The sequence below is a fragment of the Zingiber officinale genome, chromosome 8A (assembly GCF_018446385.1).
Source record: "Zingiber officinale cultivar Zhangliang chromosome 8A, Zo_v1.1, whole genome shotgun sequence".
NCBI classification, from domain to species: Eukaryota; Viridiplantae; Streptophyta; class Magnoliopsida; order Zingiberales; family Zingiberaceae; genus Zingiber; species Zingiber officinale.
In genome coordinates, this window is record NC_056000.1 from 55,231,351 (window position 1) to 55,303,439 (window position 72,089).

The 72,089-nt window shown below is 39.4% G+C and overlaps 2 protein-coding genes across 2 annotated transcripts; one reads left to right on the forward strand and one right to left on the reverse strand.

Annotated features, from left to right (window-relative positions):
* Nucleotides 1-9,706: 9,706 nt before the first annotated feature.
* LOC122009117 (aquaporin SIP1-2-like) lies at nucleotides 9,707-12,353 on the forward strand. Its single transcript, XM_042565136.1, has 3 exons — nucleotides 9,707-10,116; nucleotides 10,190-10,462; nucleotides 12,034-12,353. The coding sequence occupies exons 1-3, from the start codon at nucleotides 9,823-9,825 to the stop codon at nucleotides 12,184-12,186; spliced, it is 720 nt and encodes a 239-aa protein (XP_042421070.1). The 5' UTR covers nucleotides 9,707-9,822; the 3' UTR covers nucleotides 12,187-12,353.
* A 19,575-nt stretch (nucleotides 12,354-31,928) lies between these two features.
* On the reverse strand, nucleotides 31,929-42,375 carry LOC122009118 (cell division control protein 48 homolog C-like). The gene is made up of 10 exons (XM_042565137.1): nucleotides 41,399-42,375; nucleotides 38,749-39,326; nucleotides 35,526-35,678; nucleotides 35,331-35,447; nucleotides 35,141-35,245; nucleotides 34,426-34,491; nucleotides 34,269-34,333; nucleotides 33,998-34,193; nucleotides 32,932-33,072; nucleotides 31,929-32,227 (listed from the first exon to the last, which is right to left on the reverse strand). Exons 1-10 carry the CDS (start codon nucleotides 42,330-42,332, stop codon nucleotides 32,180-32,182), a joined length of 2,403 nt encoding a protein of 800 aa, XP_042421071.1. The 5' UTR covers nucleotides 42,333-42,375; the 3' UTR covers nucleotides 31,929-32,179.
* Between the last annotated feature and the right edge of the window lie 29,714 nt (nucleotides 42,376-72,089).

Here is a 72,089-nt window from a genome sequence, read left to right on the forward strand (position 1 = left end):
TCGAGAGTCGAACCCGCAACTGTGAGCTTACTGGACGAAACTAAGGACGCCAAATAACGAGCGTTCGCAAGTACTAAATTGATTAAGTCCGATCGGCCATCAGTTTGCCAATACTTCGCATTCACTGAATACAAACAGCATAGCCAAGCGCTAAACGATTTTGAGGAAAACAAGTCAACTGATTAACCTGATCGGTCGTCTAGTGGGGAACACGTGGAGCTTAACTGACTCTACGGATAAGCACCAAACAGACAAAAGAAGGGCAATGAAGGGCAAACAAAAATACAAGCAAAGGAACACAACTATGCCGAACGGCGCGTACAAAAATTTTACATCCGCAAAGCGGATGAAATACAGAAAGTACTTGGAAGAACTCGCCTCACTCCGGGTCTTCAAAGTTAAAGAAACCGTCCGGGATGTCGTCTATCATGGTCGCCAGATCGGAGGCGGGAATGTGCATTTCCGCCGGGAGGTGGCCACCCTTCTTCAAGTACGCCATGGTGACCTTGACCGCCTCGGCGAAAGTTGAGGAGACGTTGCCACCGAACTTTTCGCCGAACCGCTCCGAGCGGAGGTATTCTTGGCGCGCTGCTGCTAGGCGACTCGGCTCCCCCTCCTTGTACTTTCTGAGCGCCGCTCGGGAGGCAATTAGTGAATCTTGGAGAACTTTTTGGTCCACCTCCGCTTTAGTGCGTTCAGCTGAGCGCCCATCCCGTTCGGCAGTTAATTGGGCTTCCAGATCCTTAGATTGCTAATCTAGGGCTTGGACTTCAACTTTCATCTTGTCCAGATCAGCGATCGCCCGCTTCTTCCGGCTACTGGCGTGCTTCACGTCTGCGTCGCATTTCTTCACCAGGCCTTCAAGTCGAGCCACCTCTGTAGCCAGGTCGGCGGCCTTCTTCTGTTCGGCCTCACGGGCTTGTTTCTCCCGCTCGGTCGATGGACCCCCCGAGACTTGGAGTTTTTCCATGAGATCCTCCAGTTCGGCCAGCCGATGGCTAGTGGCGATTTGCTCCGCCCAATGCTGTAAGTGAAATAATAAAATCAGAAACCAAACAATAGCATGGCGCAGGAAGAAAAATGAACCTACCTGAGTGGCCTGCTGCATGTGGTTATCGCCGAGCTGCTTGGGCGTCATGAGGGCCACCCGAATCTGGGCGTCCTCGAAAAGTTTGGCGAGCGGACCCGTCAAGGTTATTTCATGAACGGGGCTTGATGGCCGATCGGCAGACAATAAATATTCCTCCGATGGGAATCGAAGGGTAGTCTTGATGGTCGGGTGGCCGGCCGGCACTTCCTCAGCCTGGCCCGAGGACTCCCCTATGGTTGAAGTCTCGCCCAACCGTCGTAAGCGACGACGAGTCCGTGGAGGAGAGCCAGAGGGCTGTGCGGTGGGCGAGGCCACGGGGGTCCTGATCTGCGACGGCGTGCGATCTGGCGAAGCGATCTCGATCGGCGCCTGTGGTTCGCCCTCTGGGGTCGGCGGAAGGCTGGAGTCCCTTCGACGTTTCCGCCGAACTTCCAGTAGTGAACCCCCGGCCTGGGGGACTCCCAGCTCGGCTGGAGCAGAGGAAACAGGATCCGCCTCAACCTCCGTTGAAGCGGATTGGGTAACTTCTATTTCAGGGGCGGACTGCGTCCCCCCCTCGCCTGCATCTGCCGGGCGGCTGGGGATAAGACCCCGCTCGGCGAGTTCTTTTTTGGTAGCCGCCTCAATTTCCACGGCTTTCAATTTCAGATGATCAGTAGCCTTGGAGCGCCACATGACTTCAGCTGCAGTAGAAAAAATTAAAATCAGTTAGACAAAAAAGGCGAAGTGAGTAAAGAGTCCTTACCCATGCGGTAGGGAAGATTGGCCCGAACGGGAGATAATCCAAAAATGTACAACACCCCCTTGAGAAGCAACTGGTCGATTTTGTACCGCTGACCGGACAACCAGTTTGCCGCATGAAGGTAGGCTGGATTGCTTCTGAATTTGCCGAGCTCCGGCTGGGTCGGCACAGCGGTCTGCCATTTGGTTCTGAATGCTGGCCGCTCGGGAAGTCGTATATAGAAGAAGAACTCCTTCCAGTGCTTGTTGGAGGTCGGCATATTCTCAAAAAATTTGAAGCCTATTCTACTTTGGAAAATAAAAGTACCCAACTCGGATTGTTTGGGGTAGAAGAAGTAGTGGAATATTTTGGGGTCAAGTGGGATACTGTGCAGCTTAAAGAGGACGACCACCCCGCTCAGCAGCCTAAAGGAATTTGGCACAAGTTGGCCGAGCGGGATGCGAAAATAATTACAAACTTCCAAAACAAAACGATGGGTAGGAAATCTAAGGCCGCCTTGGAATTGGTCCAGAAAAAAACAAATGGTACCGCTCGGCGGATTATGGGGCCGGTCGGTCGGGTCGGCTACAACTATTTCATGGTCGTCCGGGATCCCGTACGTCCGAACAAGACGCCGAGCGCCCTCCTCGTCAAATTTACTCTCCATGGTCATATACCAGGGACCATGAACATCAACAGCGGGTATGGAAGTGCTCGCCATGACTAAAGTACCAAGAAAAAGAAAGAAGGAAGCCGAAAGAAACTCGGAAACGGAGGACAGATAAAAGTTCGCAAGCAAGGGGACGAAAGGAGTTCCCTGCGAAAGGGAAAGGCCGAACGAAAGGAAGGGAGAAGCTTACTGAGGGAAGATGAACGGAGAGGATCACTAGAAAGCCGAAAACCACCAAGAGGCAAGAACTAGGATAGCCGGAACGATGCAGCCGCGGGCACCTTCGACGGAGGACGCACAATGAAACAGAGAATGCAGCGTAAGGGCGAAGACGAAGGCTTTATGCGAACGAGGCTGGTCGGCCTCGTCCGTCGGATGCAGGTCACGAGAGACGAGGTCATCATCTAACCGTCCATTTCAAAACAATCGGCGTCCCATCGTACGGATCATCACCGCCATGCGAGAAGAGCCACATGGCGCTCTGTCACCAGGCGCAATTAATGCGCCCATACCGCGCATGCTTCGACTTAATGAAAAGGATTTGCGTGATTTTCGAGAAGATTTAGACAAGCAAACATCCACGTTGAGCGCCAAGACATCCAAAACGAAGAGCCGAGCGGCTGAATTTGGCATAAGGGCCGAACGACTCAAGGGATATTATAAGCGACGTTAAGGCGACGACCGCCCGCTCGGACACATAGTCCAGTCAATCGGACTCACTGCCTCCTTCGACTAGACTTGAAGGGGAGGCAAGTGATCCGGCGGTAAGAATGGGGGACCCACTTCCTGAAGGGTCCCAGCCTGAGGACGGATGGAGGGCTGACTAAGCGGGTAATGGCCGCGTCAAGCAGTTGAGCAGGTCCGAGCGGAGCCAGAGATAACCCAGCCAGACTTGGGTTTCCGACGCCAAGGCGGGAGGACTGAATGGCCGAGCGGGTGTCTGCCCGGCTGGAACCGAAGGGCCGAGCGGGTGGTCCGTTCGGCCAGGATAAGGGCGAGGATACAAAGGTTAGCCGAGCGGCCTATTCGTTCGGCTCGGGATATGGGATGTTAGCAAAGGCATGTCTGATGATTATGCCGTACACAAGATTTCACGATAGAGGGTCCTGCCGTTACATCATGGAGAGGTTGATACAGTAGCGGTATGGCCTTATGGATGCCCTTCTGACAGACCCATACCTGGGCATGGTCGAAAGCAGGTGATTGCTTTGATTGGCGCGCCCAGGCTCCTTCGAGAGGTCTATATAAGGTCTCCATTTCTTCACCGGAGGTATGCTGGTCTGAATCTCTGAAGCCACCTCTTTGTTATTCCTCGCCTAACTTGAGCGTCGGAGGGCCGTCGCCGGGACACCCCTCCCGGCTCGGTTTTGTTGCAGGTTCGCCGGAGCACTCGAGGATCCAGCAGGGAGCGCCACATCCCCAGCGTCCGTTGACTCATGATTCGGACAGGATCAACAGTCTTCATAGAACTAGAATAAAAAATGTTTTAATTGATTTTTTGATAAAATATAATTAAAAATTTCTCACTATAAAAAATCTTAATTTTTCATTGGTTATTGATATCAATCCTCTAGACTTAACCTTAATAACAAGGCAAATAGATATTATAACCCCCACCATATTAGAGTCAAAAACTAGAGATTCACAATTATTACTTATATCAACCCTCTAGACTTAACCTTTCCAGAGGCAAAGTTAGAAAAACAGATTCACTCTCAAAATAATGATTTTTCATTGCAACAAAGTAGAGTAGTAGTTATAATCTCACTCCATCGAGATCAGAAATAAAATTCAAAATTTCTATCACTTGAATTTCTATATAACCATTTATATTTAAATAAATTTTATTTTATTATTATTAACCAATAAAATTGCAAGAACACATTGCAAGAACACGTAATTAAAAATCTTATAGACCATTTTCAACTTATTTAACACTTGGAAATATGATTTTAAAACAATAAACTCACTTACCAAATATCAAAGTGTCCTTGAAGTGTTTGAAGACATTTGGAACATGATATCACTTCGGAAGTCACTTTTTCCAGAATTTGAAGAGCCTTATACGAGATTTGCTCGAATCTTTTGTGTGTATCCTCGTATGGATTTTGAAGAGCCCTATAAGTGTAAGATGACTCTTGGATTCACCCTCATATTCATCTCTTCATTTTTTTTTTCAATTAATGATAATCACTAATCCTTTAATAAATTAGAAATCCTTAGCCTCCATCTCCCTTAGTAGTTGGGAAGTGAAGAGTGTGGGCTTGTTGAAACATCACATCCCTCCCACCTTATTGGAAGTTCCATCCTTAAAACTTGTGCTTTTTAGGTTTTCCTCCTCTAGCTCACATGTAGCCTGATTTTCCATGTCAAAATGTATTCCTTTGAATCCATGATTTAAATATAACCTCTTCATATTTTAATTTTCATATAAATTTCTTTGACTCACTCACAGTTCTACTCCTTCCCTCCTTCCCCAATTAGGATCAACCCAAAATAATATTGCTAAAACCAACAATGCCATCTAGTTAAGAGCTAGTTGGTGCACTTGAACCGACTACCTTGTTGACTCAACCATTAGTTGATTGAAGACATTCTTCAATCGACCAAAATTGTCAATTTCAATCACCGTAATGGTCAAATCTTCACCTAAATTAGGAGCTACCTTTTCTCGCACACAATATCTCAACTCTTAACTCACTAATGAGTTTACCTTGCATCTTCTTTGCTAAAGTCTATTTTCAATTAAGTTTCCATGTCCAAGCACAATTACATATGTAATTGTTTTAAGGGTCAACACAAAAATGTCAAAGCATATTGATATTTTTATAAGATAACAGAAATAATTTCAAGTCTAAAGGATAGTTGCACTAGTCTCCAAGAGACCCTCCTAAAATCTTGGTAACATATTAAATAATTTATAGTGGGTTATTGTTTAACAAATCCACTGTGCACCTACATAATTGTGTAGATGCCATCTTATAGGCTCAAGGGCGGAGGCTTGTGTTAGCTACCCGCGCGTTAGCCGGGCGTCATTTTAGAGTTTAGGAAAGAAGCATGAATTTCTTTATACCTTAACCATTTTAGGCCATTGTCATTCAATTAATCCTAAATCCCCAAATCAAATTATGCAATCATCCTATAAAACTTCTATCATCTCGATTAACCCAGGTATATTATAATTTCTAAGTCCGTCATGGTATAGGCATGAGATCATCTACAGAACAAGATAGCTAGAAGATACTCCACTCTTAATTTCATCATAAGAAATTCTATAAAAGATGATGGATGATGTTTAATAGAATATTATGGTTTCCAAAATAGCAAACCTAAACAAAATTTAAATTTTCATTATAGGTTAAGCTACCAAATTTGTGATAAAATTAAATTTTAAGTATTGAACACTGTCTAAACCTTCATCATATCTCCACCTCCAACAACATAGTTGCAAAGTAAACATTTAGAGTGAAAGGATAGAGATGGGAGGACAATGCCAAAGATTTCTTTGTTCAATGAATGAAGCACTCACAATTCAAAGATGAAGCATTGAACCCTTTAATAGCAACTCCTATAAGATGAAAAAAGGAAACATCTAGGAGAAGCAGGAAGAAACATACCTTTCTTGCTAATAAAACAATAAAGGAATGAGGTGATCCTTTTAAGAAATTTGGTTCGAAGATGATCCATCTATAGTTAATTGACATCTTGTTGATGTAATCATGTCCGAGAAATATAATTTTAGTATTTGGTAACATTTAAGATTGGGCTAATGAAAAGATATCCTATTTGTGCGATAAGTGTGCAGGGAAAATTCCTTGTATGTTGGAGACCAAAAGTAAAAAAATGAAAGTCCTTAAAATGAGGAGACTACATGCACGAAAATCCAGTCAACCAAAGGCTTATCTAGCATTAGGTACCCATCTGGAAAAGGCTAAGATATGAGAATCAATCGATTGATATGAGTAAATCGACTAATACTCTGAAAAATCGTTCATAAAAGAGAATCAGTTGATTAATTGATTTCATCAATCGATTGATGTTGAATTAAAGGAAAATAATGGTGAATAGGACTCACGTGCTCAATTCTCAATTGATTAAGGGAAAATAATGATGAATAGGACTCACATGCTCGATTTGACTTATGAGATCAATCGATTGATGTGGGACATTAACCGATTGATGTCGAATTGAAGAGTACAGCGACAAGTGGGACTCTCGTCCTCCATTTGACTGATGGTATCAGTCAATTGATATGGAACATCAATCGACTAATGTCGAATTAGAGAGCACAACGACGAGTGGGACTCGCGTTCTCCATTCGACTGATGTTGAATTAAAAGAGCATTGGCAGCAAGTGGGACTCGAGTGCTCGATTCGACTGATGTTATCAGTCAAATGATGAAGGTAATCAGTCGACTGATATTCAAATTAGAGACAAATTCAGACAGGTTCCAGAAGCGTCAGTGGTCGTTCAACGACATAAACAGTTGTCGGAGACCATATCAGTCGACTAATGTGATGTAACGATTGATTGATGTCTGAAATAAAGACTTTAACTCAAGTATTCATATAAAAGAAAAAGGAGAACATTTTGAAACAGAGCTCTCATTCTAAGCCAAGGTTTGGTTTTGTGCTATCTGATTATTGAAAAGTGCTTGAGCTCAACTTCCATTTTCGATGCAAGATTTGAAGAAGAAGAAGAAGTCAACATCTACTTAAGAAACCATTATTGTAATCTCTTCTTATTTCATCTCATTCTTATATTGTATTGTTAAATTGTTATAAAAGGTTTCTTCCTCTTCAGTTGTGTCCTAACACATCTCTCTCAATTGGATTAGGCAAATCATACTAGTTCAATCAACGAAGCACTCACAATTCAAAGTTGGAAGCGTTGAACCCTTTTAATTGCAACTCGGATAGGATGAACAAAGGAAACATCGGAGAGAAGGAAGAAACATACCTTTCTTGCTAATAAAACAATAAAGGAATGTGGTGATCCTTTGAAGAAACTTGGTTTGAAGGTGATCAATCTATAGTTTAACACTTCTCTCTGACCATTAGATTAACCAAATCATACTCATTTAGAAAGATAGGCTGGGATAAATCTAGAAATTAGAGTCGATAGGAGATTTGACAACAAATTATTAGGGAGGCTTGTTGAGCTTCAAGTGTGGAGCGAGTAAGCTTTAGTAGGCTAAGTAAAAAAAATACACAGATAATTTTAATTTATTTTATTTTATTGGGCTAAAGCCAAGGGCAAGCCTGTTTAAGATCCATCTTTGAAGATGTAAAGTAGTTAATTCATTATCATTCTCACACACCACCAATTATTGGAGAAGAGTGAAGTTATATATCAAAAGGTGACAATATAGTAAGAGATTAAATTAAATGTGAATTGATGATATGAAATCAAGTAAAATTGATTTGGAAAAGGAAGTTATTATGCTAAGGTGTTATTAGAATGAAGTTTTGAGAATAAAAAGAAGACATGAGGAGAATGTTAAAAGGGCCATATTGTAATGTGCATGTCCATCACCTACCTTAATAAGAACACCTACAGTTAGAAAATGATCAAAAAAAAAAAAAGATAAAAATAAATAAGAAAAGAGAGATGTCCATATAAAATTAATAATAAAATGATGGATCCAGGTAATTTTGACCTGTTTAGAATTATTGGTAAGAAAAATAAATGCACCTGCATAAAATAAGATATTATGCGACCGCATAAGATTCTCTTTATCCGCTATCATAACTCTATAATATTGCTCAATTAACTCCGGACACGATGAGATGGTCACCAGTGACATTGATTAGATAAATTCAACGGGTGATTGAAGAGGATATTTATCTCAATTATATTAAAATTTGAATTCTATATCTTGTCCTAAGAAAATATATTTATAATGCTCGAACAATTAATGACAGTGGAGTGTTGAATTGTTGGGTTGTAAATCATTATTCTTTTGGAATATAGGATCAAATTATCCATCTTAAAATTAATTTGATTGTAAAATTTGAATATTTATAGAAAAAAATTAGAATATCACTCATGTTTACTTCAAATGGTGAAACGGAAAGGTAGGGTTGTAAATAAATAAGTTTGAGTCAAATTTTATGGTATTTAAGTTTATTTAATGAGATAATTAAGTTAAATTGAATTTAAAATAAATCAAACTATTAAAATGATTATTTAAATTTTATTTAAATTTCTATTTTATGAATTTAAACTTAATTGAAGTTTAGATTAAGCTTAATTTATGTAAATATTATCGAGCTTTGATTATTAAAAATTTTAAAATAAAAAATCATCGCCCATGGCCGCACGAGGCGACCTAGCAGTCGCACGAGGTGTCTGCAGTTGCGAACACATTCCCGTCTGATTTGTTAGCTACGTGAAAACATAGTTTTGATCAAATAAGTGCAAACATATTAAAAACATGATGTTGACTGATTGTTAAATTCGTATAACAAATTCATCTACCTATTCAATAAATAAGAGAAAAAATATTTTATTTATTTATTTATTTATTTTTAAAGTAAATAAGATTTTTTTTTTCATAATTTTTATTTCTATCTTTCTGAATAAACAGAGAGGTGTTAGCCTTGCGACAAATAGGAGTGTAAATGAACCAAGTCGCTCGTGAGTTATTCGAAACTCGATTCGATAAAAGTTCGCTTGAGCTCATTTAATGAGACACGTTAAGATAAACAACATCAAGCTCAAGTTTCATAATACTCGACTCGTTAGCTTGTGAACACATTCGTTAAGCTCATGAATTATTTTTTAAATTAAAAAATAATAATTTTGATATAAAATTTATAAATTTTATATTTTACTTATGAAAAATATAGACAAATATATTAAATTTATTTATTAGAATAAAATTATAAATTTTAATAAAAATATTATAATTTTTTTAAAATATATAATTAATTTTTTAATGAATATTAAAATTTATAATTTATACTTATTAAGTTCATTTAGGCTCGATAAAAGCTCATGAGTCACGAATATATTCGTTAAATAAAGTTCAAGCTCGACTCGATTATAAATGAGACAAGCTCAAACATTCAAAAGTTCGGCTAGACTGGGCTCGGCTCGTTCGACTACACCCCTAGTGACAAAGATAAAAGTTTTTATGGGAAAATTTTATTTTATAAAAAATATTGTACACAGCATTGAGATTTAAGAAAAAAAAATTGATAATAAATTCCCCATCGAATCCTCGCTCTCCCTTCGCTGGTAGGTGACATTTGCAGCTGACGAGGAAGAGCAACCATCGAGTCCTCCTTTTCTAGGGTTTCGATCTCGGCGGCGTTGCAGGAGAAGGGGCGGAGGCGATGGGTGCGATTAAGGCAGCCGTGTTGGACGCCATCGTCACCTTCCTCTGGGTCTTCTGCGTCAACACTGTCGGCGCCACCACTTCCATCGTCACCGCTGCATTCCAGATCCAGGGAGCCGCGCTCTCTTTGCTCGTGACCACCACCATCGTCTTCGTCCTCGTTTTCGTCTTCGGCATCATAACCAACGCCATAGGCGGCGGCAGCTTCAACCCCACCGCCACCGCCGCTTTCTATGCGGCGGGATTGGGTAACGACAACCTCGTCTCCATGGCGCTCCGTTTCCCGGCCCAGGTAATCTTCTATCTCGCTCCTGATCGGCGCAGCCAAAATCGAGCGGTTTGATGAATTCTGTGGCACCTCCTAGGCGGCCGGGGCGGTCGGTGGTGTCTTGGCCATCTCGGAGGTGATGCCACAGGCGCACAAGCACAAGCTGAGAGGGCCTTCCTTGATGGTTGATTTGCACACGGGGGCCATCGCCGAAGGTATCCTGACCTTCGTCATCACCTTGGCCGTGCTATGGATCATCGTCAAGGGACCTCGGAGCCCGATCGTGAAGACGTGGTTGATTGCTGTATGCACTGTTACCATGGTTGTTGCGGGCGCTGGTTACACCGGACCAGCCATGAATCCTGCAAATGTAAGCTCAAGTTGCTTATCTCCATCTTTGCTATATCTTTTACGTTTATTTTATCTGTCCACTTCCACGCTATACTCCTCCTGTGTTTGGAATTGTATCCCCAAACTAAGAGCGACATGAATTGGTTGTATTGTGCATTTACGAAACCGGTTGTAAGAATAGTGCTATCATATTTTCTAGACAACACAAGGCAAGGGAAGGCTATCTTTCCTCAAGCAGCCTCTTTGATAAAGTTTGGTCTTTGAACATTTAGACAAGTAAAAACAAGCAAGAGGGCATCCTTTTTTTGGAATCATTGTTATTAAAGCGTGTTTCTTACATACAGCTAGATTGAGGCTTACAACACGTGTAATTTGTCTACTTATGTTTTTTGTAAAAAGGTGCTGTTAGACAATCTACTTGCAGTTCTACTTATTCCTGTTACTGATAACATGGGTGTAAAATTATATCAATTCATTACCACAAGGCTGAGGCCAAATAGTAGCACCATAGCCAAAGCTAATAACGTGTTTGGTTCAGAATGGAATTGACAAATTACAAAGATTGGTTAGATGCTTGGAGTTCTAATAACATGTATTTGTAACTTTATTTCTCTTTTCGGCAATGTAAATTATTTCAGCTTCACTATGGTTAGAATTGTTTGAGATAGCCCATGGGAGGTCAATATGAAAATTTTAGAATTTTGTATTCAACTTTGTCCTTTCTTTTTTAGCTCTTAGTAATGAATCTAGATTCCTTGTCCGAGCAACCTTTCTTGGATTTAAAAGATTGAAGTTGAGTGTTACATGTGAGCCTTAAGTGGTTGAATAATACCTTTCCTAACACTCTATTATATTAATTTCATTGTTAGTTAATAACAGTGTACAGACATCATTACATTTACATCATTGACTGTTTCCATGCTCTCTTGTGGTAAATTTACACTATTTGCTAACTTCTAGTTCTTCAGGATATCTCACTATTAAACCTGCAACTTAAGTGCGGGTTGGCCATGAAAACATTAATGTTTGGAGTTATATCCTTGTTCATCATAATAGTGAACTAGGATGCCCAATGTATATGGAAAAAGAACTTTTAGTACTTGTTCTTATGTACTCTCAAATTTTAGGACACAAATCTCATGCTGATAGATAATAATTAAGCCATCGGTAATATCAACTGAGTGGAGACAAGGAAATAGGCCTATATGCTAAAATGAAATCCATATCCGATCAACATATCTTGTTAGCACAGCTGTTGCAGTGGGTTGTCATCTTACATGCAATTCTCTTTTATGACGAGCTGCTGTGGCCAGATAATATACTCTGCGGGCGATACATTTTAGTTTAAGTTTTCTTTCCTACTATTGTTTCATTCTGTTGTTGCTGTGAACATGAGCCCATTTCTTGTAACGTTTAAGCAATTCGCACTCTTAGGTTTGGTACTAAATACTTACATCTCATTACAGTGGTCAGTGGGTATATCATTTTGATTATCGCCATTAATTCCACTCATTCCAACAATTATCATCTTCGAATCCTTCACCGTATCTTCTATTACATGAAAAGATACTCATTAAATTCAATTTACAGGCATTTGGCTGGGCTTATTTGAACAATCGCCATGATACGTGGGAACAATTCTACGTCTACTGGATCTGCCCTTTTATTGGTGCCATTTTTGCAGGTTGGTTCTTCAGAGTTATCTTCCCTCACCGTCTACCAGTGAAAGCTAAAAAGGCATGAAGAAGCTAAGTTGGGACGCTTTAGATTGAAATGTTTTTTTTTTTAAATAATAAGTTGCATCCATGTCAATGTCACTTATTTAGTTTGAAAATAAAGTAGGTAGTGAGTAGGTTGGTAAAACCTTGTTAAACGTCTAATTTTATGTTTAAGTTTATGGCTTTCCCTTACCAAAACCTGCAAGTTGTGCACATTAAAAGTTTAGCTTTTTTTTTTTTTTGATCTGGATTGATTTATCAGTCATGAGCACGAAATGTAAGTGTGAATTTGAATTTCATTTTGCAAAATTTTCTTGGGAGTCTTTTATTTTCATATTCTTCTTTAAATTTCATCATTTTAATTACATAGTATCTTTATAACTGAATTATTGTCAATAAGGCGACAAGAGTTATAATTGTCCATCAATTTATCGCTTGTGGAATTCATAAAATTTGAGATGGACCTTTTGATTTTAAGGATTAAGGTATCATGAAATGAAAATGGGCAAACTTGAAAATGAATGTGTACAATAGTATATCACTATGGTAGAAATTTATTATGGCCTTCAATTTTAATGTGGGCATAGTTACTTTCTAATATATATACTTATGATATATTTTTATTTATTTATCTTACTTTAAAAGTGTCTAATTATATCTTGATTAAAATAAAGTTGTACATCTAAAAAGCTATCTTTTAGCTTTTCACTAAAGTGCTTACTTTTTCTCGAGTGTAGTTGATTAGTATTCGGATGAGAAATTTATATCATAAGAATAAGGTTTGAATCTTCTGAGGTGAATTCTGTTTGGAAATAGGTTTCTTCCACTTAGCAGTCATTTAGTATCGTGATTTATTATTTTTTTTTATAAGACCTTGGGGTAAATCACTTAGGTGACGTTTGATTTAGAGGTTTGGGAATGAGAAAATGGATTCATTCCCAAACCTTATATTTGGTTGATGGGAATGGAATCAAGATTTTAGAATGAATCCTAAAAATTTAGGTATGAATGAAACTCACCCTTTCCCTTGGGTTTTGATGGAATGAGAATAAGAATTAAGTTTGTATAAAAATACATGATCCTGTCCGAATCGCTGAATCAACGGACGCTGGGCACATGGTGCTCTCCTTGTCGCTGACGTAGATCTTCGGCCGGTCGGACGACGCTCCGGCGAACCTGCAAAGAAGTCGGGCCGGGAAGGGGTTCCCGGCGACGACCCTCCGACGCTCAAGTTAGGCAAGTGGACAGCAAAGAAGTGGCTCCAAATCTCAGAGAATGCATACCTCCGGCGAAGGGTGAGGACCATTTATATAGAGCTGTGAAGAGGCTCAGGCACACATACTGAGGTGCATACGTGTCCTCTGTCCATACCTCGGTATGGGCTTGTCAGAAGAGCTTACCTGACACCATACTGCTACAGTCCGAGCACATCTATGATGGGATAGCGGGATCCTCTGTTGTAAGATCTTGCGTATGGGCTGGTCGTTGAACATACCTGCTGTCAGGAGATGTTCCCCCGATGTTTCCTTTGTCCTTGTCTCTTCTGTTCCCGCGCCGAGCGGCCAGCCGCTCGGCAGGCATAGGTCCGACCGGGTGCTCGGCTGAGAGTGTTCCACAGCAACGATGCTTTATGCTTCGGCCGAGCGGGCTATCCGCTCGGCCAGGTGACCCTTTTCACTATGAGCGTCGGAAACCCGCCCATGGTCGGGTTGTCTTCTGTCCGGCCCGGGAAGCTCCTGGCCGAATGTCAGGTCGGCTCGGCATCCTTCCGTTCGGCAGGGCATCCTTCCGTTCGGCCCGGCATCCTCCGTTCGGCAGGGCATCCTTCCGTTCGACCCGGCATCCTTCGTTCGGCGCGAACTTGGGGTTGACCTCCACATGTCTTTGACCCTCCGCCCATGAGGGTCCCCAGTCCTTACCACCGGATCACATGCCTCCCCTTCAAGTCTAGTCGAAGGAGGCGCATAGTCCGACTGACTAGACGCCCGTAGTGTCGAGCGGCGCATCCAAGAAACCATCCTCCGCTTCTCCTCGTTAATCGCCTCTCATCCCACCTCTCTTGCGTTTTGCAAGGGATTTCTCATGAAGTATTTTGTATAGCTGGTCCGCTCGGCTGAATATATCTCGTTTCGCAAATGGGATTTTCGTCAGATGTTTACGGGGTACTCTTGGTAACCCGCCCGCTTGCACACTTGGTCCGTCGGACTCACTTAGTTGAATACATGCATGGCTTTAACTGGATTTACCGCTAAACAGCATTACTTCCGGCCGGAGGGTTTATAGTCGCCGGTCCGACTCTCGATATTTAACGTCGGAGCTTGACGGTCTTCCGGCCGGAGAGTTTATAGTCGCCGGCTCGACTCTCGATTTTTTGTTAGTTAGAGCCCTAGAGCCAATCATTTGATGATTGTATGGACTCATTGTATCATATTCTTGTATATTAATAAAGGCATTTGTTTGGTTATTATACTTATTTGTATTAGTGCCAAATAGACTAAGTATAATAGCGTCCTTGAGTAGAAGGTTCATACCCATATCAATCGATTAGTTGAATCGATAGTGAGATGATATAGGGAACACTACTCTAAATCATTCCTAGTCGAGTATTAACATTCAGGGACAATGTTAATGCAATAAGACTAGCATGTAGGTCAACTCGATGACTTGATCTCACAAGTCATAGATATGGAGATATCAAGTTGACACATGGGTATGCATTGGAGAATGTATACTGAATGACCCGCCATGAGAAAGTATCATGGATCGTTATATGAGTGTCATATACTTTCTCATGTGGCTATTAGTATGACTATTAGTCCTTAGACCTGAAGTCACCATGGATCCCTACATAAGGAGTTATGTACTTTGGTTTCGTCAAACGTCACCCGTAACTGGGTGGACTATAAAGGCGATTATTGGGTATGTAACGAATTATGTAGAGGGATGTGAGTGATGTAGATGAGATCTATCCCTCCTATATGACGGGAGTGACATCGATATTCTTGATAGAGTAAGACCACGAAGTGTATGGTCATACCCAAATGAGTCAATATGAGATATTGAGCTCATTTGATTGAGTGAGTCTACTTGGAGTTCAAGATTTAGATTGGTCAGAGGATGACACGGTCTATGCCTCACATTGATCAATCTAGATGTCTAGGATAGAAGGACACTTGTCATATATTGTGAGGAGTCACAATTAGTAGTCACAAGGTGATGTTGGATCTCAACATTCTTGTAACTTGGGTAGCAATGATGTATTGCTAGATGCCGCTCATTGCTTATGTTTCTAAAGGAGTTTAGAAACATTGCCAACGTTACAAGAATCTATTGGGTCACACACAAAGAACAAGTGGATGGAGACTAGGTTCATATGATGAATCAATTGGATTAGGTTCATATGATGCACCAAAGATTGGATTCAAATTAGACTTATTGAGTTAGACTCAATTAGATTCAATTGTTGAATGAGTCTAATTTATATTTAATTCATTGAGTCATTTTATATTAATGAATTGAGATTCATTAAATTAAAATTGACTTGAATCAAAGGTTGGATTTAACTCAACAAGGAAGACAATTGGTCAAGTTTGACTTGACCAAATGGAAGTTGAAACATCAAGTTTGACTTGATGCATTGCCACATCATGAAGGTTGACTCATCCTACATGGCATGACTAACCTTGCCACATCATCTCCACCTCATGAGGTGTGTCACCTCATGGAGGTTATAACACCTCCCATTCCATTTAATGTGGTCGGCCACATTAAATGAGGGAGTTATGAGTGTGTGGCCGGCCACACTAAAGGATGAGAAGGTTTTCATTTAGTGCTATTGATTTGTGGTAATTGGATCATCTTCTTCCTTGCTTCTTCCTTCTCTTCTCTTGTGGTTGCCGAGAGCTTTTGGATGAAAAGAGAAGGTGGTTGAGTGGGTTCCAACACAAAGGAAGGGTGAAGGTCACAAAGGAGGATACTACTTCTTGAGTGTAAGAGATTCTTTTGCATCCTCTCTATTTCTTCCTTTCAAATCCCATCCGAGAGCTCTAGAAAGTGCTAGCACACTTGGGGCTCTCTTCTCCATCCTTTGAGTGTGAGAGACACTCCTTGTTCGTGTGGATATCATTAGAGGAGTGTCTACGTTGACACTCTCGAGATCCGGCGTACCGTTGGACGAGCGGGATTTGCGAGGGCACGCTTCAAGGTATACTCTTAACATGTAGATCTAGGAGTAGATCTAAAGTTTTAAAACTCGTACTTGTAATTTTCGTTCGGTTTTCCTTGTACGGATCTACGGCTTTGGGTGATTCGGGGTTTCCGCGTCGCGAAAAGCGGTTTTTGCGGCCCGAAAAACTCAACAGTGGTATCAGAGCCACGTGCAAGGCTTGTACGAGTTTAAATTTTTGGTTTTATGAAAACTAAAGTTTCTGTAATTTTCTGTAAAATTATGATTTTTGGGTTTTTATGAGTATTTTTCTCGAGTAATCGAAGCACAAGTGTTTAGACGCTTGTAGGCTTCGACTACCGGGAAGATTTTTCCAAAACGGTGATGTTTCGACCCAAATCCGTTTGGGACAGCGAGCGAAGGCGCTGTAGGATCGCTTAGGAGCAACTCACGATGGTTAGATCGTGGGTAGGGGCACTCCCCCTAACCCCGCAAGGGAATTTGCTTCGCGATTGCGCCCGAAATCGCTAATCGGGACCGCCGGGAAAATTCTTCTCAAAGGTTTCGTCCCAAATTATTTTGGGACAGCGGGCTAAAGCGCTGTAGGATTGCAAAGGAACCCTCGCGATGGTTAGATCGCGGGTAGGGGCGCTACCCCTGGCCCCGCAAGGGGATCCGTTCCGCGATTGCGCCCGAAACCGCTAATCGGGACCGCCGGAAAAATTTTACTCGTAAAAATTATAAAAATTAATTTTAAAATTATAGAAAATTATGAAAATATATAATTTTGAATTATATATTAATTTTGTGATAGTCATGGCCCAAAAACCCAATATGATTGGATTGTGTTGTAATTCATAATACGGCCTGCGTGCCGTTATGTGTTTGCGCGTGTTGTATGTTTTTATTTTTTTTTCCCGCGACCTGCGCGTCGTGCCTTTCTCATATATTCTGGTTGTAAATTAGATTTAGACTCGAATGTAACTCGAGTTTCAAATTGTAATGTACAAATTGGAGCGGTGGAGGGTCCACACGAGACGGAGTTCCGAGGCGGGCACGAGCAACACAAGGTGGTCAAAGGGAGGAGCTTGGAGAAGCTGTTGACCCTAGGTTGACCATTCAATCTTCTCATTGGCTTGAGAAGATCGTAGTAGGGCCATGACTAAATCACAAATAGATTAATTAGTTAATTGCTTATGTATATGATGCATGTTTAATAAGTAATTAATTAATTAGTGCCTTACGATTAGATTAGATCTAAGTCGTGCACATGATGCACCCTTGCGATTAGATTAGATCTAAGTCGTGCACAAGATGCATCCTTTTCGATTAGATTAGATCTCAATCGAACCAACTCTAAATGCCTAACCGTGCCGTGATACCTATCACTACCTCGATCACATGTATTGTTGAATCTGCCAAAGCAGAGCAATACATATTATCTTGGTAGGGTACGGAGGGACAATCTTGGTCCCGCCTATCAACGCATGGGTGAATACAAACTCAATTAGATTGAGTATTCCTAGTTGCTCGGTTAGATCGAGTCAACTATAGGCATTCTTCCAACGGTTGGAAAAGATAGGTCAAAATCACATCTATATTAACTCTCGGGCGTATTAGCCAAAGCTAACTCGAGTTTTAATATAAATGCGGATATTGATTTTATAAACAAGAGTTGCATAGAGATGTAATTGGTAATCATTACCTACCGATCATACTAAACCTTGGGCGTATTAGCCAAAGCTAACTCAAGGGTTAGTATGATGTGGATCTTGTCCCACAAGAATTATAGAATTCAGTTGGAGTATCATTTAATTAAATGCCTAATTAAATGATTTTAAAAGAATATGATATTTATTTCTGCAAATTTTCTGTTGTAGATAACCATGACGTCAAATATGAACTCTTTCTCCCTGCGTTCTGTCCTTAAGAAGGACAAGCTCAACGGAGCAAATTTCCTGAACTGGTACAGGAACTTGAGAATAGTTCTCACTCAGGAACGTAAACTGTACGTTCTGGAGCAGCCCATTCCGGAGGCTCCTCCTGCCACTGCCACGCGAGCTGACCGGGATGCTTAAAAGAAGCATCAAGATGGCGCATTAGATGTGTCCTGTCTAATGCTCGCAACCATGAACTCTGAGCTTCAGAAGCAACATGAGTTGATGTGTGCTTACGATATGGTTGAACATCTTCGTCAACTATATCAAGGACAAGCAGGGCACTGGAAGAGGAACTTCACAGGATACCTGGAAGATCTTAACAAGAAGAGAAATAAGATTTCTACTTCAGGTATAAGAGGAACTTCACAGGATACCTGGAACATCTTCACAGGACTCCGGCTCGTCTTTCGATTTTTAACGTCGGAGCTCGACGGTCTTCCGCTCGGAGGGTTTATAGACGCCGGCTCGTCTCTCGATTTTTAACGTCGGAGCTCGACGGTCTTTAAGGCTAACTTTAACACGGCCGATATACGCCTTGCCGAGCGGTGAAGGGTCTTCGTCTTCGATCACTTGGCTCGGATCATTTTTATGCCCGCCCGAACGACACGGGTTCTTCGCCATCGAGCTTTTGACTCATGTAATTATACGCCCGGCCGATCGGCACGGGGTCTTCGCCTTCGAGTCGGTGGCTCGGATCTTATACACCATGAAGATAGGTCGCTCGGCGTATAATGCCAATTGCGTTTTTTAACATTTTGCTTCCTGCATTTCAAATATACAGCCAAACAGAAAATATACAGCATACATTACATTGGCGCACCTTTCACCCTACCCCGGAAAGGCTGGAGATAATTTATGCTTCATGGTTGATCCAAGTCCCAATCCATCTTCATCCGCTCGGCGGTGCTCCCCCTTGAATGCCGGTTGGATCTTTGTCTCGGGGGAGGCGTCCGCTCGGCCACCTGATGCTGACGTTGTTTGTTGCTCCAGCCGCTCGGCTTGTGCATTCTCTCTCTGTTGCTCCACGAGCTTAGCTGCTCTTGCCTTGATTAGAGTGTCGAGCTCCTCCGTGGAAAGGCATCACCGTGTGCGGTCGTCCAACTTCGTCCATTGCTTCCGATCGGATGCAGGAGCGTTCCCACAGACGGCGCCAAATTGATCCTGTCCGAATCGCTGAATCAACGGACAATGGGCACATGGTGCTCTCCTTGTCGCTGACGTAGATCTTCGGCCGGTCGGACGACGCTCCGGCGAACCTGCAAAGAAGTCGGGCCGGGAAGGGGTTCCCGGCGACGACCCTCCGACGCTCAAGTCAGGCAAGTGGACAGCAAAGAAGTGGCTCCAAATCTCAGAGAATGCATACCTCCGGCGAAGGGTGAGGACCCTTTATATAGAGCTGTGAAGAGGCTCAGACACACATACCGAGGTGCATACGTGTCCTCTGTCCATACCTCGGTATGGGCTTGTCAGAAGAGCTTACCTGACACCATACTGCTACAGTCCGAGCACATCTATGATGGGACAGCGGGATCCTCTGTTGTAAGATCTTGCGTATGGCCTGGTCGTTGAACATACCCGCTGTCAGGAGATGTTCCCCCGATGTTTCCTTTGTCCTTGTCTCTTCTGTTCCCGCGTCGAGCGGCCAGCCGCTCGGCAGACATAGGTCCGACCGGGTGCTCGGCTGAGAGTGTTCCACAGCAACGATGCTTTATGCTTCAGCCGAGCGGGCTATCCGCTCGGCCAGGTGACCCTTTTCACTATGAGCGTCGGAAACCCGCCCATGGTCGGGTTGTCTTCTGTCCGGCCCGGGAAGCTCCTGGTCGAATGTCAGGTCGGCTCGGCATCCTTCCGTTCGGCAGGGCATCCTTCCGTTCGGCCCGGCATCCTCCGTTCGGCAGGGCATCCTTCCGTTCGGCCGAGCATCCTTCGTTCGGTGCGAACTTGGGGTTGACCTCCACGTGTCTTTGACCCTCCGCCCGTGGGGGTCCCCCGTCCTTACCACCGGATCAATACCCTTAGGGTGTGTTTGGTTCAAGTTATCATGTATAACCTTGGTTATGTGATTACCAGGTAATCACATAACCAAGGTTATGTGATTACCAGGTATTCACATAACCATGGTTATGAGGAATAAAACATAACCAAATGTTGTTTGGTTCAACCTAGGTAATACAAAAAAAACTTATTTGTTTAAAGGTTTTAATGAATACCTTAGTTTAATATTTTACCGTATTATCCTCAGTTACAAAATCAACTATACATATTATTATTATTTATTTATTAATGTTTTTTTACTTTTCTTTTTCTTGTATATTTTTTTACTTTTTTATGTGTTTTTTTATTTTTTTAATGTTTTTATATTATTTATATTTATATTTTTTTACATTTTTTAATTTTTATTTATTTATTTTAATTTTTAATTTTTAATTTTTAAAATGTTTAAATTTTTATAATTTTTTTTATTTTAAATTTTTTTAAAAAAAATTTTAAAATTTTTTTATTTTTTATTTTTAAAATATATATATTTTTTAAAAAAATATTTTTTATTTTTAAAATTTATATTTTTTAAAATTTTTTATTTTTTAAAATTATTTATTTTTAAAAATTTTTAAACAGTTTTTTATTTTTTTTACATTTTTAAATATTTTTTTACATTTTTTTCTTTTGTTTCCATATTTTTTCTTACTGGAGGGTATTTTTGGTAAAAAAAATTCGTTAACCCCGGAATCAAGAAAAACCTTAGTTTTCTGAGGTTTTTCGATTCAGGGATGCATGACCCTTTTGCTGACGTGTCGGGCATGGAACATTACTCGGGAATCATCGAATACCTAAATCAAACAAGGTTTTTGTTGATAACCTTGGATGGATAACCAAGGTTATCAAGAATAACCCTAAACCAAACGCACCCTTAGTATATTTGTTCAATTTTTCTTTCATTTCACTTTTTCTCCTTGTTCTCTCTCATCATACTTTCTCTCTCCTCATTCTATCATCACATTTTCTCTCTCAATATACTTTCTCTCTCCTCATTCTCTCTCATCACACATTCTTTATCATTTTCTCTCTATATTCTCTCTCATTACACACACTCTCTCATTATTTTCTCTCTCTTCATTCGCTCTTTATTTTTTCATCATACTTTCTCTCTCTTCAATCTCTCTTACCATACTCTTTCTCCATATTTCTTCTCATCACACTTTCTCTCTCTTCATTCTCTTCCATCACACTCTCTCTCTTCATTCTCTCTCATCACAAATTCTCTACTATTTTCTCTGTGTATTCTCTCTCATCATACACTCTCTCATTATTTTCTTTCTCTTCATTCTATCCTTATTTTTTCATCATACTTTCTCTCTTCTCAATCTCTCTTACAATACTCTCTCTCCATATTTTCTCTCATCACACTTTCTCTCTCTTCATTCTCTTCCATCACAGTTTCTCTCTCCTCATTTTCTCTCATCACACTTTTCCTCTCTTCATTTTTTCTCATCACATTTTCTCTCTCATTACATTTTCTCATTATACTTTCTTCTCAACCTCTCATTTTCTCTTATAACACTTTCTCTTTCTTCATTTTTTCCTATCACTCTTTCTCTCTCAGCACACTTTCTCTCTCATCATACTTTTTCTCTTCTCAATCTCTCCTATCACACTCTCTCTCCTCATTTTCTCTCATCACACTTTCTCTCTCTTCATTTTTCCCATCATATTTTTTTTCTCATCACACATTTTCTCTCATCATATGTGTTAGGACCTTTGTGCCCGCTAGAGGGGGGTGAATAGTATTTCGTCGCGCTCCTTGCGTCGTTGCTTGCTTCTTGTGATGATGTGCAGCGGAAAATACAAGAAACAACACACTACAACACTAACACGTAGATTTACTTGGTATCCACCTCAAGAAAAGGTGACTAATCTAATGATTCACACACTCATACACTCTCCACTATGAAAACCACTCCTTTACGGTAACTACCGAAGGCGGAGAAGCCTTACACGCTCACAATACAACAAGAATATAAAGAGAAGCAAATACAAGGGAAATCTTACAAGCTTTGTACAATAAATCCTAACCCTAGCTTCTTCTTCTTGTTGTAACTTGCCTCTTGACTTGGACGTGCCTCCAAGAACCTTGAAGAACTGGCGGGGAGAGCTGTAGAGAAGCTGTGAAAATCACCCTTGACAGCTCGTGTGGAAAAGAATCAAGTTCTACCGAATAAATCGCACGCCAATGCATTTATCTGCGCCAACGGTCGAATCCTAATCGATTGAATTTGTCCCAATCGATTAGATTGCTCCCAATCGATTGGGGAGGCTTTGGATCAATCGGCCAATCGATCCAGAGTACCTCTGAGCTCTCTAGAAATCCCCTGAATCGATTGCCCAATCGATTCACTGCGTTTCGTGCGATTTCCAGAGATCTCGCACGAAAATCCAACCTCCCAATCGATCAGTCGATCGATTGGAGGCTCCTAATCGATCGGTTGATCGATTGGGAGGCTTTCTGTGCGATCGGCGTTTGCCTCCCAATCGATCCATGGATCGATTGGGAGAAGCCTTGTTGCGGGTGCTCTTCCAATCGATCAACCGATCGATTGGGCATGAGCCAATCGATCGGTTGATCGATCCAGCTCTTGTGAACTTGCCCAATCAAGTCCAAAGCCCCCTAAAATCAACATATGGTCAATACATGACCTGTTGGTACATCATGCATAGCATCCGACCACACCCGACTAACCTCGAACTATCCTTCTAGCCTCCTCCATCAGTCTTGCGTCTCTCGGATATTTTCCATCCTTCATGCTTTGCCTTCAGGAGCTTCCTTCGACCTCATCCTAGTTATCGAGTTCTCCTTGCCAAGTCACACTAGGACTTACTTTGCCAAGACCACATGCTTGGACTTACAACCCTTGCCAAAATCACACTTGGACTTACAGTTGTCTGGCTCCTCACCAAGACTTTCTCCTTTACCAAGATCACACTTGGACTTTCAGTTGCCCGACTCCTCACCAGGACTTCCCAAATGCCTCGATCCTCACCAGGACTTCCTCCTTTGCCAAGATCACACTTGGACTTTCCAATTTACCTAACCTCCAATTAGGACTTCCACCACTGCCTAAACTCCAGTTAGGACTTCCATACGCCTAACTTCCAGTTAGGACTTTCCCAGTCAAGTCTCCTGTCACCCTTAACCTACTTGACTTCTATTCTCATCATCCTGGTCAACCCTTTGACCATCTCCATAACCGGACGATTTCTTCAACAATCTTCTTATATTGTCAAACATCAAAACTCAAACTCTGACTCAAGCTTGACTCAACTCAAGCTTAGTCAAACTTGACCTAGGGAAATTTCCCCAACAATCTCCCCCTTTTTGATGTTTGACAATACCTCTAAGTTAGGCTAAATCTCATAACCCTAACCTCTTCTTTATACCAAGGCTAAATCTCATAGCCTTAACCTCTTCATTATCACAAGGCTAGATCTCATAGCCTTAACACCATTCTTCATAACAAGGCTAAATCCCCATAGCCTTAACATCATTCTTCATAACAAGGCTAAATCTCATAGCCTTAACATACACCATTCTTCATAACAAGGCTAAATCTCATAGCCTTAATCCTTTCATGACAAGGCATGAATGAAGGTTTCCTTCATTCTCTCCCTTTCCTAGAGGGCAAACTCTCCCTTCTCGGGATGAAGGCCTAACTTAACCTTCCATTCTCCCCCTTTGTCACACATCAAAAAACTGAAAACAAACTCTGCTCTATAAGAGTTAACCCCACAATGAAGATCACATACCCTTCATTGTCTCCAAGGCCACCATTGGGCTCCATTTCACTTTACAATGCTCATCCTAGAGCATTCCTTCATTTCGTCAATGAGAATCTCATTCATTGTATTCACTGCTCCCCCTTGAGCAATAATCTTCTTCTCAATGCTCATCTAAGAGCATTTTTCACTCTACCAATGAAGGTCCGACCCCCTTCATTAACCCAATGCTCCCCTTGAACTGTAATCTACTCCACAATACTTATCCGAGAGCATTTATCATCCTAGCAATGAAGATAACCAATCTTCCATTGCTCCCCAATACTCGACCCTGAGTATTAATTCATCATGAAGGTTTAACCTCCTTCTAAGGTCTTTAAAAAGATTTTTATATTTTCAAAGAGTAACTCCTCCTAAAAACATGATCAAACTTCTATCATTGCACCAACAATGACTTGGGGTTCCTAAATAGTTAGGAAAATCAAAAGTTGAAGTTTTGAGGTTCAAAATTCAATAATGAAATTAAACCTCAACCTAAACTTCACCTAAGTCTACATTAACCAAACGATGCTTGTTTTCATTATGAAAACTCCCCCTAAGTGTATACAAATATAGTCTAAAGGATTAGGAATGGTTAATGACTCTTGAAAACCAAAACTTGAAGTTTAAGGTTCCAAAATTCAGAATTGAAACTAAACCTTATCCTAAACTTCACTTTGGTTTCTCTTAACCAATCCATACTTGTTTTCATCAAGAAAACTCCCCCTAGATGTATACAAATGTATTCCAAGGGGGTTAGAGTGGTTATCTAGACGAAGATTGGCTTAAATCACTTAAAACAGACTTTTTCAGCCATATTCAGCGTGTCAATCGATCAATAGATTGATTCACGCTGCTTGGATCGATTGGTGGATCGATCCAGCAAGCTTCTACTTGCGAGAAAACCGCTTTCAATCGATCACCCGATCGATTGAACCCATCCAATCGATCGGGTGATCGATTGGAATGCTGAAATTTTGAAATTTACTTTATGTGAATTTCAGAAACTCCCCAAAAATTCTACAAGATTCCAAAAATCGTGAAATTTCATATAGATATTACTTAGGGTATATATTATCAAGGAAAAATAGTTTTCCATGAAAATACTTCTTATTTTCAAAGATTGACACAAACTTGAAAACTTGTAAAAACTTTAGTATTTTCTTCAAGTTTGTGTCTAACTATTCAATGATGATCACTATCAAAAGATAGTCTTCACCAAGGTTTTCTAATTGCATTTTAAAATGATTTCCAAAACCAATATCCAACCATGTTTTTTGGGCTCAATGCACATGACTTGTACATTAGCTTTCCCAATAATTGGAAGTTACATGACTATGTGTTTTGATAAACCTAAAACTCAACAAGATGTACTAAATCAACATCTTGAGTTTTGTTCACCATCCTAACATCTTACTTGTATCTAATGTGTACTAAAACATATACAAGTCACCTTATGGTTGTTTGTGAGATGTATATTTGGTTTTGCCCTAAACTAAGGGATCATGCATAACTATCTAGACATTAGAAAACTTATGATCATCCACCTAGGATGTCACTTGGTGTCATCCCACTTGTTGGGATATTTAACATTTAAAATATATCTCATTTGTCCTTAATAGCAAGGAAATTAAAATAATGCATGATGCTATATGACATACATCAACATAAACAATTTTCCGAACAAAAAGCAAGCTATAGCTACATGATGTATATATGGCATGACATGATATTTTTATATTTTTCATAATAGAAATGAACGCAAAAATAAATATGATGTTATGACATACGATGGGCAAACAAAGCATGACAAATTAGCATAAATAAAATACCTAGATTACCTATCTAAGTGTCCTTAACCCTTAACTAATCTTAAAATTAAATCCTAGATTGCCCATTTCTTGAAGAAATGCCAAAACCCAACTTGGCATGTCTTTCATCCTTTCCTATTTGTGCCAATTGAGATTAAGAATTGAATCCTCAAAATTTTGTTTGGCACACATTACTCATTTTAAGGATTAAATATTTAGATTGAGACTTAATTTTGCTCTTAATCCCTTAAGAACATACTAATATCGCAACTAGACAAGTCTTATCCTTTTTCAAGTGTATCAACTTACATTAGATGTGATTCCTCAAGGTTTGACACAACTTACTCTTCCAAAGAATAATTGATTTGATTAAGGTTTAAATTTTCCCTTAACCCCTTAAGAGAATATCAAATTTCTAACTTGGTATTTCTTTTTGTGTTTGTGCCAATTTAAATTAAGTCCAATTCCTCAAGACTTGACACATTTTACTCTTTCAAAGAGTAAATGAAATCAAATTAATGCTTAGATTCGCCTTTAACCTTCTAAGAAAAATGTCAAAACCCCAACTTGGCATTTCTTATCCTTTTCTAAATGTGTCCATTTAACTTAAGTTCAAGTCCTCAAAATTTGACACATTTTACTCTTCCAAAGTGTAAACATCTTACATTAGGGTTTAAAATTGTCCCTTAGCCCATTAAGAGAACACTAAAATCTCAACTTAGTATCTCTTGTGATTTTCCTTTAAGTGTGACAATGTTAACCTAATTTCAAATCCTCAAAACTTGGCACCTTTTTGCTCTTCAAAGCTTAATCACATTTGATTAAAGCATGAGTTTTTTCTTAATTCCTTAAGAAAAGTATCAAAATTCTAACTTGATTTTTCTTATACTTTTCTTAAGTGTGTCAATTTAAATTAGATTCAACTCCTCAAATTTTGACACATTTTACTCTTTCAAAGAGTAACACTTATAATCATTTTCATTTTCAAAAGTTAACAATAACCTTGAAAATGCTCTCAAGTGTCAACTTTCCCAAGGTTGGGTTAACTACCTTTCCAATTGGAGTTGACACTCTCTAAACCCATCTAGGGTGTAGAGAATATGCTCCTAGGAACTCAATACCTATTGATGCTCCTTGGATGCTCTAGGTACTCACTAGGGATAACTTCCCTAAATACCTTCCTAAGGACCTTCCTAGGCTTCTTAGAAGCCTTGGTCACTTCTACTAGGTCACTTCTAGGGATAATTTCCCTTGTAACCTTCTTTGTGACTTTATTTGCCCTTTTTGGGGCCTTAGTCACCTTTACTAAGTCAACTTTAGGGATGACCTCCCTTGTGACATTATTAGACTTCTTAGAAGTCTTAGTCACATTGGTCTTTGCAAAAGTACTCTTAGGGACAACTTCCCTTGTACTTTTAGCTTGACCACTAGTCCTAGGTTTGGTTCCATAGCTATATGGAACTCTATGAAAGGAAGTCACATCCTTCTTGGCTTTGAGTTTGTACCCCAAACCTCTATAGCCATTTGATGACTCTTGTCTAACTTTTCCAAGGTTGTGCTCACTTTGCCCCTTTAGAAAGTTTTCCATTCTTGCTAAGGTTCTCTCTAAGTTATCAAGTCTTGACCTTAAGACTTGGTTTTCCCTTACTAGATCCATAGATTTACCTTCCTAACCTTAGGTATGGTAGATCTAGCATGAGGAGGTATATATTTGTCCTTAGGTTTATCATGCATTCTATTTTCATGATAAATAGCATTATAACGATTTAAATTTGAACTAGCATGTTTTTTATCATTTCTAAGAGAATTTGCATTAATAAAATTTACCTTGGGTTTGCTTTTATAAGCTCCCCCTAGATTTGTGCTTCCTCTAATCACCTTGGTTGGCTTCTTCCCTTTAGGACATTGACTTCGGTAATGTCCTCTCTGATTGCAAGAGAAGCACACAATGTGCTCCTTGCTTCTCTTTATTGTGGGGTTGGTCTCCGTGAGCTTTTCTTTGCCCTTTGTTGCTACTTGACCCTTCTTCTTGGCCAATTTGGGGCATTTGCTCTTATAGTGCTCATGCTCCCTACACTCAAAACAAATGATATGATTTTTATGTTTAATAATTGAAATCTTTATACCTTTGCTTGTAGGGTTGATGCTTGATCCTCTATTTGATTTTTCTTGCAATGTAAAGATGGCATCATCTTCTATTTCTTCTTCTTCACTTGAGGATGTGGACTCTTCCACTTCTTCATCTTTTGAGAATGTGGAAGATCTCTCCTCTTCCACCTCTTTCTTCTCTTTCTCTTTCTCCTCTTCCTTTTCCTCCTCGAATGTTACATCTCGTCAACATCGGATTGCATCTTTTCTTCCTCCTCTTCTTCGGATGTTGACCTCATGTCAACATTTGATTGGTCCTTCTCTTCTTGGACCAATGAGCCCTTCTCCTTGGACTCTTCCACTCCTTGGACTTGTGTAGGGTCTTCATGATAGACAATGATCTTTTTCCAAAGATTACTTGCATTTGTGATTTCACCTACACTCAACAAAATATTAGAAGGTAGTAAATTATGCAAAATTCTCGTTACCTCCTTGTCTGCCTCCGATTGCTCTCGTTGCTCTTCAGTCCAATGCCGAGGTCGGAGGCGTTTACCCTTCTTGTCCGTAGGAGCTTCAAATGGGTCACTCAAGACAACACATTGGTTCCAATCCATTTGGACCATGTCTCCAACCGATTCTAACAAAAGGCGAAGTCTTCCTTGTCCTATGGCGGAGGAATCCGAATGTCCCATCTGAGAGGTCCTTCACTCTCCATCTTCTTCTTCATCTAGCTTCTTGCTCTCTTGGCGGTTAGTCCGTAAAAGAGCGGCCTCGCTCTAATACCAATTGTTAGGACCTTTGTGCCCACTAAAGGGGGGTGAATAGTATTTCATCGCGCTCCTTGCGTCGTTGCTTGCTTCTTGTGATGATGTGCAGTGAAAAATACAAGAAACAACACACTACAACGCAAACATGTTGATTTACTTGGTATCCACCTTAAAAAGAGGTGACTAGTCCAAGGATCACACACTCACAAACCCTCCATTATGAAAACCACTCCTTTACGGTAACTACCGAAGGCGGAGAAGCCTTACAAGCTCACAATACAACAAGAATATAAAGACAAGCAAATACAAGGGAAATCTTACAAGATTTGTACAATAAACTCTAACCCTAGCTTCTTCTTCTTCTTGTAACTCGCCTCTTGACTTGGACGTGCCTCCAAGAACCTTCAAGAACTGGCGGGGAGAGCTGTAGAGAAGCTGTGAAAATCACCCTTGCAAGCTCGTGTGGAAAAGAATCAAGTTCTACCGAAGAAATCGCACGCCAATGCCTTTATCTGCGCCAACGATTGAATCCTAATCGATTGGATTGCTCCCAATCGATTGGAGAGGCTTTGGATCGATCAACCGATCGATCCAGAGCACCTCTGAGCTCTCTGGAAATCCCCTGAATCAATTGCCCAATTGATTCACTACGTTTCGTGCGATTTCCAAAGATCTCGCACGAAAATCCAACCTCCCAATCGATCAGCCGATCGATTGGAGGCTCCCAATCGATTGACCGATCGATTGGGAGGCTTTCTGTGCGATCGGCGTTTGCCTCCCAATCGATCCATGGATCGATTGGGAGAAGCCTTTGTTGCGGGTGCTCTCCCAATCGATCAACCGATCGATTGGGCATGAGCCAATCAATCGGTTGATCGATCTAGCTCTTGTGAACTTGCCCAATCAAGTCCAAAGCCCCCTAAAACTAACATCCGATCAATTCATGACCTGTTGGTACATCATGCCTAGCATCCAGCTACACCCGACCAACCTCGAACTAACTAACCTTCTAGCTTCCTCCATCAGCCTTACGTCCCTCGGATATCTCCCATCCTTCACGCCTTGCCTTCAAGAGCTTTCTTCGACCTCATCCTAGTTATCGAGTTCTCCTTTCCAAATCACACTAGGACTTACTTTGCCAAGACCACATGTTTGGACTTACAACCCTTGTCAAAATCACACTTGGACTTACAGTTACCTGGCTCCTCACCAAGACTTTCTCCTTTGCCAAGATCACACTTGGACTTTCAATTGCCCGGCTCCTCACCAGGACTTCCCAAATGCCTGGATCCTCACCAGGATTTTCTCCTTTGCTAAGATCACACTTGGACTTTCCAATTTGCCTAACCTCCAGTTAGGACTTCCATACGCCTAACTTCTAGTTAAAAATTTCCCAGTCAAATCTCCTGTCACCCTTGACCTACTTGACTTGTATTCTCATTATCTTGGTCAACCCTTTGACCATCTTCATAACCGGACGATTACTTCAGCAATCTCCTTATATTGTCAAATACCAAAACTCAAACCCTGACTTAAGCTTGACTCAACTCAAGCTTAGTCAAACTTGTCAAACTTGACCTAGGGAAATTGCCCCAACAATATGTTTCTCTCACATTCAACTTTCTTTTCCATCTAATTTTTTCTCTTATTTTCCTCTAAGGGTAAAAAAAGAAATTTAGGTTTATTCCGATTGAAAATATTCAACTAACCAAACATTAGTTTTAAAAATGATACCTAAGCTCATACACATTCTCATTCCACTATACTATGATACACATTCCCATTCCGATTACTAGGAGAGAACCAAACGTCACCTTAGTATCATGATTTATCTTTTTTTATAAGACCTTGGGGTAGATAGTAGAGAGGTGTTTGGGTGAGTATTATCATATTTTTACATCACTAAAGTGATTACTTCAATATCTCTTGCACTATGGTGTAGCCTGTCCATATAGTCTCCCAAATATTCACGGTTCAATTTTCAACTTTAACGCATTGTAGATTATTTTCCTCTAATGGGATAAAAAATATGGGATGTTGGATTATTGGACTGCTCGTTGCGCACTTCTAGATTTACTATAATGATAGATGGAAAATTGTTTTAGAGTATATTAGTCTACTCAAAAGATTGAATACTTTGTGCTAATTTAACCTAGAGTGCTTACCATACTTTAAACCTTTTGAAGTTCCTAGATTCACTTTAGGGCAATCATATGGTAACAGATGAAGTGCTCACCCTAGCGTCCTCGTGGAAGAGATAAATTATGATAATTGAAGAGGCAAATGGATGAGAATAAGTTATACATAATGTAGAGATTTACGCCTAGTCAATCTTAGAAGTTTGACCTCTCAACATGTTATATCTGTAGGGCTGGCTACTTTAGGATAATCATGCTCTTAGAGCATTGATACACATTGGAAGTTCCAACTAGCATGCACAAGTAATTTTGGTTCAGGATTCTTTTTTATCCTTTTGATAAAATATGCTACAAGAGGTGCTACTTTATTTTTATTTTTTTAAAAAATGTGATTTGATAAGACTTTTGACTGTCTACACTGCTCAATAAACAAAGTTCTATTTTAATATATGAGCATTATTATATTTCATTAATGTATTCATAGTACTTGAATATAATTTTTGACTTTTGATAATGAGTTTTATTAAAAATAATAATAGAGCCTCCTGTAATATATTTTATTAAATAGTAAAAAATATATAATTTTTTAATGTAGAGTGTCAAAAACAAAGAACAGGAGTACATGTGATGCTAATATATGAATTTTTTTTTTTAAAAAAAGACTAATGCACATAATACAGGACCATTTTTTTTGCCAAAAATATAATATAGGAGATTATAAAAATATAAGATGTAATTATATTAATAAAAAAATGTTAAAAATTTCTATTATATTTTAATCATAAATATAATTTTTTTATCAGGCTTGGTCCGATTAATTTAGAAGTAAATTGGAATTTTGATCTTTATTTCTTCAACCCACAAAAATAAGTGATATATTAAGACACAAATAGTTGGAGACAAATTTAAAATAAAAAACATTCTAAAACTAATTTTTAAGAACCGCTTTATATTAATTTTTTAAATTAAGGTTTCAATAATTTTCTTTGTTGGTGACGATGATAAGCAATAAAAATAATTTTTACAAATCAAACAAAAACAATCGTTTCATGAAGCAATGCCCACTTATTCTTAAAATTCATAACTGGTGATAAATGTGACTACAGCTTTCCGACAAATTTCCCAGACGAAAAGGAATAATTTTCCCTTTTCAAACTAATAATTATCCTTTCGATAGTAATCAAAACATAGATAGCCGATATGCAACATCAGTATATCACTCCAAGTTCCATAGAAATATTCTTTTTCATCTTTATAGTGAAGAAGCTATACCTCTTTATGAATTGATTGGACGAGGGTCGTCAGCTAACTTTGAAGTTTTTCGATAACTGCTCATAATATATCCTTTCCTGATCCATCAAAAAGTATAAACTTGGTCATGTAGAAACATCAACCTAAGGCATAGTGATGCAAAGGGGAAAATAAATAGCAACAATGTTTGAAGACCTGTGTGGCTAAAATGAATGGAGGAAACAAAAACAGAAGCTACAGGCTTCAAGTTGCTCGACATGCACTTGACTGGTGATGTGATAATATTTATTATCGCACAAAATTTAAACATGGATTGTTTGAAAAGGTTGATTGACTGGCCACTCATTCTAAAAGTTTTGTGCTGCTATGAAATCTATACCTTGCAGCTTAATAGAAGTTAATTAGTATAGTTAAAAAGTCTCCATAGGTAATGAATTCATATATTCATGGGCAAGTTGCCCTCTATTTAACATGCGGTTTTTAGAAAACATATATTCATTAAACATTTCAAGGCAAAATAACAAGCATGTTCATGAAACTAATGTAAGTTCACATGAGTTTTCAAAAAATTCAATACTGCTAGTTGCATGTTGACAATGAAATAATGCTGTTGAAGATATACAAAAAGTAACAACAATAAAATGAAAATCAGAATAACTGAGGCCTTGCAGTGGGCAAACATCATACTGAGAGCTTGCTACATGCCCTATAAACTAAGAATAAATAGTCCAAAGTGCTGGACTTCCACTAAACTTGAAAAGGAAATTATTTGGATTACTTAATTTCAAAATTCTAAAGTTACCTGCATAGAGACAGATGGCTTGATTGTCTGTAGCACGTGCTCAAAGTGTGACATCTTGATCATGGCAGGTTTTGTAATATTAATACCCCGGTCTATGCAATCCAGCTTCTCTCCAGTGGCAGCCGAGGCAGCTCCATTCATCTGGTTAATAAGAATACAAATAAGGTTGAAGTGTAATTGAGCAAGTTCCTACAGTAAAAAGATGTTGAAGATATGCATAAGGCTACCTTCATAAAGTTTTTGGTAAACCTTTCCCAAATGCATTTGCAAGAAAAAAAACTTGCTAAAATCTTTGACGGTTTCTAACTTATAAGGTAAACAAATCCAAATTTTAATGAGTTTCTGTTTAAAGAGATGAGGGTATATCCATAACAAATCCACATATTGCCAGCCTGATAGAGTGGGATGAAACTCAGCCTGATAAAGAGACTCTGATAAGGGTGATGCAAACTCAAGACAACAATTTGAGTCTTAATATGGACATAGAAAAAAAACAAGAAAAATGAATGGTGGTGGAATAGCAGAAGCATGGCTATGGTGATGCAGCAGAGTGGCACTCTACATATCCTACACTTATGTTTACGAAAATCATGAAAAATTCATGAGAAAGAAAACAAACACTACATAAATCCATGTCCATTCTATTTCCTGTATGCATTCTATTCATTCAAATATGCAAAAAAGTACTCTTAATCATATGCAAGCAGGTTAAAGATAATAACTTAGTTAATTTATTTATTCAACATTGATGAGTAGCACCATTTGGTATTAATACAAACAAATTTATCGATAAGCCAGATGCAAAGAAAAGAATTTAAAATTATGTGAGGGTTAAAATTTGTGCATTGATGCATGTACTAGCAGTCCTAATCATCAAAATGAACCAGTCTGCACATTCCCCTGAAAGAATACAGTGATTCAAAACTTAATAGGATAAGTTAGTAATATATGGCTTTGTTAAGAAGTAATCAGCTTTTCCTTCAAAATTGCAAGTGCATCCAGCAAATAATGGCAGCAGCATAACAAGCAAAAAACCAAAACTGAGTGGGAAAGAGACGAAAAATACCAAAGAAGCTAGATCAGCACCATTGAAATTTAAACATTGTTCTGCAAGAGCAACCAAATCTACATCTTCTAAAATAGGCTTCTTTCGAGCAAGTGCCTTCAGTATTAGTAGTCGTTCGTCGGAATTGGGCAATGGAACATATATGACATTACCTAACCTTCCTGGTCTTAGTAGAGCAGGATCCACAACATCAGGTCTGAAAAAGTTGTCGTCTTACTACATAGATCTCCATCAAAAATTTATAAATGCAGAAAGGATAGAACAAGCAAACCTGTTTGTCGCTGCAATGACAAATACACCTTTTCGTTCTTCAGCGCCATCTAGCTCAACAAGTAGCTGTATGATTGGCAGGGTAATTGAGAGAGAAGAAAATAAAAAGTATTAACAAGATGACTATTTTAACTACTAAAAGGATTTAGCACTCAAACCTGGATTAATTGTCGTTCGACAACCCATGCACCCTCTCCCCCACGCTTGCATGCCAAAGCATCCACCTATTGAAACAAGACAGTTTTAGTGTAAATACATCATAATTCTAGAAATAATGTGATAGCAAGTAAAAAATCTGCCTGGAAATTTTGCTGATGGAGACTGAGTTACCGAGCTCAAAGATTCGGACACTTGAATAATAGTCATGGGCAGGATTCAAATGGCAAGACAAAATGACTAGCAATTGAGAGCTAGTGAAAAGGTTTGTTTTGTTTAGATGGAATAAAAGTGTTTTCTCCATAAGGAATAAGATAATGATTGGATTCAAGAGAAGTTTTCTTATTGCATCAAAATTTTATGAAAACTACAAGTAAAATACTACACCAAGACAATGTTTTGCAAATTAAGTAAATTATGCTACCTAATAAATGAAGAGTAAAAGACTAAAATCCATTTCAAACAATACTCTGGTTGGATTGCAATAACTTGGTCTTTATTACTAGGACTAGTAACTAAAAATGTTCTTGGTAGGGCAGAAAGTCAAGAAAACATGGTCAAGACTTTTTAAGGGGGGTCCCACACACAAGCTTTATAGAAATAATTCAGTAAAAAGTTTGATAAAAAGCAATCAATTGAACAAAACACCACAAAATTCAGATCACATAATCGTGAGAAGTTTCTATTTTTATAAATAAATAATTTGTTCTCATTTACCTCATCAAAGAAAACTATACAGGGAGAACACATCCGAGCACGACGAAATAATGTTCTTATTGCCAACTCACTTTCACCAACATATTTGTTAAGCAATTGAGGACCCTAGCATCAAGGAATAAAAGGAACCAAACTCTCATTAAAACATCTAAATCAAGGGGCATTTACTCAAAAGTATGACCGAGGGAACCTGTATGTGAATAAAATTGGCTCCTGCTGCATTTGCTACAGCCTTGGCAACTAATGTTTTACCACAACCTGGAGGCCCATACAATAAAATTCCATCCTCCAAATTAACTCCAAATTCCTAAAAGCATATGAGAAAATCATGAATAGGTAAAAACATAATACAATAATAGAAGTTGAAGAGGGAGGGGATGTTTACCTCATAAACCGCAGGGTATTTTATACGTTTAATTATAAAATCCTCAAATTTGTTTTTTAATGAAGTAAGGCCACCAACATCGTCCCATGTAATGTTGGGTATTGGGGAAAATCCTTCTCTCATGGAAGAAGGTTGAACCAACTTCAATGCTTCCTGCAAAAGGCATTTCAAAGGTCAACATTGCAAAGAATGAGCTTGAATGTATTGCAACACTGCAAAGATTAGATTTTTTGCACAATGCCAAGATTAAATTTACTAATCTCATACTGAAAATTGCAGGACAATTCAAACAATTATTTAGTGGCCAGAAAAATAAATCAAATAATTTAAAAAAATAGAAACATAAAAGAACCAGAGTATTATACATCTATCAACTATTTAAATACCATCATCATTAAGCAATGGTACTCCCGTTGAACAAAAACTTTTAAAAAAAGCATAAAGTACAACAAGAGCAGATTATCTCTTGCATAATACTTGATTTTGTATTGAATTCCAATAATGTTAAATAATAGATGGTGGGTTAATTGCTTTACTTATTTTGCTAATTGTATTTTTGTTCTGAATACTCATTGTTATACCTGTACACAATTACTTAATCTTAGTTCTAAAGTTTTTGCATTGTGTTTTAATTAAGGACCATCCCTAGGTGGGCATATGGTTCTTCAACAACCTAGATGGGAGACAAACGGTGATTCACACAAACTTGACCCAATAGCATTTCTTCTCTCACAGGCAAGCAAACAAGCATCCATTCATGACATGTCGATGGTGTAAGTACATTAAAAAGGTTGTTGGCATGTTAGTTTTTCATCCATGAAAATGAAATATATTATATTTTAGAAACTTATATAAATAAATAAGGTGTGCATAGAAAATTTTTCACTACAATGACATCCTCCTAATGCACTACAACCATAGTCTCATAGACCTAGAAACAAGGAACACATTCAACATTCTATACTGTGAGATTGTGCAATCTTATCTATAAGCAAAGTTGTCAATAATCCTATAAAATAATACACAAGGTAAATTTTTTTATGATCTATGATTAGGTAGACTTCTAAAAGATTTAATAGCTAAAGCTAAGACATGTTATATTCTTATACATATTCAGTTAATTTAGACACAATCATATTATTTTCTATAAATTTGAAAATCAACAAGGTTAGTAGGTAAGTTTCTAAAAGCTTTAATATATAAAACTCATGCATGCTATATATAATTAATTTAAATAATAATATTATTTCAATAAATTCGGAGATCAACATGATGGTAGGTAAGCTTCTAAAAAGGGGTTAAGAAAAAGGTGGATTTATTTAATACCTAAAAGACTAATATTATTTTCTATAAATTTCAAAATCAATATGACGGTAGGCAAGCTTCTAAAAGGTGAATTTATTTAATATCTAAAGCTCATACCTGTTATGTTCTTATATATATTCACTTAATTCAGTGGTGATAAATGTTATTTTATAAAAATTCTAAGAGGTTATGAATGATAAGGTGACCCATAACCTATCAATCCAACGACTCATTGAAATTGATCTAGGACGAATCTTGTAAATACCCTCAAGTAAGTTAGTAAATCTAGATTGAATATTAGATCATTGCTCAACTAATCAATGAGTCGAGCAAGAAAGCATTAGAGCTAATTGTAAAATAACAAAATGTGGAATGCAGTTCGATCATGAAATATCACAAAACAAAATTTATGAAGTCACTCAAGATGAATTTGAAATGAAGATAATTTGCCACATATTACACTTCCAGTCTCTAGTGAAAGTGAACATGGTTCCATTTTTAATATACGTATATCGGTGCAATTATTTGTTTAATCCTTCAGACTTCTTTTTATATGTCAAATACACACCACTAAAGGATCTTAATAGACACAGATAGGAATATAGGTTGTAGTTAAAATCAGCATCAAGATCACTGACTAGAAGCATTTGTAGGAGGCATAAGAAATGAAGTACAATAGCTAGAAAAAAAATAGTGAGTTTAGGAATCAATTATATTTTCTCAAGCCAACCTCATAATTTGACATTATTTAATTAGTTGTTAGTTGAGTAGGCAACCACAATCCTTGTTGATCTTGGTGATAATATCATTTTTTTTCACTAGTTATACAATGAGCATACAAAGAATATTACATTTACTAGATTAAGTTGTACCCCTAAAAAATTCAACTTGATTGTTGTTTCATATCTAATTATTTATTAATATAATATACTTGATTTTTCAATCATTTTTACCTTATATTTTGGTAATAGTTGTCATTTCATACATATTAAAAACAGATTTAGGGTTTTATATTTGATATATGTAACTATTGAAAATTATTTCCTTTTAGATTTTATTTACCAAGATCAACAGACTATGTAATCTTATTGCCAAATTTAATTTCGATATGATTGTATTTAAAAAGCCAGTAAATCCATGGGTACTATTTGATCAGATAATTTAAAATTATTTGTTGCTACATGCAATATGATAAATGTAATCATTTGTTTGATGTCAAATACTGTTTGGGATTATTCCTAGCATTTATGAGATGGATTTTTCATTTAATAATATAACATAAATGTATAAAATATGACAAAAGATTACATAAATACAAATTTCACAAAAGGTCATGTCTATGTATCTTTCTCACAGTCCAATAGGTACAAAACATCTTTTTTGACCACATTTACTCAAAACACAATTGTTCTACGCAGATCAAGTCAGAGATAGTTCAGAGATATCTCCAGATCAGCTGAATTGAACTGCAAGCACCATAGACTAATCTAATTTTGACTGGATATTCATAGATAGTTTGTAATCAATGTGAAGATTATTTAATTCAGCCACATTCAAAGGAGGCAACCTTTTCATAAGGGTACATATAGTTGAAATAACAAGATAATTCTTGTCAATTTAGTGTTTTTTTACATACCACTCACTGACAGGTAATAATCTGTAATTACATGTGATAAACATGTAAGATACTTTTCACAACTATAGACTATCAAGTAGATTTTTTTTTAAAAAAAAACACTTTATATACTGATATGGAATGCTCAAAACAACAGGCAACAAAAATAAATGAATTATTAATAAATAGAGCAACACATAAAGTAAACCAGAGTTGGTAATTTTTTATGAGTTTAAAAAGAATAAAACTAAAAATTAAGGAAAAAGATAAAACATGATAAAATTATATGATTTTCGAAGTTACCTTAAAGTCTGACATTGTAATCCTGCCACTCTCAATTTCTTCATCATCGAGAGGTTCTTTCCACCAATTATCTCTGCTTTTATCCTTTAATAAAAGTTGAAACTTTTTTCTTTCTGCCATACGCATCATTGCTATGTTACCTGCTTGATTAACTAATGAAGCCAGATCAGACCCTACAAAACCTGGTGTGGATCGAGCTATTTCAGAGAGCTTGAATTGGCCTTCAAGATTTAGATTACGAGTGAGAACTGACAAAATTTCAAGCCTTGCGTTTTCATCAGGGACACCCAAAGCAATCTCACGATCAAATCGTCCACATCTTCTCAATGCAGAGTCTAGAACATCAGGATTATTAGTAGTGCCAATAACAATAACATAATCAGACTTCCCATCAAATGTTTCTGATTTTTGTGACTGATCCATACAAGCCATTAGCTGAATTACTATCCGACGCTCCATCCCCTTCTGTTGGTTGTCCCTCTTAGCGGCAATGGCATCTATCTCTTCAATGAGAATTATTGAGGGAGCAGTCCGATATGCCTTGCGGAAAAGATCTCGTATATTCTCCTCAGAGGCACCTAAAACAGTAAACAAATATAAGACAATTCATATTAGACACTCTAATATAAATGTAAATATTAAGCATTTCAATGTGAGGCATCAAAATCAGCATTGAAATAATATGTAAATTTATCAAGAGTGCAAAAGAATAATATAAAGTGGAGAAACATTGACTCTCATAAGTGTGCCAGTAAAGTTGTTGTGTGTTTGTAAATAAGAGCGACAATTGGTTAATTGATAAATTCCTTACTCCATTGCTACAAAGACCAATGTAAGGCATGAACTAAAAACCTAAAAGAGAGAAAATTAGAACTCTGTCCATGTCAAACGTGTTTAAAGAAAGTGAGATATTTGCAGGAGCAGGTCTCTATGGAAGAAAAAAATATAATAAGAGTTTGATCTACTCGAGATTCAAGATTGGCCTTCCTGTCTACTACTAGAACCGAGACTGTCATCAATAAATTACGTCACTATGCATCTCTGAAGATGGGACTGGCCTCCAAAACCTCATACATCCTTCCTCCTAAACCAAATGGCATGATTTTGATTATTTTATGTTTTTTCCTTTTGGATTAAAACTTCAGAAAATTTAGTCTTCTTTAATTCAACAATGTAGTTGAGCAAATATCAGGCCACCTATTTAATTGAAGTTATACAATACTCAATACAAGGAACATAGTTAGAGGTTCAATTGGTTCCATTGGGTTTGCCATCCTTAAGCAATACAAAGTTCTTTTGCTAGTCTTGACTCTTAACTAGAGACTAGCTGCTTCTATACAAGATGATCAGATATTATAGAACTTGGGAGAAAACTCAATACTTACACAATGAATAGGATAATTAATTTTCTTAGGAAGAAACAGTTGTAATGTGCAAGAGGGCCAAATCTCAATAAAACAAATTAAAGAATGGCATAGATTCCCAATGGAATGAAAGGCAAAATCAGATAAAGGGCATAGTATTGTCAGCATGAGATCAGTGATACACATAGCAGCTCACATTATGCATAGTAAGTCTCCGAATTGGTATTGAATTGGAAATACAAACAAAATCTTTGTTATTTTGTCAATCTAAAACAGGAGAACGAGAGCTTCAAGGATGGAGAATCTAAGATCCTGTAAACTCTATAAACTCTATAGCCAAGAATCTATACAAGAAAGAAACCAAGAGCCATCTTCTTCTAGATCTTATGTTTCAACCATGTGCCCATTACAAGCAATCAAGCAGAAAGGCAATCAAAAGCTTCCAAGATGTTCAACCATGTATTTGATTCAGATTATATAGTATGATAGCTTAATGTTCTGGTAATTAATTATCATATGCAATATCAAAAATTGCTTCAATAAATATATGAATCTTTGAAAATATCTATTCACTCAGATTATTAGAATTCAAGGTCCTGCATCACTTGACAGAGCACCTAGAATCATATCTAGCATGTAGTACGAGTCTAAATACTGACAGTGGTCAAGCTTAGCTATTACTACCATGATTGTTGTAGGTATGATAGGGAAGGAGCCAATCAAAATCACGATTAATTGCAGAAATGCTGATTTTTAAGCTGTGACAACAAATGATGAGGTTAATTTTGTCCTAGATCTACAAAACAGCAACCACAATATTGACAGTGCCATCTGAAGAGCGCATACTTGCATGACATGTTGACCAAGGTTTCAAAACCATATGCTAGAGTCATGTGGTCCATCACTGCATAACATATGTGCAGTATACAGAGGCATATATAAAAGTATATATATTTGGTATCAAAATATTAAAGAAAATACAAGTCTAAGTTATTTATCACTCGCAAATTGACAGTTTGAATTAACACTTACAAGTTAAAACCTACTAGATTGTGTAGCTTAAGATTTTAAGTCAATTTGTTCTAGTTTAAATGAAAATAATAGGATTTATTTTACATCTGAACGGTGCTTATGCAGTTCAAGCAGGGTTTTTTTTAACTATAATGTCATACTGTTAACTACCATAGTTTAACTTTTATAACAAAAACTAAATGTAAGTTATATCTGAAACTTGACATATAAAATAAGAGCAAGTAAATAAATATGGTAAAAGGTAGAAATCTAACCAGAGACTCCAGATACAATTTCAGTTGCATCGATCTTGTAGAATGGCAATTTTGTCTCATTACCTATGGCTTGTGCAAGTTTTGACTTCCCACAACCAGGTGGTCCGTGTAAGAGAATTCCAGTCATTCGTGAAATTCCCAGCTTTTGTACCAGCTTTGGATGAAGCAGAGGAAATAACACATCTCTTTTCAAAATCTCAATGACATCCCTCATACCACCAAGATCACAAAATAGTGGCCTTTGTTCCATCACAGTATCCGTTATTCCACTGCCACTATTCTCCTTCTCAATAGAGATCTCAGCCCCACTCCCTGGATCACTTCCGTCAATAGCATTCTGCACCTTCGTCTTCTTCATCGGCTTCTCCATCTCCACTTCCAAAGCCAGTTCTTCCTTGTTTGACGACTTGAGATCATCCTTTTTTGATGAGTTGGATTTTTTTCCATAGCCATCCCGAAGCATGGACTTCATCAGATCAAACTTCGGCTCTACCTTGGCGTCGAAGACAGAATCGTCGGAGGAGTATTCGCTATGATTTTCATCAACCAAATCTGGCTTCACAGCCATCCGACGGCGGAGGTGCTCAGACTCAGCGCGAAGAAGCCGGCTCTCGGCCGGGTCACAACGTCCGGGTGTCCTGCGAGAAATACCGGGACTCGCAGGATCAATTCCGGTATCGTCCATGTCTTCATCGCTATCTTCATGTGCGGCGGAGGCGGAGCTCTTGCGGCCGAGAGATTCTAGGGTTCTCTGTACATTGCGGGTAAACGTTTGGAATTTGAGACGGGCGTAATCAGGATAGGCAGAGCGGAGGTTGGCGACGACAGAGTCAATATCTACCCCTTCTTCAGCGTTGACGCCGACGGAAGCGATGCGGCGACGGAGGATCGCGGCAGGGGAACGGCCGAAGTCCCGCCTTCCTCGCTTTCCCATCACGAGAGACAACGAGTTCCGGTTCGGCGCTCGAGAACTAGGGTTTATGCAATAACACCAGGAACAATTTCACGTGTGATATAAATTACGCACGTGACAAAATTATCCGAAAATTCGTTACGTTCCGAATGCCCGCACGATCTTAGAATAAATGCCCTGTGCCCATGGAGACGAATTAAAATGGAATTTGCGGGCTGGAGGATGGTTTATTTTATGGATTAATCTACTTAATAGATTGGATCTATTATAATTTATCAATTACAAATAATGGATCTTCTTATTTGTAAATTGTGGACTAAAGAATCCGCCTTACACGTGTCTGGTGACCAATATCTTAATAAGGCTAAAATTCTTCACAAATATATAGATTCGAAAGGAGTGAGCATATAAAACTCAACATGATCAAAAGACAATATATAGATTCGATCGTCTTCTCAGATGGATTTAGTGGCTAGCACATGAAGTATTATCACAATAAGGTCTGGGATTTGAATCTCAACAAAGTTAAGGTAAATATCTCCTTTATGTGCTAGTCACTATTCCAAAGGCTAGTAGTCGTCCGTGATTTACCTCCTCCGTGTTGACCTTGGGACGAGTTCACGGGGACGCTGGGGACGAACATATTCACTTTTTTTTACCACAATATAGATTCGATCGAAAGATGTCTCACACGAAGTGAGAGAGTTTACTTTCACATCAAACTTCCACAAAGCATTCAGTTAGGTTCAACAACTATCAATTTCCACCCATATCTAGGAGTGAACATTCGGTCAATTTGATATTAATTTTGTATAAATTCTTTTTATTATTATTTTAAATCAATTTAATTAATTTGGTGTTAACTGAAATAACTAATTCGGTTAATTCAATTTTAGTAAAATTTTGATTTGATTCAGTTAATCAACACTAAATCGGTTTTCAATTAATTCGATTAATTTATGAACCGAATTAACCGAATGTTCATCCCTACCCCCTATCAATCATTCATTCAGAAATCTAGAAATAAGATCATGCAAGAAGAGATGGTGTTTAATCTGTGCACCTATATATTGGATGTTTACTAGAAAACAACGAACTTAAAAGGATTAGAGTTGATGGCTTTACCTAATTGTGGCCGAGGAACATTGCTGGTCATAATTAGGGTAGCAATTAACAATCATTAATTTTAATGCAAGGAATCAAATCATGTAAAAAAAGCATAATTTTGGAGAAGTTAAATTGAAAATAAATTTCAATTTAGTTTATTCGAGATAAAAAAAATATTAAAAAAAATCCAATATTGATGGATTTACAATAATTAGAGATTTACTTTATTTATTTATTATTTGATAATTATTATTTTTCTATTTAGACAATAAATAAAGAATTACTTATAATCCTTATTAAATTATTATATTTTATTTTAGAATATTATTTACTTATTTATTATTGAATCAAGTTCATAAAAGAGTTCGAAGTCTTTTAATTTAATCATTTTTAAAATTTAGTTTGCAAAAATGATTTATTTATACTTTCGCATTTTAGTTTGCAAGAAAATAATTGTCCCTTTTATATTCAACAAAGAAGAATAAGACATCTCATCAACGAATCTTGCATCATCTCTATATAAATGCAGCTCCTCTTTCTAAAATTGAATTTGTTTATTTAATTGATAACTTTTAATTTGTTGTATTTAATTAGTCCTTTCTCATAAAATTATACATATTAACATCTTATTCATAAAAAAACCCATAAATATCATCATTTTTATCAATTTAATTTACATCATTAATTTAATAGATTTACTTACATATCATTTTATTTTATAATCATCATTGCTTTTTAATATTTGAATTAACTTTTAGAGAAAATTGTTGTACTTATCCGTAATCTAATTTATTTATTTATTAATACAGTTTAAATTGATAATCTCAAACTATCAATTTATTGGCGTAGATCGGTTGCTAAGTTCAGGATCGACTTTAGGTATAGATTTTAATGACCCAAACCTAGAGGTCCAATTTTTATTGGTCCCATTATTTTTCATGTGTTAAATATACTTTTATGTATGTGTTTTTTAAAAAGAGAATGGAAAAAAATATATCCATCTCATCAACGAATCTTGCATCATCTCTATATAAATGCAGCTCCTCTTTTTAAAATTGAATTTGTTTATTTAATTGATAACTTTTAATTTGTTGTATTTAATTAGTCCTTTCTCATAAAATTATACATATTAACATCTTATTCATAAAAAAAAAAATCATAAATATCATCATTTTTATCAATTTAATTTACATCATTAATTTAATAGATCTACTTACATATCATTTTATTTTATAATCATCATTGCTTTTTAATATTTGAATTAACTTTTAGAGAAAATTGTTATACTTATCCGTAATCTATCGAAGGTAGAGTATTTATTTATCTGTTAATACAGTTTAAACTGATAATCTCAAACTATCAATTTATTGGCGTAGATCGGTTGCTAAGTTCAGGATCGACTTTAGGTATAGATTTTAATGACCCATACCTAGAGGTCCAATTTTTATTGGTCCCATTATTTTTCATGTATTAAATATATTTTTATGTATGTGTTTTTTAAAAAGAGAATGGAAAAGAATATACCCATATGATATTGAAATTGGAGTCATTATTTTTAATATATTAAATATATTTTTATGTATATATTTTTAAGAGAATAGAAAAGAATAAGGCCCGTATGAATTAATATTTACATGATGCTTCGTATTTCACAAAAATCTAATTATGGTTCTAATGAATAGAATCATAAAGGGTTCTTTTTTAATAAATTAAATTTATTTTTAAGTATAAATATTATTTTATGAAATCTAATATGTTCCTCTAAAATATCTCTCAACCCTAGTCTATTTTTTATTAAGTTTCTCATTCTGATGCTTTCTTCTTTGATCATGAATTAATTTTTTTTATCTTATCCATACAATGTAAAATAAAAAAGTTATTTTTTTTAGTTTCCACTCTTCCCCTTTTCCAACTCCTCTCTTTATACTTCTCTTGCAAATTGAGATTGGAGAAAAGAAATTGCACATAACATTAACATACTGATCCGGTTGGTGCTACTATGCTCCTTACTTGATTAAATTCAAATGTGATGCATTCATACATATTGTGTCCAATTTAAATGAAAGATGTTATTATTTTTTAGCAATAATGAATTAGGTAGTTCTACCATTTCACTTCCAAGATATATTTGCTGTCATAAATTGTTCGATTTTCTCTTTATCATCATTCTATCATTTACAATTGTTCTGATTTAGATGATGAAAAATACGATTTATTTTTTCTTTTGCTCTATGCCTAAAAAGGCTCTTATTTAGTTCTTGATAAATGATAATGATTGATTTGGTCTCATTGTGATCTCTATTTTCTAAAGATTATATTGAGCTTTGTCATTTTGTACTTGTATTTTTTATTTATTTATTTTTTTGTGCTTCGCCGATGATGATGAGTTGAGAATGAGAGTATGATTTTTTTCTATTGTTATCCTATTCCATTGTTCTTATTTCCTCAATTTTATTCCTTTTTGTAAAGATTATTCTTTCATCTTTCATTTAAGTAATTAAATATATTTTTATCTTTCTTTATTTTTAAACTATTTTGAATATATTTATTTTTTAACTAAATAAATTGTAAACTTGAGGTATATTATTATATTTAATAATAATACTTTGTTTAATACAGTAAAACTTATACTCTGAATTAGATTATCAAAATATGAATATAAAAATTTAATTAATAATTTTACATTTCAAAAAGTAAGAAAATTAAATTTTATAAAAAAATATAATATTTTAATTTGTTAAAAAAATTAATCCATATTTTTTTATCTCAAAGTCTCAATAAAAAAAAGTGAGGAATTTTTTTTTAAAATAATGTAAAAGGCCTAAATTTTTTTTCCACCTAGTGCCCCAAGTAGACTTGAGCCAACCCTGGCCAAGTTATTTCATTGATGAGTTCTCCGAGTGTCGAGTCGAGGACGTTGATGTAGACGACTTGAGACAGACACCAAATAAACACGGAGTCTGTATCCGAGTTATGTGAAGAGCTTTACCCAAAGAATAAAAGATGTTGAGTCCTACAGTGAGATAGTACATCTCCATAAAACAGATTCGTCCCCTCCGTGGTGCTAAGATGTCACGCCCGCCGAGGAGTCCCTACCGATAAAATTTCGACAGCATATCCCCTGTACTGATGATAATATGAAACATAAGTACATATAACCATAGACATACTCATCAACAGTATATAACAGCCCACACGACTGGATAAATAACACAACCACACAGATTTAGTATGCAACCCACACGGCTGAAATATAACACAGCGGAAATCACAACATAAGGAACATAAAACACCAGAACAACTAACCATGAGTCGGCCCGGCTTGACACATAATCAACACATCAAATACAAGACAAATTCCATATAAAATATACAAATACGAGAACAAGTGCAAAACCAAATATGCGAACTGAAACACTAACGGTAGGAGTAGCTCGGTGTGACACGGGACTGGCGAACAGGATCTCCAAGCAACTCCATAAAACTTTTACCTGCTAACTAGAGAAATAATCAGTTTACGGGGTGGTGAGTATAAAGACTCAGCGGGTAATAGACAGATAGTGCATGAGTATAGTAAAGGACTAGAGATACGAATGTATACAGACTCGTAGGGAAAAATAGCAGATACAACAGTGATATCATAGTAAATATTCATACCTGAAACTATATCCTCGGCTAGTAAGGTCGGGAATAGTTCAGACTTACTATAGTACTGCTCATAACTACAAGGGTATCATGTGAGGTATACTATCAATAAGTAAACCAGTGTCTAAACACATACCTCAGGTATATATCTCAACCTATATGAGCATATCAGCATAAGGAAACAACAGCAGCATAAGTAAACAATAGCAGATATAATAATAACAACGTATGCACAGATGATCACTCTCACCCACCCCTCTGCACCATGACCCCGGTATGGATGAGAGGCTGAGACAATGATAAATTGTACACCACTCCAGCTACCATTATTCTCGAGTGCCCGAGGGGACAATTGCATAGTAGCTAAATAGCTACGTCTGCGACGGGGGTCCCTGCTGCCCGCGAGTCCAGCTATCACTACCCATGAGTGTGCGAGTGGAGACACGACAGGACAAGCGGCACACTCCAACTACCACTACCCATGAGTGGTCGAGCGTGCAACCCTGACCAACGACCCTTTCAACCACAAGGGAGATATGATCGCCGGCATGCATGCAATGACATGATGCATAGAATGCAGCAGTCATCATATATATATAAATAGAAACAGGTATGTTACATGAAGCCAGCATGCTTAGTAAGTTATGTAAACATACATCATCCAAAACATGTAAACATGGTATCTAGTATCCATATATCCAACATCTAATATCTAGTATCTGGTATCTAGTATCTGCTAAATATCATAGATAGCAACGAGAGATTGTATAGATACAGAAATGAGTAGCTCAAAGATTGAGTGGAAGTATCAAACGCAGAAAAAATACGAGTCGAGTCAAGATAAATACAAGAACTATCCAAAGGTATAGCTCATGCACTAAGAACAATATACTAAAGAGATAAAGCAAGAAGTACCCGCCTTAATACATAGATCACGTCCAGAAATTCTACGTCAAGACTCTCGTCCTGAATCCAAGTCCTGCGATCACATAGTATATTTAGCTAATTACATAAAAAGTAATTAACTAACTAACTCCCTCACTTAATTAGAGTAACTCTAATCAAACATGGTTATAGATTAATCCCCAATTAACCTCAACCATACTACAACCTAATTATATTAGGTTTACCATGAATCATCTCTATAGCCATCATTTAATCCTATACAAATCCATCTCTTAATTACCAATCCACTATATAATATAATCAATTTCTACAATCCATCATTCCTAATCCCAAACCAACATAGAAATGGAAATCAACTTCCAAAACTCACCGAAATTGGACACTTCGCTGTTGACTCGCAACCGGAGAAACTCGCTGCTGGAAAATGATGGCCGAAGCTACACTTGCTACAAAAACTTTGTGGCTGGAACATAGTGAAGTTGCTGCCCCCTTCAACTTCAACATCCCAATTCGTAATCAATACAACCATAATTAAGAATTAAACCCTAATTCTTAAGCCACGACCTTTAAACTAACAACGTACCATCAATCGATCATCGAATCTAGCGAGTCTTGCTGGAAACTTCACATCTGATCTGAAGTAAGATCCAACACTGGTGCTGGAAACAGATGGGCGGCCGGAGGATGATCTTGAACTGAGGTACCAACGAAAATGATAAGAAGAAGGTGTTGGCGATCAGCCGGCGATGACCAGAGCTAGGGCACAACTTCAAAAGGGTACTCCCTAGTCCAAGATCCGGTGAGAAGGAGTCGTTGGACCTCCTTGATCCAAATCCGGTGATGAGGAGGGGGAGTCGACCTCCACGAGAAGCAGTTAGGGCTCGGCTCGGAGAGGAAGGACACCCTTGAGAGGGAGACGACGACGTTGCTCCAAGAAACAACACTCGTGTGGCAGTCGAAAGCTCTCAAGAACTGGCGTCAGGGAGAGGTGATCGACCTTCGGCTGAGTAGGGCACGAATACAGTGAGTCGAGAGTAAGCGTCGGTGGATCAGAAGTCGGCATCGACGCTGGTAGCTAGGCACGACTCGGAAATACTCTGGAAAAAGGGTGGCAACAGTCGAGTGACGTCGGCGCAATCGGGCGACAGTGTCAGGCGGTGGTTGGCGCGGCAAAGATGGAGCTCGGGAAGCTTCTTGCTCAAGATCAGAGAGGAGCCGGGGCGTACAGAAGTTCGGCGATCGACAAGGCGAGGCAGATGGGGGTCAGCGTAGAGAAAGGGAGGCGCGATCGATTTCCTCGTGGCTCCGACATTGGGGAAGAGGGTGTCGCGATGGAGAAGAAAGGGCATCAGCGCAAATGAAGGAAAATGAATCAGGCTTAAAGTTTAGGGCTCGGGAAAATAAAACAATATAAACCTAGGTATCTTTAATTAAACCTAAGGTTAATTTCTCAATCAACTCCCACTTCATTGGTGTTCCAAACAGATCTTCTCTGAGCCCAATAACTTTATCTCCTGTAAATTTATCATACGAGCTCCAATTAAATCCCAGAAAATTTCTAAAAATTCCTAAAAAAACTAATAAGATTATTTATCAAATAATCTTATTATTTAATTTTTATTTGGGTGTAGTATTTTATATAAGAGGTCACACTTGGGCGTCTATTTTTTAAGATAAAATGGTGAGACCACAACATAATCTAACATATATAGACCGATGTAGCAAACTGAACCTATACCTAAACACTATTATAGATATCTAACTATCGAGTAAAGAATTACACGATAGAATGAAGAAGGAAGAAATGAGGGACTGTGATGACATGATCTCTCCACTAATGAAATTCCTCACAGAATTCAATCGGTTTGCTCACTTATTCTGCTCGTGCACTTGCTTCTTTTCCAGGAAGTAACTTATTCTTTTTATGCTGGTGGCACCTATGCATAACCAAGCAACGTGGATTAGAGCATGCACAACATGTGGCACTTGCATGACATGAGGCATGCTCATACAAGGTATGTGTCACAAATACAAAACATGTGGCTCTAGCATGACATGTGGCATACTCAAGCAAGGCATGTGTCATAAATGCAAAGCGATGTGGAATGACAAGTGGTGTACCATGCCATGTGGCATTTCTAGTTATGCCACACGGGCTAAGCACGAAAAAAGATATTCATAGCAACTTATGACTAATTCACATGGACACATTATACTGCAGTCTATTAAGTGTAGTAGTATTTACATAAGAACTTTTAGATTAATATAATTTGGACCTTGGATTTATACTCTTTCTCTATCAACCATAATGTCACTCAATCAATATAAAACTAATAATTCATAAGTCGTGTTTCCATTCATATTTTTCTAATAATCCTCCATAAGAATGGAAACAAAGTATATGATAGTCTTCGACAGTTGAATCCCCCTTTGAACCTTCCCTTGTGATAATCTGTTTGCTCACTGGTTAATCAATAGACGCAATATCTTTGAATTGTTCGTCCCTTTGTGTAAGCATGGACAGATCTCACCCATGACTTTTCCTAATATAGCTCAAGTTTGATGAATGTGTTTATTTTTTGCCATGAACATACATAGTTATGTGAGAAGCATTAAGAATTGTGCCTTTAATTCTTTTCGAAGCGGTCCCACTTCTTTCTTAAGAAGTGCAATTAGGTTGTCCCTTTAAACCTAGTTATTGGGATCTCTAGTCAGCATAGGTTAGGTTTCCTTTGCACCTACAGTTAGCATCGATACTTATATCAAGCTAATTCCTTGCGATGAGCTAGCAACTAATTCTCTATTTAACTCTTTGTTAGCGGATCCGCTAGGTTATCCTTTGACTGTACATAGTCAATAATGATAATTCTCATTGAAAGAAGTTGCCTAATAGTATTATATGTACGACGTTTATGTCGAGACTTACCATTATACAGATGCTCTGTGCACGACCAATTGCCGATTGACTATTGCAATATATATAAATTGTAGACACAAGTTTTGACCATCTAGGAACGAACATCTTCTAAGAATTATCATAACTATTCAGTCTCTTCACCACATTTATCAAGAGCTACAAACTCATATTCCATTGTGGATCTAGTTATTATGGTTTGCTTCAAAGATTTCCATGAAAATGGCTACATATACCAAAGTGAATACATATCTACTTATGGATTTAGAGTCTTTCATGTCCGATATCCAATTTGCATCGTTGTATCCTTCGATCATAACAAGATATCTTGTGTAGTGCAATCCATAATCATGAGTATACCGTAAGTATCTCAGTACTCTTGTTATCTTTTTCTAGTGCTCAATGCCAAGATTACTCGTGTATTTACTCAACTTACATACTGCGTAGACTAAGTCTGGTCATGTACAACTCATTAAATATATCAGACTTCCAATCACCCTAGAGTACTCTATCTGAGAGATACTCTTATCTTAGTTTTTCGTTAGATGTTGACTTATATCTATCGGAGTCTATGCCAACGTAATATCACTCTTATTGAATTTCTCAAGAATCTTGTCAACATAATGAGACTGACTGAGAATAAGTCCTTCTGCTATTTTAAAATTTTAATTCCTAGAATTACATCAACTAGGATTATCTCTTTCATATCAAATCTTGAGTTCAACATAGCTTTAGTGGATTTGATTATCTTATCATTACTCCCAATGATAAAAATGTCATCTACATACAGACATACATGATATAGTCATTTCCTATAGTTTTCATGTAGATGCATTTATAACATTATTGATCTGAAATCCACTTTCCTTCATGACATTATCAAACTTGTCATGTCATTACTTCAGAGCTTATTTTAAGCTATATAATGACTTGACTAATCTACAAACCTTATTTTTCTATCCTGACACAGAAAACCCTTTAAGTTGTTCCATGTAAATTTTCTATTCTAAATTTTCATTTAGAAAAGAGGTCTTTACATTCATTTGATATATCTCCAAATTCCATAGAGCGACGACAACCAACAAAACTCTGATGGAGGTTATTCTTAATACCTGAGAATACATATCAAAGCAATCAAGGTTTTCTTGTTGTCGATAACCTTTAATTACTAATCTAGCCTTGTACTTATAATCATGTCATCAGATTTCCTTTTCTTCTTGAAAATCCACTTGCAACCAAGTGGTTTATTTTCCAAAGGAAGAGCTATAAATTCTCAGGTGTAGTTTTGCAAGATAGAGTTAATTTCAGATACAATTGCCTCTTTCCATTTAGGTCCCTCAGATAGCATATTAATTCTGAATAACTTTAGGGATCACTTTCCAACATAAAAAAGTAATAAAATTCATTCCGAAGGATTTTTCCACCCAAGCTCTTTTACTTGATCCAAGCTCAACCTCAACAAGTTCATTAGCTTCTTCTTTTCTTTGTGTGTCATATGTCTATTTTGAGGAGCTAGCTTCCTCCTGAGTCTTATATGAAAACACATGTTCAAAGAACGAGGCATTTCTCAATTCGATAATCAAGTTCTTGTGTATCTCCTATATTTGAGATTCAAACACAAGAAATCTATAAGCACTGCTATGATGTGCATATTCAAGAAATATGCAATCAACAATCTTTAACTCTATCTTAATCCTCTTCGGATCAGGAACCAATACTTTGGCAAGATAATCCCATATTCACAAGTATTTGTAGAATGATTGTCTTCTAGTCTACAACTCATAAGGGTTCTTTTCTATTTTCTTTCGAGATACTTTATTTCCAATTAGCAGTTCAGAACTCAATAAAAGAGCATGTTGGGACCTTGACATCCACTAGAGAGGGGGAGGGGGGGGGGGTGAATAGCATTTCATCCAAATCATTGCTTCTTATAATAGTTAATACACACGGCGGAAATAAAAAAAAACTAACAAGAAAAAGCTAGACCCTAGGAGACAAGAAACACAAACTAACCTAACACGTTTATGTAACGTGGTTCGGAGATCACTCACTCCCACTCCATGGCTGTCCGTAAGATGGACAATCCTATCCGTCGGTGGATGACTCTTCAGAAAACCTCCAACTAGCTCAAGCTTCTTGTCGGTGGAGAAACCTCGCCACAAACACTTAAATATAAGCACACCGATCATATGAGGGCTAGGGAGACTCTAATAGGGGTTAACCACCTCTATTTTCGTTACCTTGCTCAAGCATCCCGAGCTCTATTAAATAGAGTTCGGGAGGAAAACACCAAGTTATTTTCCCACCACTAGTCGACTGGTACAATCACTAGTCAACCAACCTATTTAATAACTGTTATTAAATAGTAAAACCCTGACCCTAGGATTTGACCCTCGAGTATATTCACTCAGTACTCGTCCTCGCTCAACCAACCTAGATATAGCCTTCTAGCCTCCTCCATTAGCCTCGTGCCCCTCGGATGTCTCCCTATCCTTCATGCATTGCCTTTTGGAACTTCCATTGATGTTATCATTATTGTCGGGTTTTCCTTTGCTAAAGCTGCGCCTTCGGGACTTCATCCATTGCCAAGTCACACTTGGACTTACATTGTCAAGACTACATGCTTGGACTTACACCGCTAAGACTCACCCTTAGACTTTCCACCTTTGCCAAGATCACACTTGGACTCTCCTTGTTGTACTTGTATCCTGCACACTCACAATGTATATCTGTAAAATACCGAAAAAGGGCGGATAATAATAAGGAAATTTTTTGAAATTTTTCGGGAATTTTTCGGAGCTCGTATAGCTTAGGTTGCGGGGATAAAATTGGGCCTGGAAAAGTCTGTTTAGGCTACCCCATTTTAAAGAGGAAAAATTGATTTTTTTATTTATTTATTTTCTCTTTTGTTTTCCTTTTTCCTCTCTTCCCCGTTTTCTTTCCCGACCCGCCGAACCTGCGCCTCCCAATCACCGTTTCTTCTTCTTCCCAAAACCGGCGCCGCAACCCCGACGGTTTCATTTTTCTCACAATTAAAGTTGTGGCCGAGGGAAGCTTCGGGTCACCCCTTTCTTCTTCTTTTTCACGAATTAGCCCTAGCCTCTCCTTCCTCAATATTTTTCCCTCTCTGCTCGACGCGTCTGCTCCGGGCAATCGACGGTCCTCCACTCTGCTCGGTGTCGTCGGCACAAATCGACCTTGGAGCGTAGAGGAGGGGAGTCGGTCGAGTTTTCAACCTCCTTCAATCTTTGGTTCTTCTTCTCTTCGATTTTGGCAAGCGACAACGATGATCTTGTCGTTGCCGCCCAAATCGCTTCTGTCAGAGAGAAATTAGGGCTACCGACGTCGGATTTGTCCAGTACCGACTGTTAGGGTAAGGTGACAGCAAGGTGAGATGGGTTGTTGTTTGATCCATGATCTCCGCTGCTTGATTTTTCTTTTTCGGTTGATTACAACGATTAATAGAGGGGAAGCAACAGATTTCCGTGGATTCTTCCTGTTCCCGATCACCGCTTTCTTCTTTCTTGAAGCTGTGGAGGTCTCGGAGTAAGGTAGGATCTAGGTATATTCCTTGATTTGTAATCTTCACTACTTAGATCTCTTCTTTTGATCCCATCCAGTGAGGATTTGTTGGAAGTGATCTTGGTTCTAGTGGTGTTTCTTGCCGGCAGCACTCAAACAAGCATAACAAGGGGTTTTGGATCAAGAGCAAAGGTAAGAATTGTTGGTTGCTACTCGGAAAACCTAATGGTTCCATTGTACAAAAATTTTGTACAAAGGTCTGAACCTTTTCCTAGCTACCATGTGTTCTTTTAAATTAAACTTGGATCGCCTGCGGAACTTAACACGTTTGATCCAAAGTTTAATCTATTTGTTCTTTTAGGTTTAGACTTGGATCTCCTGCGGAACTTAACACTTTCGATCCAAATCACCTAAGTTATTAATTCCATTAAATATTAATTTCCAAAATTAGCTTTCAGTACTGACGTGGCGAGACACATGACCTTCTTGGATATGAGAGCAACCACCACCGACTAGACAAAGTCTTTTAAGAAAAGCTAATATTTAATTTCCTTAAATAACTTTAGGTTAACTGAAAAGAACAATCAAATCACAAGGAAAAAGAAAAACAAAAGAACACAACATCGAAAATAAATTCGAAATACTAGAATCGCATGCCTCTTGTATTTGGTATTATTTCCAAAAATAACTAGTATGATGCAGAAAGGAAAAATACTAGTTATACCTTTTAGAAAGACCTCTTGACCTTATACCGTATTCCTCTTCTAACCTCGGACGTTGTGCGAGCAACGATCTTCCAAGATGAGGACCACCTAGCACCTTCTTCTTATTCCTTCAAGTTTCGGCCAAGCACCAAAATCCAAGGATGAAGAACTTTTTCCACCAACTAAGCTCCAAGGGATGCAAGCTTTCTCTCCTTCTTCTTCTTCTTCTTCTCCAAGTAGTATCCGGCCACCACAAAAGCTCCAAGCAAGGAAGAGTTTCGGCCACCACAAAGAGGAAGAGAGGGAGAGAGGATGGCTGGCCACAACACCAAGGAAAAAGAGGGAGAGAATAATAGAGGTTGTATATCTTGAAGGCACCCCAACACCCTCTTTTATATTCCTTAGCTTTGGTAAATAAGGAAATTTAATTATAATAAAATTTTCTTAACTTTCCTTGACAACAATTAATTAAGAAAAATTAAATAAAATTTCCTAATCAATTATATCATGGTCGGCCACCTCAATAAGAGCAAACAAGGCAATTTCAATCAACAATTAAAATTCCTTATTTGTCTTCGGAAATTTAAAAAAATAAAATTTCTCATTAAAATCCCTTCATGGTTAATAAAAAGAAATTTCTATAATTTTAATTTTTCTACATGTGAATAATTTATAAAGAAGAAAAATAAAATATCTTTCCAATCTACACATAAGGAAAGAGATCTAATCTCTTTCTTTAATCTTTTGTACATCCTTTTAAAAGAGATATTTTAATTTTAAATCTCTCCAATAAATTATATCTTTCACATAAGAAAATTTTAAAATTAAAATTCTTTTTAATTTAATGGGGGCCGACCACCTAAGCTTGGGTTCAGGCTAGGGCCGACCACCCATGAACCAAGACTGGCCGGCCCTAGCTTGAACCACAAGCTAGCTTGGCCGACCCCTACATCATGGGTACGAAGGTGGGTATAGGTGAGTATAGTACTATATAAATAAGAGGCTACGATAGGGACCGAGAGGAGGAATTGGTTTTGACCTCCTGATAAAATTAAGCATCCCGTGTTCGCCCCGAACACACAACTTAATTTTATCAATAATAATTCATTCCACTAGAGAACTATTATTGAACTACCGCACCAATCCCAAATTATATTTTTTGGGCTCCTTCTTATTATGAGTGTGTTAGTCTCTCTGTGTTTAAGATGTCGAATGCCCACTAATTAAGTGAGTTACTGACAACTCATTTAATTAATATCTTAATCCAAGAATAGTACCACTCAACCTTATCATCATGTCGAACTGAGTCCACCTGCAGGGTTTAACATGACAATCTTTATGAGCTCATCTTGGGGACATTATCAACCTAGATTTCTAGGACATAGTTTCCTTCTATAATCAACAACACACACTATAAGTGATGTCATTTCCCAACTTATCGGGCTTATTAATTTATCAAATTAAATCTCACCCATTGATAAATTAAAGAAATAAATATCAAATATATGTGCTTGTTATTATATTAGGATTAAGAGCACACACTTCCATAATAACTGAGGTCTTTGTTCCTTTATAAAGTCAGTATAAAAGAAACGACCTCTAATGGTCCTACTCAATACACTCTAAGTGTACTAGTGTAATTATATAGTCAAGATAAACTAATTCCTAATTACACTACGACCTTCCAATGATTTGTTCCTTTCCATTTTGGTCGTGAGCTACTGTTTATAATTTATAAGATACTGATAACATCATCTTCTGTATGTGGCACCACATACTATGTTATCTACAATATAAATTAATTGAACAACTACAACTAAATGTAGACAATTTGACCAAATGTGATTCTTTATTCAAAATAAATGTTTACAAAAGCATAGACTTTCAGTATACACTCTAACAAGAATGTGTACTGTGAAGAAAGGAAAGAATTTGTTACTAGAATTTATTTTAGGTTTAACTTTAAATCTAATTGTGTAGTGGATTTAGGTTTGGATTTCTAATCTAATGAGTTGATTGGGGATTAAGTTACTAACCCTAATTAACTATTAGATTTAAATAGGTAAATTGAGGTTATGTGATTAGGGTTTTACCCTAAATTAGTCTTAGGGATTTTATTTAGCTATTTTTATGAATGTAGCTAAATAAAATATTTATGTTATTTGACGCAGGACTTTGATTCGAGACGAGCATCTCAACGTCGGATTTGGACTGGATTTGACCCTTCTATTGAGGCAGGTACCTTGACCTATCTATTTTGATACGTCTTGTTGATATGTTTAGTAGATCTTAACAAGTAGTAATAATTATGATTATATCTGCATTGGCATGTCACTATTTACTTCCGAGCATATATTGTTTGTTATCTGTTTATTACCTTTATATTATAGAGGTAGTGACATGCCATGCTCTTGATATACTAGACTGGTTAGATACCCTACTTGATATGTGTACCCAGATCATACTATTTGATCCTCATATTTTGGTACACATTGTTGGAGAGGGATAGGATTAGGATATTTTCTGGCTTAGTGACATGCACCATCTTGCATGATTGTATGCTGAGTGGTTGACAACTCCATTATTGTTGAGTGCATCGCCAATTACATGGATCTGCACACACAACCACTCATGGGTTAGTGGTTTTTATTCAGGTAGGGTGTGTGCAGCAGGTTGCTCTGTTTGGCTCCATTGGTCCGCTCATGGGTAGTGTGACTCAGCGTGGTAGCCGGCAGGGATCCCTTCCCATCATCGCATACCGGGAGATGAGAGCATTGCGCTCCCTCACTATGTTTGAGGTAGGAGGATAGGTGTACTCCGACAGCATCCCGTCCACTGGGTCACTCATCAAGAGCAGTAACGACAGAGTGCTCGGTTGTCATAGCCCTACCCACTCGGTCTCACCATAGTGTGTGAGATGGCTGACTGGCAGTAGGGGTGACCAGGACATGATATTGACATCATATGCATTATTTGCATTTATTACTTGTGGTTGTTGCACTTTATATGCTGCATATTGGATGAATGCATTGTTTGACATGCATACATGTTTTATGATACTTTGGGTTTGACGACCTTGATACCCTTATAATACCCAGGTTCCGGTTAGTACAGTTACTCCTTATCTTTCGGTTCTGCATTTTCTAATTTCTATATGTTATATCAGGAGACTATACGCATAGTTATGACTATTTGTTATAGTTTACTATGCATGTCAACTAGGTATTCGCTGAGTGTTGGACTCACACCCCGTTATTATTCTTTTCAGGTTAAGGCTATCTGGAGGAGTTCCAGTTGCTAGTCCCCCACCATTGCGCATCGCGACGAGTTCGCACAGTTTGGATTTTACTGATTGTGTTAGACTTTGTTTTTCAGACTTATAGCTTGACATTTGGATCTTGTATGTTTTGTTATCGATGGATTTATATTTGGATGATATCGGTTTTGTGCTTTATGAGTGTAGTTGAGTAGGATATCGATTTTGTGCTTTATGGGTGTAGTTGAGTAGGAGTTTTTGCGATGTTTTTCTTATCTGTGCTTATGTGTAGTTTTCATTATAAACTACGTGGATGTATGTTATATTTATACTGTTATTGTTCCGGCCGTGTTAGCCGATGAATATGTGGCCCTGAGGGCATTGTAGGAAATTTCATATTGTCACCCGTACAGGGGAGATGCTGCCGAAATTTTCTCTGGCAGGGACTACTTGGGGGCATGACAATTATTTGGTATCAGAGCCAAGTTTGCGAGTCAAACTGGGTATTTTTGGATTTTTACGGATTTTCATTATGTTCATGTTTAGAACTTCCGTTTCGGATTTGTACTGATTTCCGATGATTTCTCGTTTCGGCATTTCCGAGGTAAAAAAGGGGGGTACTGGACAGCGGCGGAACATCTCCAGACAGCAATTAGGTAAAAGGTAATTTTATAATTTTTGTTACTTGTAGTAATATTTAGGTTATAATTGAACAGATATGAGGTGAGGTGCACGTGCTTTCGTGCCGAGACGTGGTGCAGGACGACCACGTAAGAGGGCGTTGGAGTCCCTGCAGTAGAGTCGCCAGAGACGTCTGCTGGAGTCGAGCCTGCCGGGCAGGGACAGACTCTGCATGGTACTGCGAGTGCGTCGGATTCTCAGACTCCGATGGTTTCAGATGTACCTACCCCAACCGTACCCGCTGTGTCCACTCCTACGATATTTACGATAGCACCAGCGGTACCACCAGCATATTCGACACCTGCTCCGGTCGAGCCTATGACGTACCAAGCACCACTGCCACCTGGACCTACCATATACTCGACAAGCGGCACTCGTGCCCCCAATGCCTACAGCATATGTGCCACCCGCACCAGTAGCAGCAGTTGATCCACCTCTGGTACCACCACCCATCGTACCTCCTGCCGCACCCACCTATGTTGACCCTGCAGTGCCACCAATGGCACCTGCCTCAGTCTATGCAGCGGCACCGGGGATGCCTCCCCCGGACTATGCAGCGGTACCACCTGTTATACCAGCTCCAGTGGTTCCGCCAGTTCCTGCAGCAGTCCCTACTCCCCTCACTGATATAGTCACGGCACGAGCTTGGATCCTAGCGTTGGCACAATCGATGAAGAGTCGATTCACACTCTTCCGAGGAGAGCTTGATCCGAGTGTGGCTCAGTCCTGGATAGAGACCATGGAGCGGACCTTCTTCTACTTGGCTTGCTCCAGTGGGAGAAAGCAGAGCTGTCTGCTTTCCATTTACGGGATGAGGCCGACACCTGGTGGTTTACGCAGCGATCCATCATTGGCGAGTAGAACATCACCTGGGCCAGATTCAGAGAGGCTTTTGAGAGCCGTTACTTCTCACGTGTATATCAGATGGCCCGTCGGCAGGATTTTCTGAGTCTGCGATAGAACAACCGTTTGGTGATAGAGTATAATGCTGAGTTTAACCGGTTGGCCAAATTCTATCCAGAATTAGTGGCTGAGGACAGTTCCTGTATGCATCAGTTTATTCAGGGACTAGATGAACATCTGCAAGTAAAGCTTCCCGGTTTTGGGAGTTCATCCTACATCGAGACACTAGACAGAGCCCTGATGATAGAGTCAGCTCAGCAGAGAGCGTTTCCAGACAGGAAAAGGAAGCAGACGGGTCAAACATCAGGACAGATCCAGCAGGCACAGGCGACCGGACAGCAGCAGAGTGGTCGCAGTCGGCCAGATCAGGGTACTTCTGGGGCTTCTGGTCAGCCTCAGAAGTCAGGGTGATCTTCATCAGGATGTTCCCGGTCTTCTCAGCAGAACCGAAAACAACCCACCAGCGACACTCATTGCACCAGATGTGGATCCAGAGACCACGTCATCACAGCTTGCTCCCTGGGACAGTCAGTTTACTATTATTGCAAACTGCCCGGGCATCTGAGCCGAGATTGTTCGCTGAAGGCTCAGCATTTGGCTTCCGGAGTGTCTGGTCATGGAGTTTAGCTTAGTCAGACAGGGACTCAGCGAGGCGTGCACAGAGCCCAAACTTAGCATCGTCAGAAGAGGACAGCTCCCCCAGCAGCAGCTGTATTTGGCATGCTAGGACAGGAGTACCCTAGTACCCACATAACACCACAGAGTTTTGTTCTGAGACCACAGTATCTGACTCAGGGGCAGTATCAGTTGCAGCCACAACCACTGGTTCAGTACCAGTCACAGCCCCAGCCGCCGGTCCAGTGTCAGTCTCAGTCTACCTATCCGTCTCTGGCTCAGTACCCGACACCGTCACAATGGCAGGCTCAGACTCAGGCACCGCAGCCTTTGGCAGCACTACCACCTCCTCCACCGCCAGAGACTGGACATATTCACGCGGTTACCAGAGAGGATGCATAGTGGGCTGACGGATCCGTTTTTCGCGGGATGGTTTTACTTTATGCATTATCCGTTGATATGCTGATAGATACTGGTAGCTCACATTCTTTTATTTCCCGCACTTTTATGAAGGACATAGGTAGACTACCTACTCGTAGACCGCAGCAACTGACCGTCTCCCTATCGTCCGGTGATACATTGGACGTCACTCAGTAGGTCAGAGGTTGCCCGTTAGATTTTGGCAACATGATACTTATGGTTGATTTATTAGTGCTGGAAATGGTCGAGTTCGACATTAACCTTGGTATGGATTGGTTGTCTGCATATAATGCCACTGTTGATTGCCAGACGAGGGTGGTCACTTTCCGACCTCGGAACCAACCCTCATGGGATTTCACTAGCATTAGGGATGATGGCATATCGATCATTTCGGTGATTCAGGCTTAGAAGCTGCTGTCACATGGCTGTCAGGGATTTCTTGTGTCTATGATTAATACTAACGACAGCAGTAGTTCCCAGCTCTCAGATGTTCCGGTGGTCCGAGAGTATCCCGATGTATTTCCAGATGAGCTACCGGGCTTGCCTCCCATAAGGCAAGTAGAGTTTGCTATTGAGCTGATTTCGAGGATCGTGCCAGCATCAAAGGCTCCATATCGTATGACACCGAAAGAGTTGGACGAGCTAAAGGTCCAACTCCAGGAGTTATTAGATAGGGGATTCATTCGCCCTAGTGTTTCTCGATGGGGTTCTCCGGTATTATTTGTCAAGAAAAAGGATGGTACTCTGAGATTGTGCATCGATTACAGGCACCTGAACGCAGTGACCATCAGAAATAAGTACCCTTTACCGCGGATCTAGGATTTGTTTGATCAGCTCAGAGGTACATCAGTGTATTCTAAGATTGATCTGCACTTCGGGTATCATCAGCTGAGAGTCAGAGAATCTGATATTCAGAAGACAACTTTCCGTACCAGGTACGGTCATTATGAGTTTTTTGGTAATGTCATTTGGGCTTACCAATGCTCCAGCAGTATTTATGGATATGATGAACCGCGTCTTTCTGGAGTATCTTGATCAATTTATTATCATTTTCATCGATGACATATTGGTCTACTCGTATTCCGAGGAGGAACATGCACATCATCTTCGCATAGTCTTGGAAACTCTTCGACGACATCAGCTGTATGCGAAGTTCAGCAAGTGTGCATTCTGGCTATCCTCAATCGATTTTCTGGGACATGTGGTCTCTAGCAGAGGTATTTCAGTAGACCCTCAAAAGATCGAGGCTGTCACCAGTTGAGAGCAGCCGAAATCAGTACAGGAGATCCGTAATTTTCTGGGACTAGCAGGATATTACAAACGATTCGTCGAGGGTTTCTCCCGGATTGCTATGCCATTGACATGCCTGACCAGGAAAGGCATGAAGTTCACGTGGACAGAGGATTGCGAGACCAGCTTCTAGGAGCTGAAGCAGAGATTAGTGTCGGCTCCGATTTTGGTTTTACCTTCTGGAGAGGACGGATTCGTGCTCTACACCGACGCGTCTCTTCAGGGTTTGGGCGCTGTTATGATGCAGCACGGCAGGGTAGTCTCCTATGCTTCTCGACAGTTGAAGGAGCATGAGAAGAACTACCCAGTACATGATTTGGAGTTAGCCGCCATCATCTTTGCTTTAAAGATTTTACGACATCATCTGTATGGCATTACCTTTGAGATTCTTACAGATCATAAGAGTCTTAAATATATTTTCACTCAGAAGAAACTTAATCTCCGATAGAGGAGATGGATGGAGTTCCTGAAGGATTATGATTGTACCATTAGCTATCACCCGGGGAAAGCTAATGTGGTTGTCGATGCACTCAGTAGGAAGTCCAGAGGGACTTTGGCTTGCCACCGAGTTTCAGTCACAGACTTGGTTCAGGGTTTCTCCGGGTTAGACCTTGAGGAGCAGGGATCGACAAAGCAGGGTATTCTGGTTACCATGGTTACTCAGTCGTTGATCAGGATGAGGATCCGAGAGGCCCAGGCTGGTGATCAGCATTTGCAGTTCATTGGCAGTCAGATAGCTTCCGGGCAGTAGACCGAGTTCACACGAGACGAGGAGGGTATTATATACTTCCGAGGCAGATTATGCGTACCTCATTCTCATCCGGTCTTACAGGAGGTACTTCAGGAGGCTCATCGCTCTCGATTTGTGATCCACCCAAGCGGGACTCGCATGTATCGAGATTTGAGGCATTCCTACTGGTGGAACGGTATGAAGAAAGACATCATGGAATTTATAGCTAGATGTCTTGTCTGTCAGCAGGTGAAGGCTGAGCACCAGAGACCTGCCGGTTTACTTCAGCGAATTCCTATTCCCGAGTGGAAATGGGAACACATTACTATGGACTTTGTGGTGGGTTTGCCGAGGACGCAACGAGGTCATGACGCGATTTGGGTAATCGTTGATCAATTAACCAAATCCGCGCACTCTTTAGCGATCCGGAGGACAGATTCCCTAGATCGATTGGCAGATCTATATCGCCGGGAGATCATCAGATTGCATGATGTCCCTTTGACTATTATTTCAGACAGAGACCCCCGGTTCACGTCTCATTTCTGGCAGAGTCTGCTGCAAGCCTTGGGCACTCAGCTCCGTTTCAGTACAGCTTTCCATCCGCAGACAGATGGACAGTCAGAGCGGACCATTCAGACTCTAGAAGACTTGCTGAGATCTTGTGTATTAGATTTCGGAGGCAGTTGGGAGGACCATTTTCCATTGGTAGAGTTCGCCTACAACAACAGCTTTCATTCGGCTATCCAGATGGCACCGTTTGAAGCGTTGTATGGTAGGCCGTGTCGGACACCCACCCTCTGGGATGAGGTTGGGGAGGCCCAGCTGTTGGGACCTCATAGAGCTCAGCAGGAGGCAGAGTTGGTCCGTACTATCAGATGAAGGATGTCAGAGGCGCAGGACCGCCAGAAGAGTTATTCTGATCGGAGACGGAGACCCCTGGAGTTCTCTACAGGCGACCATGCATTTCTGCGAGTTTCACCCACGAAAGGGGTGAAGAGATCTGGCCTCAGAGGTAAGCTAGCTCCACGATACATTGGACATTTCCAGATCCTGGAGAGGATTGGAGCAGTATCTGTTGGAACCCCAAGGTGTTTTGATGTGGTCAAACAAGCTAAGTTAGGTCCTGCGTTTGTTTAACCCTTGTGTCTAAGTGTGCAGGAGCTTAGGAACACAGGAAGTCGAGCGGAAGACGCGGCTAACGAGAAGGACGACACGGGGAGAGAGCCGACGGGCTCGGTGCGTCCGAGGGATGAGGTGACCGCGGAAGAGTACACCGGCGGACGAGAAGAACGTGCGCGGCGTTCGAGGGACGAGAAATCGGGAAGGAAGGCTGCTCGAGGAGAAGGCCGGAACATGGGTTCGGGTGAGCCCTATTCCGGAAGGACGAGATCACCCAAGCAAACGGAGCCGGAGCGAACAGACCCGGACCGAGATGAGCTGGATCGAGATGAGCTGAACCGGAGTCGAAAAGTCAACTTATGTTGACCTTAGGGCTCCGGGCGCCCGGAACCGACCGGGGCACCCGGAACCCTTCCGGGCGCCCGGAATCGACTTTTCAACAGGATCGAGTTTTGACTCGATCCGACCGTTGGGGGATAAAATTTATCCCCCCCAGGGCGCCCGGAACCCTTCCAGGCGCCCGAACCAAGACTATAAATATAGCCTTGGTCCAGAAGCTTAAATATAACTACTTGTAATCCAGTGCTTTCATTTGTGTTATTTCTTTCTGTGCTTTCAACGCTGTAAGAGGCTACTCCGCCCAGAGGAGAATCAATTAGTGCACCTTCTTTGCCTTGGATTAGCAATCCTCTGATTGCAAACCAAGTAATTCCTCTGTGTCTACTTTCTGTCTTAATTAGTCTCTGCCGTTTTAATTACAAGTTCTTTTAAGTTAGTTGAATATCCGAGAAGGGTTTTTGGTTTTATTTTGTAGGGCAATTCACCCCTCCCCTCTTGCCGGCCTTCAAAGGGACCTACAAGTGGTATCAGAGCCAAGTTTTATTTGAAAAATGTTTTACTTAAATGTTTCTCTTTCGAAAGAAAAATTCTGAAGAGTGTCTTTAAATGTTTTACATTAACCCCAATTTTTATGTGATCAAAGGGGGAGAAGTATGTTAAGTCTAGGGGGAGGTACTATAATTTTTCAATTGAAAAATATTTGGATTTATTGGAATATAAATCGTTTTTATTGCATATGGTTACCCTAACTTAACTTGGGTTGCTCACATCAAAAAGGGGGAGATTGTTGGAACCCCAAGGTGTTTTGATGTGGTCAAACAAGCTAAGTTAGGTCCTGCGTTTGTTTAACCCTTGTGTCTAAGTGTACAGGAGCTTAGGAACACAGGAAGTCGAGCGGAAGACGCGGCTAACGAGAAGGACAGCACGGGGAGAGAGCCGACGGGCTCGGTGCGTCCGAGGGACGAGGTGACCGCGGAAGAGTACACCGGCGGACGAGAAGAACGTGTGCGACGTTCGAGGGACGAGAAACCGGGAAGGAAGGCTGCTCGAGGAGAAGGCCGGAACATGGGTTCAGGTGAGCCCTATTCCGAAAGGCCGAGATCACCCAAGCAAACGGAGCCGGAGCGAACAGACCCGGACCGAGATGAGCTGGATCGAGACGAGCTGAACCGGAGTCGAAAAGTCAACTTATGTTGACCTTAGGGCTCCGGGCGCCCGGAACCGACCGGGGCACCCGGAACCCTTCCGGGCGCCCGGAATCGACTTTTCAACAGGATCGAGTTTTGACTCGATCCGACCGTTGGGGGATAAAATTTATCCCCCCCAGGGCGCCCGGAACCCTTCCAGGCGCCCGGACCAAGACTATAAATATAGCCTTGGTCCAGAAGCTTAAATATAACTACTTGTAATCCAGTGCTTTCATTTGTGTTATTTCTTTCTGTGCTTTCAACGCTGTAAGAGGCTACTCCGCCCAGAGGAGAATCAATTAGTGCGCCTTCTTTGCCTTGGATTAGCAATCCTCTGATTGCAAACCAAGTAATTCCTCTGTGTCTACTTTCTGTCTTAATTAGTCTCTGCCGTTTTAATTACAAGTTCTTTTAAGTTAGTTGAATATCCGAGAAGGGTTTTTGGTTTTATTTTGTAGGGCAATTCACCCCTCCCCTCTTGCCGGCCTTCAAAGGGACCTACAGTATCTTATCGTCTGGCGCTACCACCGGCTCTGGCAGGCGTGCATGACGTATTTCATGTATCTATGCTGAGGAGATACATAGCAGACCCAGCTAATGTGTTGTCTGATATACCAGTTTCCCTTTAGCCTGACGCCGCCTACGAGGAGGTTCCGATACGGATTCTGGACCAGAAGGAGCGTCAGCTGCGGAACAAGACTATCCGACTAGTTAAAGTCGGATGGCAGCATCATTCGGACGAGGAGGCTACCTGGGAGCTCAAGGATACGATCCGAGCTCGATACCCCCATCTTTTCACATGAGGTATTTGAGTTAATTAATGTTCAGCATTTATACTTTTATCTGTTGTTAGTACTTGCTGATCGTAGATAACGAAATTTGGGAACCAAATTTTTATTAGTGGGGGAGAATGTAAAATACCGAAAAAGGCGGATAACAATAAGGAAAATTTTTGAAATTTTTAGAAATTTTTCGGGAATTTTTCGGAGCTCGTATGACTTAGGTTGCAGGGATAAAATTGGGCCTGGAAAAGCCTATTTAGGTTACCCCATTTTAAAGAGGAAAAGTTGATTTTTTATTTATTTATTTTCTCTTTTCTTTTCCTTTTTCCTCTCTTCCCCGTTTTCTTTCCCGACCCGCCGAACCTGCGCCTCCCAATCGCCGTTTCTTCTTCTTCCCAAAACCGGCGCCGCAACCCCGACAGTTTCATTTTTCTCACAATTAAAGCTGTGGCCGAGGGAAGCTTCGGGTCACCCCTTTCTTCTTCCTTTTCACGAATTAGCCCTAGCCTCTCCTTCCTCGATTTTTTTCCCTCTCTGCTCGACGCGTCTGCTCCGGGCAATCGACGGTCCTCCACTCTGCTCGGCGTCGCCGGCACAGATCGACCTTGGACCGTAGAGGAGGGGAGTCGGTCGAGTTTTCAACCTCCTTCAATCTCTGGTTCTTCTTCTCTTCGGTTTTGGCAAGCGACAACGACGATCTTGTCATTGCCGCCCAAATCGCTTCTGTCAGAGAGAAATTAGGGCTACTGGCGTCAGATTTGTCCAGTATAGACTGTTAGGGTAAGGTGACAGCAAGGTGAGATGGGTTGTTGTTTGATCCGTGATCTCCGCTGTTTGATTTTTCTGTTTCGGTTGATTACAGCGATCAATAGAGGGGAAGCAATGGATTTCTGTGGATTCTTCCTGTTGCCGATCACTACTTTCTTCTTTCTTGAAGCTGTGGAGGTCTCGGAGTAAGGTAGGATCTAGGTATATTCCTTGATTTGTAATCTTCACTGCTTGATCTCTTCTTTTGATCCCATCCAGTGAGGATTTGTTGGAAGTGATCTTGGTTCTAGTGGTGTTTCTTGCCGGCAGCACTCAAGCAAGCATAACCAGGGGTTTTGGATCAAGAGCAAAGGTAAGAATGGAAAGAATTTGTTACTAGAATTTATTTTAGGTTTAACTTTAAATCTAATTATGTAGTGGATTTAGGTTTGGATTTCTAATCTAATGAGTTGATTGGGGATTAAGTTACTAACCCTAATTAACTATTAGATTTAAATAGGTAAATTGAGATTATGTGATTAGGGTTTTACCCTAAATTAGTCTTAGGGATTTTATTTAGCTATTTTTATGAATGTAGCTAAATAAAATATTTATGTTATTTGACGCAGGACTCTGATTCGAGACGAGCATCTCGACGTCGGATTTGGACCGAATTGGACCCTTCTATTGAGGCAGGTACCTTGACCTATCTATTTTGATACATCTTGTTGATATGTTTAGTAGATCTTAACAAGTAGTAATAATTATAATTATATCTGCATTGGCATGTCACTATTTACTTCCAAGCATGTATTGTTTGTTATCTGTTTATTACCTTTACGTTATAGAGGTAGTGACATGTCATGCTCTTGATATACTAGACTGGTTAGATACCCTACTTGACATGTGTACCCAGATCATATTATTTGATCCTCATATTTTAGTACACATTGTTGGAGAGGGATAGGATTAGGATATTTCCTAGCTTAGTGACATGCACCATCTTGCATGATTGCATGTTGAGCGGTTGATAACTCCATTATTGTTGAGCGCATCGCCAGTTACATGGATCTGCACACACAACCACTCATGGGTTAGTGGTTTTTATTCAGGTAGGGTGTGTGCAGCAGGTTGCTCTGTTTGGCTCCGTTGGTCCGCTCATGGGTAGTGTGACGCAGCGTGGTAGTCGGCAGGGATCCCTTCCCATTATCGCGTACCAGGAGATGAGAGCATTGCGCTCCCTCACTATGTTTGAGGTAGGAGGATAGGTGTACTCCGACAACATCCCGTCCACTCGGTCACTCATCAGGAGTAGTGACGACAGAGTGCTCGGTTGTCACAGCCCTACCCACTCGGTCTCACCATAGTGTGTGAGATGGCTGACTGGCAGTAGGGGTGACCACGACATGATATTGACATCATATGCATTATTTGCATTTATTGCTTGTGGTTATTGCACTTTATATGCTGCATATTAGATGGATGCATTGTTTGACATGCATACAGGTTTTATGATACTTTGGGTTTGACGGCCTTGATACCCTTATACCCAGGTTCTGGTTAGTACAGTTACTCCTTATCTTTCGGTTCTGCATTTTCTATATGTTATATCAGGAGACTGTATGCATAGTTATGGCTATTTGTTATAGTTTACTATGCATGTCAATTAGGTATTCGCTGAGTGTTGGACTCACACCCCGTTATTATTCTTTTCAGGTTAAGGCTATCCGGAGGAGTTCCAGTTGCTAGTCCCCCACCATTACGCGTCACGACGAGTTTACACAGTTTGGATTTTACTGATTGTGTTAGACTTTGTTTTTTAGACTTATAGCTTGACATTTGGATCTTGTATGTTTTGTTATCGATGGATTTATATTTGGATGATATCGGTTTTGTGCTTTATGAGTGTAGTTGAGTAGGATATCGGTTTTGTGCTTTATGGGTGTAGTTGAGTAGGAGTTTTTGTGATGTTTTTCTTATTTGTTCTTATGTGTAGTTTTCATTATAAACTGCGTGGATGTTTGTTATATTTATACTGTTATTGTTCCGGCTGTGTTGGCCGATGAATATGTGACCCTGAGGGCATTGTAGGAAATTTCAGATTGTTACCCGTACAGGGGAGATGCTGCCGAATTTTTCTCTAACAGAGACTACCTGGGGGCGTGACAATATCAAATATAATAATAAACCTAACTTAAACATTTGCTCAAACATCAAAACCTAGGGCACTTAGAATGCTCTAACAATCTCCCCCTTTTGATGTTTGGTAACCCGTTTAAGTTAGGGAAACATAAATGTAATAATAGTGCTAATAAACATGCATATCTACTCATGCATAAATCATGAAACCTAACCCTAGGCTTCCCTTTCACCTAAACTCCCCATTGAGCTAGGATTTCCCGTAAAGTTAAATTTCTCCCCCTTGCTCATAATAAATGAGCAATTGCTCCCCCTTCACCTAAGCTCCCCCTTGAGCTAGAATTTCTTGCAAAGATGTATAGGTTTCCCACTTAAACCCAACACTTCTCCCCCTTTACCATACATGGTCACCATCCTTTTAGTCATTTTCTAGTACTAAAACACATTTTTATATTTTATCAGTCGATTGTCATTAATCCTAGTTGACTGCCCTCTTCAAAACGAGCATATTGAAACCTTTTGTGCTCAAAATACTGTTACCAGTCGACTGGTATTTGCACCAATCAACTGATACTCTATTTTAACAAAAATTAACATTTTTTACCCAACTTCAGAAATACATCATAAATTCCACAGACCTTCAAAAATTTTCAAATTTTGAGGAGAGGTTTGTTTTACCAATGTATACTTGGAAAAATATACTAAAAATATATTTATCACAAATCCCAAGATTGACACAAAACTTAAAATTATCTAAATGGTTTAATTGAACCTTGACCTAAAGTCTTAGTTTTGACTTCCTCTTGATGTATCTGCCTATACCAAACCATAATGCATCCCTAACATTAGTCTATATGACATCTATATATCAAAAACTAATTGTCATGCAATATAAACTCAAATCATATTTTCATGCATGAAACTTAACCCAATTGTGTCAATTCCCTAGGTTTGAGACTCAAGTTCGTCTCCTAAACCCTTTAGCACATTTCATAGCTCTTCTAGACTCTTTAGTAATACCCACTTGAGATCCATTTATCATATATCTTAAAGAGTCTTTGAGCTCTCCCTAGAGCTGTTAACCTTAGTCACCTCCCTAGGTGACTCATCCACTAAGGCTAGGCCACTTCAGTGCACCTTGGGTGACATTTAGCCTACAAACTTTACCTTCTTAACCTTAGACACCTTGTCTTTAGTTAATTTCTTCTTGTCCTTAACCTTAGATACCTCATCCTTGCCATAATTATATGCAACGCTAGCATATTTCTTCTTATTGGCCTTCGATGATTCTCCCTAGTCCTTGGTCACTCCTCCCTTACTAATGTCATGTGCTACCCTAGCACTTGACCTCCTTTTGGCTTTGGAGAGATCCAATTTGACATTTTTGAGTCTTTGACCACCCAAACACATGTCAAGTCCTCTAGGTCCAATAATGAACCTATCTAGGGCTTTCTCCATTTCCTCAAGCCTTGCCATCAAGACTTGATTTTTCAATTCTAGGATTCTAACCCTTGAATCAACATGTTCATCTTGGACATCCCTAGACCTACCCACCTTTCTAGGCATATGTCTCCACTTCTTGGGATTTATGCTTAAGTTTTCACTCACTTTCCTTCTCTTAGGTAAACTGGTTTGGGTTTTATTAGATCTACCCTTAGTACATGATTTCCTAGGGTTATCTACCATGTTAACCCTACTTCTATCATTTTACCTATGATCCGGCAGTAAGGACGGGGGACCCCCTTTGAGGGAAGTCAATGACACGTAGAGGTCAAAAGTCTAAGGGCGAGATGAAGTTCGGCCGATCGGATAAGGGTCGGGTCAACCGGCCGAACGGGTTAAAACAGAATCGAAGACACCCGGTGGGGAGTCGGGTTTCCAACGCTCATGGTGAACAAAGTCGCCGGGCCGAGCGGGTGGACCGCTCGGCTGAGGCGTAAGGCAACAATGCCGTGAATAGTCTCAGCCGAGCACACGACCGGGAACCTCCCGAGCGTACCAGTACTTGCGTCCGGTCGGACGTGACGTGCCCCCCGAGCGGCCTACCGCTCGACGCGGGAACAGAAGAGACAAAAGGATAAGGGAAACATCGGGAAACATCTTCTGACAACAGGCATGTCCCACGACCAAGTCATAGCTGAATCTTACGACAGAAGGTTCTGCCGTCCCATCAGAGAGGTGCTCGGACTGTAGCAGTATGGTGTTAGACAAGCTCCTCTGACAAGCCCATACTGAAGTATGGTAAGAGGACACGTATTCGTCTCGGTATGTGTGCACAAGCCTCTTCACAGCTCTATATAAGGGTCCTCACACTTCGCCGGAGGTACGTATTCTTGGATATTCGAAGCCACTTCATAGTTTCCTCTTGCTTGACTTGAGCGTCGGAGGGTCGTCGCCGGGAACCCCTTCCCGGCCCGACATCCTTGCAGGTTCGCCGGAGATTCAGACGACCGGTCGGAGATCCACGTCATCAGTCCGGAGAGCGCCACGTGCCCAGCGTCCGTTGATTCAGCGTTCGGACAGGATCAAATTGGCGCCGTCTGTGGGAAAGCACCTGAATCCGAGCAGAAGCAATGGACGAAGTTGGACGACCGCATACGGTGATGCTCTCTACGGAGGAGCTCGACGCTCTGATCGAGGCAAGAGCAGCTAAGCTCGTAGAGCAACAGACACAGAAGACGCAAGCCGAGCAGTTGGAGCAACAAGCGACGTCAGCGTCAAGGGGCCGAGCGGAAGCACCGCCAGCCACGGTTCCATTTCATCGGGCCCTAT

What these genes read in the sequence shown, in the direction of transcription:
- LOC122009118 (XM_042565137.1), bottom strand. Translation starts at nt 42,332, where the DNA reads ATGGGAAAGCGAGGAAGGCGGGACTTCGGCCGTTCCCCTGCCGCGATC. An exon ending in TTACAATGTCAGACTTTAAG is followed by an intron (nt 35,679 to 38,748) that starts GTAACTTCGAAA and finishes TGCCTTTTGCAG; the next exon opens with GAAGCATTGAAGTTGGTTCA. An exon ending in GTATAGTTTTCTTTGATGAG is followed by an intron (nt 34,492 to 35,140) that starts GTAAATGAGAAC and finishes TTGTTTCAATAG; the next exon opens with GTGGATGCTTTGGCATGCAA.
- LOC122009117 (XM_042565136.1), top strand. Translation starts at nt 9,823, where the DNA reads ATGGGTGCGATTAAGGCAGCCGTGTTGGACGCCATCGTCACCTTCCTC. An exon ending in CGCTCCGTTTCCCGGCCCAG is followed by an intron (nt 10,117 to 10,189) that starts GTAATCTTCTAT and finishes GGCACCTCCTAG; the next exon opens with GCGGCCGGGGCGGTCGGTGG. An exon ending in CAGCCATGAATCCTGCAAAT is followed by an intron (nt 10,463 to 12,033) that starts GTAAGCTCAAGT and finishes TTCAATTTACAG; the next exon opens with GCATTTGGCTGGGCTTATTT.